Source organism: Bidens hawaiensis, unplaced genomic scaffold, assembly GCF_021521415.1.
Source record: "Bidens hawaiensis isolate Kalapana, Puna unplaced genomic scaffold, B.hawaiensis_p1.1 tig00001087_1, whole genome shotgun sequence".
In the NCBI taxonomy this organism is placed as follows: domain Eukaryota; kingdom Viridiplantae; phylum Streptophyta; class Magnoliopsida; order Asterales; family Asteraceae; genus Bidens; species Bidens hawaiensis.
The window spans coordinates 942,638-1,014,726 of record NW_027491062.1 but is presented as its reverse complement, the minus strand read 5'-3'; the positions used below and the strand labels follow the sequence as shown (position 1 = coordinate 1,014,726).

At 36.5% G+C, this 72,089-nt stretch overlaps 2 protein-coding genes, 1 long non-coding RNA gene, 8 other non-coding genes and 2 pseudogenes across 13 annotated transcripts; 2 read left to right on the top strand and 11 right to left on the bottom strand.

Moving 5' to 3' along the window:
* Nucleotides 1–8,868: 8,868 nt before the first annotated feature.
* Nucleotides 8,869–10,854, top strand: LOC143557049 (uncharacterized). Its single transcript, XM_077046220.1, has 2 exons — nt 8,869–9,027; nt 9,554–10,854. Exons 1-2 carry the CDS (start codon nt 8,977–8,979, stop codon nt 10,562–10,564), a joined length of 1,062 nt encoding a protein of 353 aa, XP_076902335.1. The 5' UTR covers nt 8,869–8,976; the 3' UTR covers nt 10,565–10,854.
* Nucleotides 10,855–25,115: 14,261 nt separating this feature from the next.
* On the top strand, nt 25,116–26,021 carry LOC143558383 (uncharacterized; annotated as a pseudogene).
* Nucleotides 26,022–26,863: 842 nt separating this feature from the next.
* LOC143558366 (uncharacterized) lies at nt 26,864–31,000 on the bottom strand. Of its 3 annotated transcripts, none has more exons than XM_077047223.1 (3): nt 30,874–31,000; nt 29,536–30,745; nt 26,864–29,466 (listed from the first exon to the last, which is right to left on the bottom strand). In XM_077047223.1, exons 2-3 carry the CDS (start codon nt 30,671–30,673, stop codon nt 27,221–27,223), a joined length of 3,384 nt encoding a protein of 1,127 aa, XP_076903338.1. In that variant the 5' UTR covers nt 30,674–30,745; nt 30,874–31,000; the 3' UTR covers nt 26,864–27,220. The 3 variants fall into 3 exon arrangements, with proteins under 3 accessions (XP_076903338.1, XP_076903331.1, XP_076903327.1); XM_077047216.1 differs by having other exon boundaries at nt 26,864–30,598; nt 30,632–30,745; XM_077047212.1 differs by having other exon boundaries at nt 26,864–30,745.
* Nucleotides 31,001–33,967: 2,967 nt separating this feature from the next.
* LOC143559002 (U1 spliceosomal RNA) lies at nt 33,968–34,128 on the bottom strand. The gene has a single exon (XR_013139844.1). It is a non-coding gene; the product is annotated as a U1 spliceosomal RNA (small nuclear RNA).
* Nucleotides 34,129–35,422: 1,294 nt separating this feature from the next.
* On the bottom strand, nt 35,423–35,539 carry LOC143559056 (U5 spliceosomal RNA). The gene has a single exon (XR_013139859.1). It is a non-coding gene; the product is annotated as a U5 spliceosomal RNA (small nuclear RNA).
* Nucleotides 35,540–36,408: 869 nt separating this feature from the next.
* On the bottom strand, nt 36,409–40,006 carry LOC143557042 (uncharacterized). Its single transcript, XR_013139497.1, has 2 exons — nt 39,970–40,006; nt 36,409–36,521 (listed from the first exon to the last, which is right to left on the bottom strand). It is a non-coding gene; the product is annotated as an uncharacterized LOC143557042 (long non-coding RNA).
* Nucleotides 36,411–36,570, bottom strand: LOC143558995 (U1 spliceosomal RNA). The gene has a single exon (XR_013139842.1). It is a non-coding gene; the product is annotated as a U1 spliceosomal RNA (small nuclear RNA).
* LOC143559060 (U5 spliceosomal RNA) lies at nt 37,200–37,319 on the bottom strand. Its single transcript, XR_013139862.1, has one exon. It is a non-coding gene; the product is annotated as a U5 spliceosomal RNA (small nuclear RNA).
* LOC143559031 (U5 spliceosomal RNA) lies at nt 37,732–37,849 on the bottom strand. Its single transcript, XR_013139852.1, has one exon. It is a non-coding gene; the product is annotated as a U5 spliceosomal RNA (small nuclear RNA).
* On the bottom strand, nt 39,829–40,019 carry LOC143559009 (U1 spliceosomal RNA; annotated as a pseudogene).
* Nucleotides 40,020–40,532: 513 nt separating this feature from the next.
* On the bottom strand, nt 40,533–40,649 carry LOC143559066 (U5 spliceosomal RNA). The gene has a single exon (XR_013139865.1). It is a non-coding gene; the product is annotated as a U5 spliceosomal RNA (small nuclear RNA).
* An 872-nt stretch (nt 40,650–41,521) lies between these two features.
* Nucleotides 41,522–41,681, bottom strand: LOC143559079 (U1 spliceosomal RNA). The gene has a single exon (XR_013139869.1). It is a non-coding gene; the product is annotated as a U1 spliceosomal RNA (small nuclear RNA).
* A 24,210-nt stretch (nt 41,682–65,891) lies between these two features.
* On the bottom strand, nt 65,892–66,009 carry LOC143559051 (U5 spliceosomal RNA). Its single transcript, XR_013139857.1, has one exon. It is a non-coding gene; the product is annotated as a U5 spliceosomal RNA (small nuclear RNA).
* Nucleotides 66,010–72,089: the final 6,080 nt, after the last annotated feature.

Here is a 72,089-nt window from a genome sequence, read left to right as displayed (position 1 = left end):
TTAAAGGGTCAACATGCAAATCCCATACCCATTTAGTTAAACATGTCAATCTACGAACTTAATCTGCAACCGACCTAACCCAAACAAATGAATCTTAAGTTATACCCAAGAATCTTGATTGCCCGTAATAAAATTTTGGTTAAGCCTTTTAATCGTTCTCGTGAAAAATAATTCCTAGAGTCCATCAATTGTAGATTTTAAATTTCTATTTATGTAGCCTAATATTATTATTTTCCATAAAATAAATGAGAACTATTGTGTATGAAACTGAGTACATACTATAAACTACAAAGGGACAAGCATGAGGAGCTTGGACCCACGAAGGCAAATAGTCCAAAGACGCACACCCGACCCAGTTTGTTTATCACACAAACATTGAAAAACCAAGGGGACTTTGATTGGGTGCACGTACGTATACAATAGATATTGTCCGCCGACCCTCCAGATTTGTCCGATATCATATCCTTGACTTTCTCATGCATGACAAACACAGAAACACTTTTTTTTTTGAAAGACTAATATATTAAAAACCGAAACAGAGACTCACAAGAAGCAAGAACCCCAATAAGTACAGAAACAAAATAAAACAAAAGCAGCAAATGTTCTACAATGAAAAATTAACAAAGTTAAAACTTCACCATTTCTTACAATCTAGTGAAGATTTTTTGCTCCTATGCTTTACCAAAAGAATGAAGTTATCTTGATGTCGTTTATCACCTTGGCTAGCGAGAAACCTTTGCCATTGAATGTCTTTTCGTTCCTTGCATTCCAAATCACCCAACAAGTAATTGCCGAAACCGCTTGTACCGCGTGACAAACACAAATCACTTGGTTTCAATAAAATCCAAAGTTAAAAACTTAAAATAACTCCATAACCTTCAAAAGAAACACAATATTAATAATTAATAAATAACTAATTACTATGTAGTATCTCACACACTAGATAAAACATTATTAGGTTATTAGGGTTTCAATCAAATATAAATAAAATTAATCATAATCAAGTAGAGTAATTAATTATTTTATAATGTAATTATATAATTATTATACTTGTATATATAATTACTTATTTGATTATCACAATTAACACATTAATTTCATTTGTATGTTAACTTTCTTCAATTAATTATATGTATATTTCTTATAATTTATTAACAAGATACCATGTATATACAGAGTGTGCTCTAGCTATCAACTGCAAATACCTAATCAATCAATTAAAGCTTGTGAATCAACAAAGTGTTCTCGATCAAGTACAGAGTGAACTCGATCAATTACAAATACCTCGTCGATCAATTGCATATACCCAATCAATTGATCAACTGTAAATACCTAATCAATTAATCAATTCAGAGTTTGCTTGAACAAACTAAATTTCAAGTGTGCTCAAGCGTGTGAAGCAACGGGATAAGAGTTTTCTCATAAAGCTTCCAGAAAAATAGTTATGACAAAGCTTCGAGATGAAGATATCAGAGCTACGTTTGTGAAAGAGTAGTCGTGGACTTCTGTTTGATGAACACAATAGTAAATTGAATCTTGTGTTGACGCAACAACAAACGCAACCTGGAAAAGACACGTGTCCAAACCTGTTCATTTTAAGTTACTTGATCACATGTTAATTTGATTTTTAAAATTTAATAGATCACATTTATTAATAATATGTTTAACAGATGGATTTGATCATATCTATTAATGTGTTAAAAAGATTAAAAGATTATTTTTTCAACCCGTGTGTCATACGAGCATATAATCTTGTAATAGAATTTATTTTAATAAATATTTTAAATTCTAAAATTATGTGTTTTACAAATTAAGTACATTAAAATTCAAAACTACAAAATTTAAACATTAAATAATGAGAAAATAACATATAAACGTGACCTAAATAAAACGTTTACATAACACAAATATAATTATTCTTTTAAACAATATATGTTCCTAAGTGTTTTGAAATTTTTTATTAGCTTCATTGTTATGTAAACTTTTGAATCTTTATAGTTGAAGCTGAAGTCTTGTTGGGGCTCCATTTTCATAAGTTGGTGCCTGGTGGTTTATCATATGTGTTATCATTATCCAATCAATTAAATATGACGTAACATTTATCCTCTACGCTATCATATTACGTAGTATAATACATGCATTCATTATATTGCTTATTACTTTAAAACTTAAAGCTCTTACAGTACATTGTACAATTCCCTATCGAGATTGGAGGACATCATGTGGGCATTTTTCTTGCGAACTTATGAAAAAGTTTTTAATTCACCATCTTCGAGTTTGGGACATGCAAAAACTTTTACTAGTTAATTTCATTCATGATATATTCAAATAACAAGATAGAATGCATTACATAATTCCATACTAGCACATTATCCTTTAAGACTTATAACAATAATGGCGATTAACTGAGCACGTTGTGATGCCACTATTAGAGCCCACTACTCACCCCATCAAATACCAAAACGTGGTCGTAGAATTCCTTGGAAATCCATTGGTAGTTTACCAACGACCTAATAACCCTATCAATATTTACCAATGGATTCCCAAAGTAGTTGAGTTACTTTACTATAAATTAGCCAAAAACGAGTCTCTTTATGTGTTATTTGATTATAAAAGGCATGCTGGTATACCCTCTAATATAGTTTACATGAAGGCACAATAGATCCAGGGAAATATCAGGACTAAATTACATTATATTTTTAAATATGGCAGATTTTACGCAAGGTTATAATATTAGTGTAGGCTTTCTTGTAACAAAACATAATTTTTAATCCCAATTCCCAAGTGCATTGCAATTTGCAAGTGAGGGATTGTATTTTGGACTAACACACGAATCCCCCACTTTGTTAATAGATCAAAGTGGTAGGTCACCAAAATTCGTCAACATAAGAGAATTATCATGCATTAATGGTGCAACCTCAGACAATATGGAAGAGTCCAAGCTCAAGTGTGTCGTGTTTCAATTCCAAGAGCAACAATTCTAACACTTGCGTGATCAAACCCTTAGGGATTTAGAATAATCAAGGAGGTTTGGTGAGGACAAAGCCGATAACAAAACGCCTATACAAAATATATACAACATTAAGTTGTTAAAGGGCTTGAGTTGTTGTAAAATAATCTTGGCAGTGTGTTGGGACATCTCCCATTCTTTGCGGCTCTTCCATATTGTTGGAGTTTTGTGTCATCTTCCGTGCACCCTCCCACGCCCGCCCATGCCTTCTCTTGTGCAATCTCCCGATCCTACCATGCACTCTCTGCTCTATCCGTTCAACCTCTATCTCTCTCGGCATTGCATAGCGAAACGAGGTAAGAAATATTTTGGTATTTATAGATTATAATACCGACTGAATATTGTCAGTGATAACACACTCGACAAGCATGAGCAACACCTGAGTTAAATAGCAGAATTAGGAAGGAAATATTTCAATAGTGTATACAAATCATGTTTCTTTTTTACTTGGCATGTTTTACCCTTGTTTTGATGAAACATTCTATTTTTAAAACACACAAATTCTATTTTTCTATATTCAAGACTTTCAAAAACAAATGTAAATGAACAAGGGTCAAAAGACTTATATTTTACTATAAAAGTGGACACAAATAGAACAATTTGTGTATACTATGTATTGATGATATGAAATATATCATTAGCCACCATCCAAAGCCATGATTTCAAACTCAAAGAGCAAAACAAAAATCTCTTTGATACATATCTTGTAATGTCCTATCCATGATATTTGAATATAATATCTTTGTTTTTCATGTAGTACTGTGTTAAGTGATTTATAAAGTCTAACGTGAGACATGGGTGTACTTAAAACTTAAAAGTAGTTAATGTTGTAACTTATATGTGTAACTCGATCTTGTATGTTTGGCTGGCGTGAATACCATGTGAACGCATGAGTGGGACCCCCAAAGGATTAGTTTGACTGCACTAGAACCAAGGCTGGTAAAGTTTGACCGGCCATATGCATCATGATGAGGTGGACCACATCTCATCACAACCCCACCGTATCCATCCGGTCCTTGTCTCCCGGTTTAATCGCTTCCTAAATCCACTTTTGCCGGCAACAATTCTTCTCATAAAGCAACTCAGTTTCTCATAACTAACAATTATTATTATTATTATTATTAACTTTTATGATTTAATTCACATGACAATCACATTATATTGGACTAAGTCACTAACCTTTTGCCATTCAAAATAGATAACAAAAAAAAACACTATTGTATTTAGTAAAATGCTCTTTTTTTCAATTAATTTCATTACTTAATGTTCACATTCTAATTATAAATGGGTAGAACTTAATCTATATTGTTCTACCCAAAAAAAAAACTTAATCTATATTGTTATTAGGTGTAAACTACAGATAAATTGCAATGTTAGAATGAACAAAAATTATTATTTTCATAATTATAAGAAAGACGTTCATCGTTTAAAATAAAATTGTCTAAAATACATAACCTCGTTGCTCATTACAAAGGTATGAGCATTGATATTTATATGTATAAATAAGTGTAAACCAAGCTATTCCATGGCTTAGTATTGCAATTACTTTGTTTACAACACATCCTCCCGACGAGTGGTCACAAATGGCTTTATTTACAGCACTTTCACACGATGAGTTGTAACATTTGTTGTTCCAATTTTAACATAACCGCACAAGAACAACCTAAATGCATGTGTTACTAAAATTGGAATATTGCAACAAGAAAATATATATACACAGATTTGAAGGACATATGGTGGGATTAGAAAAGGTTATTTGTTTGATATTGTAACTATTTTTTATTATTTAAAATTAACTAAGAGATTTTTTTTTGAACGACTAAAGATAGATAGAAAGAAGGATGAGAGCTAGCTAGGCAGTCCACCAATTTATCTTAACCAACCAAATAGTAATTGAATTCTAAATGATCGAACATTAAAATATAATTTCTTAATTTTAAATCTTACAATAACAAACAAACCAATGCTCTCGCTTTCGATCCAAACCTTCAAATCAAACACACTAGTAATAATGGAAAAATCAATAATAAAGTTATTATGTTTCATACAAAACCCAAAATGTATCATCGTCACAACTTCGACAACTATTTTTCTTTGTCCGGTGCATATAAATTAAAAGTTTTGATATATTACTTGTTAAGTAAATGCGATTAAGTTAACTAGCATATAAATATTAGCGAAAGTTCAAATGAAAAATAAATAAAAGCTAAAATTTATAAGATGTGAAAACTATATAATATGTTACATGTAATAAAATCAAATGACAAGTGATTAACAAGTATGTTGACTGTTTTTTTAAATATATTTTTTTATTAACTTCAGTTTAGATCCAAACCATATATTAAAGATTTAAAGGGGTGTCGATCAATACATTTTGAAAATTTTCGAACTTTCTTCATGTCTAAAGTACATTTTTTCAAAAAATTAAAAAAGTGAGGAATGGCTGCATCATAAATACCCATGTTTGTTTAGTTAATTTTACTATTGTGGATAACCAAAGAAACTCCCTTTTTTTATCAAGTGTGTAAATATTAATATTACCTTTTTAAGTTGTTAAGATCGACTTATGGTATCATAATGTACAAATATATATAGAGGCATGCTTAGGATTTATTCATTGATGAATTGGTGTCAACCGAAGGTTGAATAATATAAATATAAAAATCGAAAATCAAATACTATATGGCATACAAAGAAAAGCTCCTCAATTTCTCATAGCACCAAATCCTTGTAACATGTTATAAGCATATATTAGTTTTTTCTTGGAGAATTCGATCTGTGTTCAAGAAGCATGCCTATATATGCTAAAAATCATCATGAAGCAAACATATTATCAATAAATCTACTTGCCATAGCCATGGTCCTTACTCCTTACCCACAAATCCAATATTGGGTCCATTTCCTTTTGTCATTTTTGTTATTTGTGTTTGGAATATTAAAAAGATAAGAGTTATCCTGAAAGAAGGAGAACAAAAGAAAGAGAAGAATAACATTTATGAGTGATCATTTTCAAAGTAAATTTTGGGAGGGTTTTTGGATCAAAATCGCCAACTTTTGTTGTGGGGGTAGGGTGGGGTGGGTGGGGAGGGGTTTGCATTTGATTTTGAGCCCTAAAAAAGCATAAGGAAACAAGATTGTAGATCAAGATTCTTAACCTCTATTAGGGTTTTGTTTCTTTTGGCAGGAAAAAGACATAAGGGTGGTTAAAAATTAAAGAACATATGTCAAACCTTAATGCATAAAGATGATTGCTCTCTTTGCTTTTTCAGGATGCATAGTGATACACTTGTACTCTAAGAGCCTAGCATGTTACTAGGTTAGTGAAGTATAGATTACTGTTGGAACTTATTTGTGATCAAAGTTCATATTTGTAACTTTTAATTTGGTTGCACCATAGGAGGCTTTAAACCAAACCGGTTCTATTTATACATGTGTTATTCTTATCTAGGCTTTGCCATCTAAACTTAGCAAAAACCAACTAAAAATGTCACCAAATTTATATACAAAAGTTATTTTTTATAAAAAATTAAGTTTGATACGGAAATGCTAAATTAAATATAAGAAGATTAAATGTACTAAACTTATATAAAATTATCAACTTTATTTTTTTACAAAATATTAAATTTGATTCGGAAATGCTAAAGTGAATATAAAAAGAAATTATATGAAACTGCTTTCAATATATAAAATATGGTAGATTTAAAAGAATGATTGAAAACAACTCTTAAACTGAATTGTGTTTGGTTGGAAGTATAAGGAGGGAAAGGGCGGGTGGTTTCAGCAAACCCTAATCAAGTAGGATATGCTACCCAGCTACACAGATGCCAATAAATTGGGCAGGGTTGGGTTTGCGGTTAGTTTTTACCGATGAAAGAAACGGGAAAAATGAGAGAAGTCTTTGCCGCCTATTAACTCGGGACCCGATACTATCACTAAAAAAAGGGTTGCTAGGGGGTTTTTTTTGGTTTGCCGTGACTTGTCCTCAGGTGGTTGGTTCTTCGTTGGCTTCCTCCGGTAACCACCCCACCCGCCATAAGACACAAGGAAGTGGAAAAAAAAAAGAAAAAAAAAATGATCATGGGTATTTGGTAAATTAAAATGGAATGATCAACTACTTTCAACATTATGGGTTTCAGTAACCATTGTAGTCTATACTAGATTCGTTCCTATTCAATGACACTTTTTACCTTCAATAAACTAAAGCACCAATACCACGTATTTTTTTATTATAAAAATATTAAACAGGAGTACTTCGCAACTCGTATTGTTGATTAATCATGGTTATTTTGAAACTGACGTATTCATGATATAACCAAAAACAATCTTGTTTAATAAATATTTTTTTTCCTTATTATTTCTCAATTACTTGTGTTTAAGAAATTAGAATAAAAGTTGTACACCAAAGATTTTGAATTGCATGATTGAACTATTAATGATGGCCTACAAAAATTCTTGATTTATCGTTGAGTTGTCTTTAATGATGAAAACTCTTTTCAAGTATAAAGAAAGAAAAAAGTGCCAATTTTAGACTTAGAATATAATCATTACCAAAACTCATAGATCCCCCTCATTGGTTCATTCCTAGCTACTACAAATATAATCATAATAATAAATTTAAGTATCTTGGTTACGTTTTTCATTTTAAATAAAAGTTCAATATATTTTAGGAAATTTTGGCATGCTAAGACTTTACTCTTTTTCTACGTACACAAATATAATGTGCGCATGTTATCAACTTGTTCCTTTCAAAGAGGTACAAAATGGTATTTTATTAAATATGATAATGTATCAGCTAATAAAAAAAATAGCAACTTCATGATATGGTGAACTTGCTAATGTAACTGTTTTGTTTTTAAGGAATGTGATATTTGGACACCAGGGTGGTTATCCAGGCATCATATGAGGACTATATGACTCATATAATCTTATATTACCCACCGTATAGGCCTAGCCTTTAGTTAGTTTGTGTAAGGCATGTGTCAGTTTGTGTTTATGTGACTTGTAAAGCCCTGTACGAGCCGAATAGTTATTAAAGTTTGCTATTGTCTTTTATATGACAAATAAGCTATACGACCCGAACAAGGCTTATACGGGCTGAGTAGTTGTTGAATGATTAACTATATACCCAATAGAGTATAAATGAGCCGAGCAGCCCTTGAATGATGACCTATACAGCCCATATATAAGGTCTATTTGAGCCGCATAGACTACATAGGTTTCCATCATGTTCCTCCATACATGTGTTAGACACACATAGTCTATATGAGTTGTATATGCTTATACAACCACCATAGGGGTGATGTATATAACATCCCATATTTAACCATAACCGGCGTATGGTTTTTGAAATCGACAGTAATGTTAGCTCTTAACTTAGTTTTTATATAGACTTTGTATAGTGTAACCAAAGATCTTATATTTTGTTGTAAGCTTAATGTTGTGGATTTTATGTTTCAAATTTTAGAGCACATTAAAGAGCTTAACCCACACACAAGTTCCACGTGGACACCATCCATTGAGACACGTCACCAAAAAAGAATTTGTGCCTTGCGTGTTCCAAGCAACCTAGTGGGCCCCTTCACAGACAATCCAAGACCCTACAAAGCATTCTGATCTTTCGGTTCTAAACAAAAATAAAACATAATACTAATATCCAACGACCACAATCACACACTAGAAAAACCACACATGAGATCACACCCGTTCATTTATGTTACCAGTTATTAACCTGTGTGGGGCCCACATTGTCACCGACGACAGCCTAGGTACCCCCCACCCACCCCATGTTACTTTTTCTTCCTTCTTATTTACATCCAGTCACCAAACCATAGTCACCATTGCACCATTGCATACTTCACATTCACGCTCTAAACACATACACACACACACACACATAAACTAACACACACTTACAGTGTGTTAGGGTTTTGGTTCTATATCCTACAGTCTATATCTTCGGATATCGAATGGGTTTAACGTCGCTTCAAGTTTGCATGGACTCACCCGATTGGTTTCAGGTATAAATTTTATCAACCAAATGTTTAATGCACAATCTTTTTTTAAAAATTTGTTGCTAGAAACCATTAGTATTCCACCCATAGCTAAAATTGTTCAAAATCGTCTGTCGGTGATACTAAATGGTTAGATGTAACTCGAGCTTCAAAATATAACATGTTTCATGTACAACTTATTTTCAAATTTTTATTGTCAGCAATCATTAGTAATCCATCCGTAATTTGTGACTAATGGTCACACTAAACTTTCCGTCGATGATACTTATTTGTTCCAAATATAACTTTTATTACATTTTGAAAATAACAATTATTATAAGCAAAATGTAATTAATAATAAGAATGCATGTCTTGTTCTTTCTGTACTTGGTACTTACCTTCTGAGAGAACGTTCTGAAAGTACAATTCCTGACAACAAATGATCATGATGATTACTTTAATCATCTAATGTCATAATCAATATCATTATTATTATATATAAGAAAGAAATTATTATTAGTCTTATTAATATTATGATTATTATTATTTGTAGGGCACAATTCAAGAAGAAGGAGGAATGGACTCACCATCAGCAATGACTGATCCAATGCTTGCATGTTCGCGGCCGCTAATGGAACGCCGTTTGCGACCCCAACATGACCAAGCACTCAAATGCCCCCGGTGTGACTCCGCACACACCAAATTCTGCTACTACAATAACTACTCACTCACCCAACCTCGTTATTTTTGCAAAACGTGCCGCCGGTACTGGACCAAAGGCGGCACGCTGCGAAACATCCCTGTCGGTGGCGGATGCCGCAAAAACAAGAAAGTTTCATCTAGTTCAAAGAAATCCACTTCAACCCAGGCAAACACCATCAATGATAGTCATAATAATATTAATATCCAGAACAACAACTTACAAAACTCACATTTGATGCATCTTAACCCTAATTCAAACCCTAACCTTAATCATAATCATAATCATAATCATAATCATCAATTGATTATGAACTCTACTGATCTTCAATTGGCATATCCTGAACCATGCATGCAATTTTCTGGGACTAATATGTTTGGAATTGGGAATGCAAGTAATAATATTATTCCGGGTTTTATGTTTGAGAATTTGAGTACTAATGTGACTAGAGCTATTGATTTCATGGAGAATAATAGTGGTGGTGGTGGGAGTACTCAGATAATGGGGATGATGGGAAATGGTGGGTACGCCGCTGAGATGAGTGGTGTGAATGTGATGGGGCAAGGTTATCATGGTGGTAATCTTTGCTCGCCGTTTGGAGGGATGACGCTTGATTCGATTAATAATCCGTTTATGGAGAGAGGTTTGATTGGGTATAATCATGAAGGGGGTGTTGTGAATGAGGATGGTATTAGTTCTCTTGATGTGAAGCCAAAGATTTTGGCTTTAGAATGGCAAGATCAAAGCGGTGGTGGTGCGAGTTCTGGTGGTGGTGGTGGTGGTACGTACCTGACAGGTCTTGGGTCGTCGTGGGGTGGGTTAATGAGCGGATATGGACCGTCAACGACGAACCCATTGGTGTAATCGGTTCGAATAATGGTTGGATGTGGGGTTTTTTTATTATTTTGTTTGAAACCGATTAAACTGAAACTTTTATTATTAGGTTGTTAGGAGTTTTTAGTATGAATGGAAGACCAAAAATGACTGCTTTGGTGGAATTTGGATCTTGGTTTTTAATATTATGATATTTAGTGGTGTTGGTGGATGTATTTTAATGACATTCAGGATCGTAGGATTTTGTGACACATCAAGAAAATGCTAATTAGTGTGGTTTTTTTTTTATGTTTTTAAAACTAATATATCCAAGTTATATATGATCTTCTAAGATTCTATCAAGAGAATGTCTTTTTTCGATCGTTGTGTTTTTCTAGATGAATATTTGTCTCCATCTATTTGTATTTTGTCGGCTTCTTTAGTTTTCATAGACTGCATTTAATATCATCTAAATATTGTTAATTGGTCGATATATATAGGTGTGTATTTTTTTTTATTTTTGGCTAGATATTGGTCGGCTTTTTTTACTTTCTACTAAACAAATATAGAGTGCTTGCTTAATTAATTGTGCCCCAAATTAGTTGAGAGGTTGCCACTCGGTGAAAACTCAAGTTCAAATATCAGTATATAAACAATATGATATATAAAAGAAAGATGTGTGTTTAGTTGTTTGAAAAAAAATTACGTTGAGAAGCGATGGAAAAATGACGGTATGTCCAAACGGATATACAAAAGATCTTAGTACAGTCGTAACCATCTCATTTTTTGATTATTTTTTATCTTAGGTAGAAAGCAATTATATAGGATTGTATTGTATTATAAGATAATAGATTAATAGATCTATAGAAGAAATGGTTATTAACCTCTCCACACCTATATCATTAAATCAAAGTGATATTAAGGCAATAGTCTTAATAAGATGTTATAAGGTTAATGGCAATCAATTACTCATTATAGTTTTCTTCAACTATGATATTTGAAGGTGAAAAGGGTTATTAATACTTTATTTTGTATACTAACACCAAGAATATATGGAACAATCTAAGTTTCTTCTACTTTGTTATAATCTTTCCGTGGATCATACATATGACGCAAATTGTCATAGAGACCGGTTCGAGATGATCAATCTCCCAATAGACCCGTAGAGTAGGTTAGGCTCCAAGAAAAAGAAAAAAGAAGATAACCAAAATGTGAGACAATTTTCTGATTTTTTCTTATTCTTTTTCTTAAACAAAAATTACAATTTATACGGATAACAAATACATAAAAAGAAAAAACTAAACATTAAGGAAACCTGGTAATAATATAATAAGGAAACTAAATAATAGATCAACTTAATTAATATATTAAACTTGAATAATATTTATGATCGTATCAAATTGTGCTTTATATGATCATGTAGTTGACGTCACCACTTTGGAGAGAGAATGTTTTAATTTCTTAAGTTTACCTTTTGTGAGGGATTCCGGGTTCGACTTCTGGTTCATATACACGCTTTAAATTATGAGTAAAATCGTTGTAACGAGAATTTGAACTCTAAGTAATATAGATGACAAGTGTTGTAGCAATTTGAGAAAGATATCATTAACAATACGAAGGCTGATGCCTTTGAAACTGATGGGTGTTGTAAGCTTTTTAGTAACCGGTTATCACGATAGAAACATATCATTTTTTCTAAGTGGAAACATAAGATCTTGTGTAAGAGTAGAATTATCAAAAAGTAAAAGGCAATATGGTGATGAAAGCAAAGCCAAAATTGTCTTGGAATGTGCGTTCTCATTAGGATTTGACTCCTATGTCTCTTTGTGTTTTGACGGCTCTCGGAATTTCTAAACAATAAAACAATTGAATTCTTTAATCATCAATAAAGACAAAAATCTTAGTTGTTTGAGGATATGTTTGATTGATGTTTTAGAGTGTATTTTTAATGTGAAAGTTACCATATAGGTTTGATTTGTTACTGTATACTAGAAAAGTGTTCGCGCGATGTAGCGGAAACAAATTTATAGGTATTCATTATTTCGTTTGAAATTATGAGACCGTTCATAAGTTTGGTTTCACGATTGAAACCAGAGCTGACCGTAAATAGTGAAATGCTAATTTTAATTATGTACTTATTTAATATTAGATATTTTTATAATATATATTAGATATTATTAAAAGATAGTTAAACAAAGTTTTATTTAATACGATTAAACGTGTCTATTACAATTTTAATTTAGCTAAATTTCCATTATGATTTTTGTAATCTTTATTCTTCTTATGATTTTGTCTTCTATTTATTCTAATAAGGTTTATCATTTATGTGACCAATTGTTCATATTATGATTCTTTTAAGTAATTTATAAGTTGGCGCTTAGTTTGAAGTGAATGTATAGACAAATTAATAATTCTTATTTTAAACTCAATTTTTTATCGAAGCACAAACTACATCGGAAACTAATCATTGGTAATGGTTCTGTTTAGTTGGGTTTTATTTAAAACAGTTCAGTTTCAGTCTTCGACAACAAAAAAAAACGTGTAGTTGGCTCATGGTTTAATTTAAAACCATCAAAATCGAACCATAAACACTTCTACAAAAAATGTTTTTTTTTTATTTCGAAAACTAGAGCAATATTACACTCAAATTAAAGATAATAAAATGCTCGTTTTTATGATGTCATTTATTCTAAAAAGATATTAACGTATGAAAAAGTTATAACCGTTTAAAAATAGTAAGGGTAGTTAGAATAAAAGTGAAAGTAAATATATATATATATATATAAAAGATTAAGAATCAATATTGTATACTATGCACTTCCAAAAATTCAAAATTTTCTCTCTCTATCCGAGAACCGTTGCAGCACCATCTAAACCGCTGTCTCCGGTAACTATTTCACCGGAAATACACTCAACAATTAATCACAGTGAATCCATTGTTGGGTTTAATACGGGTGTAGCCCCGGCCCGTCTTGGGTTGGGCAGTTGAAGACTAGAAGGGTTGAATGGGCTGGCCACCCACTCAACTTTAGTGGCCCGTTTTATATTATTTCTTGTAACTTATGTAGAAAGAAATAAACCCTAGTTAGCCTCCCTATATAAACAATGTTGTATCTTGTAATTTTATGAGCACCTCAATAAAAGAAGAGACCCTGTTCGTTGCCCGTGGACGTAGGTTACACACCGTGACCGAACCACGTAAATCCCGTGTTTGTATCTTCTCTCTGCTTTACGATTATTATTATTATTTTTGTTTTGGTTTGTGTGTTTTATGAGAATTTTCCTGCCTCCGTCATCTAACATTATTATATTGATTGGTTTATTGATTGTGTGTATTGAGATTAGTCACCGCCACTACCAATAATTTACTTGGTTTTGAATTATTGCTGTGTGTCCGTGGATTATTAAACCAACGCCATTCAAGTAAAGGTTCAATTTATTCATCGCTCAAAAGTCAAGAACATTGTTGACAGTTGCATCCGTGGGTTTGTTCGATCAGGGTTGAACAAGACGTAAGCAAGTCCAGGTTCTGATTTATATTCCGGTTTAGCTTGGTTGTTTGGGTTATCTAATTTAAGTCTAGTTTTACTTCTCGTTTATCCGCTGCGTTTACGTTATATTCGTTTTAGAAATCAATTAGAAATACCGTTAAGTTCTTAAAGGCCCGAGCCGTTGTATTGTATTGATTTCTGTCGCCCTATCCGATTCCTTTTCGGGTCAGCCGCGTACACGTAATACCTAACAAGTGGTATCAGAGCCAGTGTTGGCTCTCACTCTTTGATCTCCGGTATTATGGCTGATGAGGGTAAAACGAAAATCGAGAAGTTCGATGGACAAAACTTTGGATGGTGGAAGATGCAAATCACGGATTTGCTAATACAGAAAGATCTAGATGTGGCTTTGGAGGAACCGCCAGAAAAGATTACAGATGAGTGGAAAGCTATTGACAAGAAGGCGAAGTCAACAATTAGGCTTGCCTTGTCTATGAACGTGGCGTACAACATCTTAGACGAAACCACAGCGCGTGGAATCATGGAGGCGTTGTCAAACATGTATGAGAAGCCATCATCTGCAAATAAGGTGTTCCTAATCCGGGAGTTGGTAAACACACGCATGAAAGAGGGAGGTTCTGTTACCGAACACATATACACCTTCAATTCTCACCTGAGACGTTTATCATCGGTGAAGTTCAAGATTGATGATGAATTGCAAGCTTGCCTACTTTTGTCTTCATTACCTGACAGCTGGTCAGGAACAATCACTGCAGTCACCAGTTCAGTTGGTTCGGATGCCTTGACTTTCAACAAAGTTCGTGACCTGATTTTGAATGAAGATTCTAGAAGGAGGAATAATGGAGAATCATCAAGCACTTTGCTAAGTGCTGAAGGTAGAGGGAGAAGCAAGAACAAAGGAGGCAACAGGGGTAGATCAAAATCTAAGAAAAGAAGCAAGTCTAGACCAAGAAAAGATATTACCTGCTGGAATTTCCAGGAGAATGGGCATTTCAGAAGTCAATGTACCAACCCTTCAGCACCTCAACAGAAAAAGGAAGTAAAATCTACTTCGGAAGTAAATGCTGCTACAAATGAAGTTTCAGATGATGAAGCCCTAGTCTGTTGTGTTGAGAACACAGTTGAGTCTTGGATCATGGACTCTGGTGCGTCTTTCCATGCCACGTTTAGCACAAAGAGCCTAATGAATGTTAGAACAGGAAACTTTGGTTAAGTCCGTTTGGCGAATAATGAGGCTCTAGATATTACCGGGATGGGGGATATCGACTTGAAGACTTCTTTAGGAACTACATGGACTCTAAAAGATGTCAGAATAATTCCTGGGTTAAGGAAGATGCTGATTTCTATTGGGCAGCTTGATGTTGAAGGTTATAGTGTTACTTTCAGAGGAGGGCAATGGAATGTCATAAAAGGTAACTTGGTAATTGCTCGCGGGAAGAAAAAGGGTACGTTGTACATGGCAGAAATCTCAGCGGGAGAGGTGAATTCAGTGGCTAGTGGACCGAGTCCATCATGTTTGTGGCATCAACGACTCGGCCACATGAGTGAGAAAGGTTTGAAGATACTGGCAGAGAAAGGAAAATTCCCTGATTTGAAAAAGGTGGAACTTGATACAGGGTTCTGTGAACCTTGTGTGCTTGGCAAGAAGAAACGGGTCACCTTCATAAAATCAGGAAAAACACTTAAAGCAAAGAAACTTGAGCTTGTTCATACTGATGTGTATGGACCAACACCAGTATCATCATTAGGAGGCTCCAACTACTACGTTACTTTCATTGATGACACTACACGGAAGCTATGGGTCTATTTTCTCAAAAACAAGTTCGAGGTATTTGAGATTTTTAAGAAATGGAGGGCAGCCGTGGAGATGGAAACGAATCTGAAAGTGAAGTGTTTAAAGTCTGACAATGGTGGGGAGTACATCAGCAAGGAATTCGTTAATTACTGTGCTGAGAGGGGTATAAAGATGATTAATACCGTTCCCGGTACGCCACAGCAGAATGGAGTAGCCGAAAAAATTAATAGGACACTGAATGAAAGAGCTAGGGCAATGAGGTTAAATGCAGGGCTTCCAAAGACCTTCTGGGCAGATGCAGTCAACACTGCTGCATATCTTATAAATAGAGGACCGTCAGTTCCTCTTGGATTCAGACTTCCAGAGGAAGTATGGAGTGGAAAAGAGGTTAAATTCAAACATCTTAAAGTGTTCGGTTGTGATGCTTACATTGGGATAAAAGATACCGAGAGGGACAAGCTTGACCCTAAGGCGAAGAAGTGTACTTTTATAGGCTATGGAGACGCAAAGATGGGCTATAGGCTTTGGGATCCAGAGGCCAGAAAGGTATGTCGGGCTCGTGATCCGGTTTTTAATGAAGCAAGACTTTACAAAGATAGAAAGTCATTCACACAAGAAGTTGATAAAGAACATGCAGAGTTTGAAGATTCAAGTGAGAAGGTTGATAGTCAGAGCTCTGAAACATCAGAAGAGGTTTTGGAAGAAAATGCAGATGAATTTGAGGATTTCTCTGACAGTGGGAGTTCAGAGCCTAATACTGAACAGTCTCCACTAGAACAATAAATGATTACACCTCAGCTAGAGGTTAGGAGGTCTTCCAGAACCATTAGACCTCCTAAGAGATATTCTCCTTCTGTTAATTACCTTCTACTGACAGAGAATGGTGAACCACAGTGTTACTCTGAAGTAATGAGCTTGAAAGACTCGTCTCAGTGGGAGAAAGCGATGAGAGAAGAGATGGATTCACTTAACAAGAACGAGACTTGGGTTCTTACAAAGCTTCCGGCCGGGAAGAAAGCTCTTCAGAACCGATGGGTATTCAGGATCAAGGATGAAAGTGATGATACAAAGAGATACAAAGCACGATTGGTAGTGAAAGGGTTCCAACAAAAGCATGGGGTTGATTATAATGAGATATTTTCCCCTGTGGTAAAAATGACTACAATCAGACTGGTGCTTAGTATTGTGGCTGCAGAAAACTTACATCTGGAGCAGTTGGATGTGAAGACAGCTTTTCTGCATGGTGACCTTGAGGAGGATATCTACATGGCACAGCCAGAGGGGTTTCAAACAGTTGGTAAAGAAAGCATGGTGTGCAAGTTAAAGAAGAGTCTTTATGGGTTGAAGCAGGCGCCCAGGCAGTGGTATATCAAGTTTGATGATTTTATGGGCAGGAATGGATACAAAAGATGTGAGATGGACCACTGTTGTTATCTCAAGAAATTCGCCAGTTCTTATATCATTCTACTGTTGTATGTAGATGATATGTTGATTGCCGGTTCAGACATGTCAGAGATTAATAAGTTGAAGCGACAGATGTCTGAAGAATTTGAAATGAAAGATTTAGGTCCAGCCAAGCAAATTCTTGGCATGAGCATCACCAGAAACAAGAAGGACAGTTCTCTAACTTTATCTCAGGAGAAATACATATGGAAGATTTTAGAGAAGTTTAACATGAGCGATGAGAAAACCGCCACTCGAAGTATACCTATGGGTAGTCATATTAAACTTTCTAAGGATCAGTCTCCTAGTACTGATGGAGAAAAGGCAGAGATGGCAAAGATTCCTTATGCATCTGCAGTGGGTAGTCTTATGTATGCAATGGTATGCACGAGACCTGATATCGCTCACGCAGTGGGAGTTATTAGCAGGTTCATGTCAAATCCAGAGAAAGCACATTGGGAAGCAGTGAAGTGGCTGCTTAAGTACCTAAAGGGAACTTCAAAGATGGCGTTATGCTTTAAAGGCAAGAATGCAATTCTTAAAGGGTTTTCAGATGCTGACTTGGGCGGATGTAAGGAGACTTATAAGAGTACTACGGGATATGTGTTCACTATGGGGGATACTGCAATCTGTTGGAAGTCTAAACTGCAAAAGAGTGTGGCACTTTCAACCACAGAAGCTGAGTATATGGCAGCTGCTGAAGCGAGTAAAGAGCTTGTTTGGTTGAGGACTTTCTTAGAGGAGTTAGGCAGGGAACAAACAGATTATCCATTGTACTGCGATAATGAAAGTGCTGTGAAATTAGCCAAGAATCCTGTGTATCATGGTAAAACAAAGCACATTCATATGCGTTATCATTACATTCGGGGTTTAGTCAGTGATGGGACTATTCGGTTGGACAACATTAGGGGAGACAGGAATCCGGCGGATATGTTTACCAAGGTTGTGACCTTGGACAAACTGAAGCTATGTGTAGCTTCAGTTGGTCTCCAGGAATAGTGTTGAGGAGGTGGCGACGAACAGGTAGAAGACATGGTTTACATTGAAGACAAAAGATTACAGGTACGGGTGTGTTTACAGGTGGAGCAAGTGAAGACGTTCCGAGGCTCCAAGTGGGAGATTGTTGGGTTTAATACGGGTGTAGCCCCGGCCCGTCTTGGGTTGGGCAGTTGAAGACTAGAAGGGTTGAATGGGCTGGCCACCCACTCAACTTTAGTGGCCCGTTTTATATTATTTCTTGTAACTTATGTAGAAAGAAATAAACCCTAGTTAGCCTCCCTATATAAACAATGTTGTATCTTGTAATTTTATGAGCACCTCAATAAAAGAAGAGACCCTGTTCGTTGCCCGTGGACGTAGGTTACACACCGTGACCGAACCACGTAAATCCCGTGTTTGTATCTTCTCTCTGCTTTACGATTATTATTATTATTTTTGTTTTGGTTTGTGTGTTTTATGAGAATCTTCCTGCCTCCGTCATCTAACATTATTATATTGATTGGTTTATTGATTGTGTGTATTGAGATTAGTCACCGCCACTACCAATAATTTACTTGGTTTTGAATTATTGCTGTGTGTCCGTGGATTATTAAACCAACGCCATTCAAGTAAAGGTTCAATTTATTCATCGCTCAAAAGTCAAGAACATTGTTGACAGTTGCATCCGTGGGTTTGTTTGATCAGGGTTGAACAAGACGTAAGCAAGTCCAGGTTCTGATTTATATTCCGGTTTAGCTTGGTTGTTTGGGTTATCTAATTTAAGTCTAGTTTTACTTCTCGTTTATCCGCTGCGTTTACGTTATATTCGTTTTAGAAATCAATTAGAAATACCGTTAAGTTCTTAAAGGCCCGAGCCGTTGTATTGTATTGATTTCTGTCGCCCTATCCGATTCCTTTTCGGGTCAGCCGCGTACACGTAATACCTAACATCCATCTTTATGGGAGAGAGAGGACGAGGAAGGTCTCGTGTCGGAGATAGATCAAGAGGAAGAAGTGGTCAGGATGCCGTAAACGGAGACAATCACGGTCGGCAAAAGGTAGAGTACGGGAAATCTAGGAGAAATTCTCAAGAAAGGAGTAGGTTGAAGAATGAATATTACAAACCTGCTGGCATTAAAGCTAAACATCTCTAAGGTGGGTTTAGAAAATGAAATTGGGGTTAGATATGTTGGCGGTTTGAGGGTGCTTCTTACTTTTGTTGGGGGCTCTAGTGAGTGAGAAAGCTATGTGGTCAAGCTGGTTCTTGGATCTTCGTATGTGGACAGGTGACTCATTGCACTATGATAGAATCGCGTGGGTAAATATTCGGTTCAGTTATTCAGGTTTCTGAAGCTTAATCAATGGATTCTAATATTGGTTGAATCCGGAAAATCAATTGACGAATGTATGGAGCTTTGTTGGAATGATCAAATAGTTAATGTTTGGGCTCCTGAATGCCTTAATCCCATTGGTATCTCAATGGATAGTAACTCTTTCGGCTCGACGGGTCATCAACAGAAGCAGGCCAGGTGCTCAATTGGGTCTCCGGCCATTTCCATTCTTTCTCCGGTAAATCCGGAATACTCTCCGGTGAACATGGAAAAGGAAGGGGAAAAGTCGACAACCATCTCGCGTCCGCTCAGAAGCCAAGAAGTCGATGGGGACAACTCACTTTCGTCTAATCCTAATCATTCGCTTGAATTACAATTACCTAGGGCTATGGAGCAGGGAGACGCAAATACATATGCGGGAGGAAATCGTGACCTTTGCATGCCAACCGAACAACAGGTGATTGTCGAGGATCATGTTGGTGGTTCAACCAATGGGCCTTTAAAGGAAAACATGGTGGATATTAGAATGGGTGAGGAAAATGAGGCTTTGAATGAAGACCTTTTAAGTTCGGACCCATTTGGCTTGAATGATTTAATTGAAAAACTAGGAGCCAAAAATTCTAAATCGAAACGTAAGAAAAAAGAAGGCAGAAGGAATAAGGGGTCCGATACTAATGTATGTAACGGAAAAAAGGCCTCGACGCGCATTCCCGACCTCAATGTCGTTGTTCATGATTTGGCTTCACTCTGCCTTAGTCGGTCAATGTTTAGAACTAACAAAAAACTTAGAAGAAAGCGCCTAAATAGATTGGACTCGGGGTCTACTCTCGAATCGTTAGCTGAGGACAATTTGGAGGTCTTTCCTAGCAGCTGGATTTGAAAATCAGTTAAGAGATATTATAGTTGAAGAAAGGAATGTCAATGGTTTAGGATGAATTATTTGTGTTTAATTAGCATGGGACTTGGGTTAGAGTTAAAGGGGATGGGTGCAGGTCTACAAGGTGCTAAAGAGGGTTGAATAAATTGAGGTGTGGGGTCTAACTTCTAAGTGCTCTTGGTGTTTGGTTTTGGAGTATAGTGGTGTGGTTCAAAAGTCTTCACTGCAGCTTGCTAAGGTGTAGACAATTGTTATGTTTGTTTTGGTGGTTGTCTCAGCTTCTGGCTGGGTGTTTGGTTCATGTAATATCTTTTAAGTTAATTGAATGATGTTTGCTGTTCAAAAAAAATATTGTAACTTTGAGGGATACAAATTGTAAATATTTTGAATAAGTTTCAAATACACGTTAATATTTAGTGTGTTAATGACACTTTTAGCCTTGTTATAAGTTGTACATAATGCATGGAGTGTTGTAATTTACTTAAAAAGTGCATCTTAATTTACCCTTGTTTGCTACATTATATATAGTGAAGATATATAGAAGAAAACTATATTAAGACTTGAACGCTTATATAAATATACTAGTTTGACCCTCCCGTGTTACGGGAGTTTATTTGAAGTTTTGTTATTAATCGTTTTGCTATTTTATAATGATTATTTTATTTTTTAACGTAGTATTGTTTTAATTTAATATATATGTATTAGTTTGTTATTATATTTTTAAACGTTTGGATTTTATCAGTTGAGATGTTTAGGTTTTTTAGATTTTTAACAAACAAACATAAACGAACACGAGCATGTTGATTTTTTTAAATGTATAAACATGAACATAAATATATCTAATGAAAAATGAGGCGTTGATGTAGTTGATGATGGTGGGTAGTATTGGAATTTAACCGATGATGGAGATGATAGACCAGCAACAAAGAACATATAAAGTAAATAAATTACATTAGGGTTTGATAATGAAAGTGTTTTATCAATAAATGAGATTTTATAACCCATTTGAGGGCTATTAGAGTTTGGTAAGACACATAATCTGTAAAAAATTTTCTTTAATAATTAAGGGGTCATTTCACAAAATGAGTTGTTATAACCTGTTTAAGGGTTATTCGGGTTTGGAGACCCATGACCCATGAAAATTATTGTTTGCTTATGAAATAGTTTTACAAGTAAATGAGATGTTATAACCCATTTATGGGTTTGGTGAGACCCATACCCACGGATTTGGGTCAAATGCATGAAAAGTCTCCATTTATAAATCAAGCAATCTGGTGGCTCTAGAGAATGGGGTGAACAACCTGAGAGCGAAACTTATGATTTTATGGTAAGCAATTATATATAGTTAGAAATATCAAATTCAAACTAGACAAACATAATCAATTTAAATAAGGGTTTGAATCATATACAAATAAAATTAATGTGCTAAACGTGAGAATTAAGTAGAGTAATTACCACTTGTATATATAATTACCCTACTTAATTCTCACGTTTAACAAGTTAATTTTATTTGTACGTTAACATTCCTCTTTAAATAAAATACTAATAATTATCTAAACCTAATAACTCGACAAATAAACCAAAACAAAGTATATCATCAACCACTCGATTAAACTCGAAACCACTTTAAACCCAATTAGGATTTAACCATTTATTCTCCATCTTAATCCTAATTTGGACCAAGTTCTTCACATACGCACCGTTATTGACAACATCAAATCCTTGATCAAGCTGCTGCTACTCTTATTTAATTCTGGATCATAAGCCACCTTCTATCGACCACCAACTGAAAATGTAGCCCCTTGTACTGTTTTCCTCAGCCGTTGAATGTAATACCCGCCACCCTTTGTTTCCGTCACACGTGGAAATGTTCTTTCATTTGTTATAACGAGTTCCGATACCGTAAGTCTGTAACAAACCATATCGATATTGACCGAGTTCTCTTCATATCATCAACAAGCCAAACACGTTTCAATACCTTTTGGGCATATTACGACTATATTATTAAGTTTTTTGTTTCGTTTGCTATAGCGAATATATACTTTCGACCATATGATCAATTTTATTTTTATTAACGTTTGCTTATATATTATTTATATAATAGGGCTTTACATGATAGTATATACCTTTCTTGTATCATCGTATTTATTGTTGAAACACACTAAGTATGCCATCAAATCATGAATATTTTAACATAGGTTGTAAGGGTCGAGCCACTATTTTAATATCAATCATCACAGAGGGGGGTTGGTCTTACAAACTATATATATTTGATATTTCTAAATTATAAAATTTATAGCTTTATACTATACCGGTTATCGGTACCGAACTGGTACTGAAACAAATATTTCGATACCGGTACGGTAGTACCAAGTTTTTAAGAAAATCGAGATCGATATCGGTCGGTATCGGTAATTACCAAATTATTGTCTCCGGTACCAAACTGAGCCATTTTCGGAATGGTATCAGCACCAAGTTTTTGGAAAATTCGCCATCAGTACCGACCTCATCTGTTGTTTATACTCATCAAGTATGAGTTGTTTTGTCATATTCATTAATCGATGATTGCTTTTGATTTCCTTGTAAATTCCATTTGAGTTAGAATTTATATTTTTGTTTTATTATTTATAAAAAGTTTTTAGGAACCCATGTGAAAAAAAACGGGTTTAGACCCATCAAACTGGTTTATAACCAGCCCCACTTAGCCAAAAAAATAGTTTGGACCGACCCAATCCTCTAGTTTGTAGTCTCATTTCTTGAAACCGATTTGTACCTGACCCAACTTAAAGATCATGCCAAAAAACAGTTTTTTTTTGTCCCAAACCGGTTAGACCCAACCCCAATCGATTTCATAGGCTCAAACATATTTTCTTATAAACTGGTTTCTGACCCAAACCGGTTTAACAAAAAATCGATTTCAAGACTACAATAACCCGGTTCTTTGTTACTAGATACCATTAATTTAGCTCGTTGGCCCAAAGTTTATTGTTCTAAAGCCCATGGGCTTTTCTAATTCAGCCCAAAATCCTTTTACAAATATATTACTAGTTTGATCCATCTCATAACGTGAATTTAAAGGTCCTAAATTGACACTAGATAAAACTACAAGGGTCAAAAGTACAACTTAATATATTAAATCATCAAATACAATATTAATCTGAGTATTCTGGTTTCTTTGACGGCGAACAGAGGATCAATCAAGCTTCATCAAATCACGGTTTGTTAATTTTTAATCTTTTGCTAGTGTTACTGTTCATTTTGATATAAGGGTTTGTTGATTAAGTTTAATTTAAGTTTGTGGGTCAATTTGATTGTTGATTGGTGATAAAGTTTGTGTTTTTGATGTCTTTATGTTTCTGTTATGTTGTTATATGGATATAAGTATGAAATATGTGATTTTGGGATGACCCATTTGTGTTGTTTGAGGGTTGCACGCCAGGTGTTCGATCAAATGTCTCGTGTTTATCGGAATTGAATTTATTGATTGAGGTGTGTAAAATAGATTTTTGGGATTATGTTATGTTGTTAAATGGATATAAGTATGAAAACTGTGATTTGGAACTGACCCATTTGTGATTTCTGGTGCTATTTTGAGGGTTGCATTCAAGGTGTTCGATCAAAATGTCTTGTGTTTTTCGGAATTGAATTTATTGAGTTAGGCGTGAAAGATAGGTTTCTGTGTTTTTATATGTTGTTATGTGGATATAAGTATGAAATCTGTATTATGGGGGTGACACTGTTGTGATATCTGGTGTTGTGTGAGAGATGCACTCTAGGTGTTCGATGAAATGTCTCGTGTTATCCGGACTCAAATTTGGGGTTACTTAATCGAGTGTGCCATTGAAAGTAGTATACTTGCTAGGGAAGAAGACAGATTAGTGTATGCTTGTGTTGTTATATGTTAATTCTTTATATAGGTTGTCAGTTTGATAGCTGATTAAATTTGTTTTTTTTTTTTTTGAGATTTTTGTGTGACGACCCTTTTGTGGATTCTGGTGTCATTTGGGAGATGCTCTCCAGGAGTTCGATAAAAATGTCGCGTAGTATGCAGAATTGTATTTGGATTCTTTTTCTGAGTGTGCCATTGAAAGCTATGTGTACTTGCTAGGTTCACTTAATTGAGTGTGCGATTGAAAGCAATCTACGTATTGGTTTGTCAATATCTTTTTTTATTAAATGTATATGGTGCTGATTCTTTTTGTTGCTGCTTGAGATGCACTAATGTCTCTCGTTTATTACTCAGTGAATTAATTTGTTTTCATTTTATAGTATGTGAATTTTGATTTTTTCACGGAGAAATGTTACAAGTAAATATGAACTTATAAGAAATACATTTGTCAAAAACTGTTATGTTTGCTTGTAACTCCAAATTCCATACTGATTCCACATTAAACATGTTAGTAATTTTATCTTTTTCAGGTGTAAGAAGATTGAGACCAGTGTCATGCAGTTCAATATAACCATTGCTTGAATCTTTTTTCAGACCAAAACCATGAAATCTTTAACACTCCTTAAATCCATTCGCATCCGGCCCACTCACCATAACATAACCGGGCCTCTACAAACCCGCTCTTTTCAACACGATTTTGTCCCTGCAGATCCCAAAGCCCCACCCAAAAAATACAAACTACCCGCATTTTAAATATGAACTTATAAGAAATACATTTGTCAAAAACTGTTATGTTTGCTTGTAACTCCAAATTCCATACTGATTCCACATTAAACATGTTAGTAATTTTATCTTTTTCAGGTGTAAGAAGATTGAGACCAGTGTCATGCAGTTCAATATAACCATTGCTTGAATCTTTTTTCAGACCAAAACCATGAAATCTTTAACACTCCTTAAATCCATTCGCATCCGGCCCACTCACCATAACATAACCGGGCCTCTACAAACCCGCTCTTTTCAACACGATTTTGTCCCTGCAGATCCCAAAGCCCCACCCAAAAAATACAAACTACCCGCATTTTATGACCCGTATGGCCCGAGACCACCACCATCTGAGAAAATCATCCAACTAGCTGAAAAAATCGCTGCCCTAACTCCTGAAGAACGCGTGCAAATAGGGCCCACACTTCGAGAGAGATTAAGCCACCCTTTGATGAAGTCGGTTTCGGTTGAAGGTGTTGACTTGGGTGGTCAAGGTGGGTCCGGGCCTGGGTCTGCTAAGGCTGAAGAAAAGGTTGAGAAGACCGCGTTTGATATTAAGTTGGAGAAGTTTGATGCAAATACTAAGGTTAAGGTGATTAAGGAGGTGCGTGCGTTTACTAGTCTTGGATTAAAGGAAGCTAAAGATATGGTGGAGAAAGTTCCCGTAGTAATAAAACAAGGGGTTAGTAAAGACGAGGCGGAGAAGATTATTGAGAAGATTAAGGCTGCTGGTGGTGTTGCTGTGATGGAGTGATGATTTGTAAACGTGTTGGTTTTTTCGATTTAGTCTTTGTTATTTGGCAAGATTTTGAATGGAGTCAAAACATTGTTTGCCAGATCTGGTTTTGGAATAGGATTATTATGGACAAGTTGTGTTTTTTTTAATAATATTTGTAACTTTTTGCCCCATTGTGTGACTAAGTTCTTGAGTTGCTAGTTGGTTAGTACTTGTGACATTTGATCTTGTTCTTATGAGCTCATGGGTCGGTTTGGTTATTGTCATAACTGTTAGGTGAACTACATTTTGTAATTTTTCACCAACTGTTAATGGTGAAGGAATGTGAACCGAGCCCGAAGCTAAAGGCGTATCTAAACCAACCTGAAATCAAAGCTGAAAAGCTCGAGTTATTAGCAGACCAACTGGAATCAAAGCTGAAAATCTTTCTGCATACCAAACGACCCCTTTGGTTATCGGAAAACTATAACCGGTCAATGACCTGTGTTTCAAAAGATGATTTGAACGCTGTTTGGTTAAATCAGTTAACCGAAAGTTTGAAAATAATTATTGTTTGGTTAAATCAATTTATTTTGTCAAATGATTTGTTGTTCTACTAAAACAGTTATTTTGATATACAGATTATTTCTATATGCATAATTGCTAAACACTGATCATGATGGTGTTACACATCTAAAGCTATGTTGTTCTAATAACAAAAAAACAATACATTTGTTCGGTCTGGAATTTTGATGAGTAAGTGCGTATAACCGAAACTAGACTACAATTAGTCATTAACAAGCTACAAAATAACCACGGGCTTCTAATTCAATATCTTTCATTAAACCGGACTTATTCGGTTTTTCTGTTCACCTCTACTCTGGTAACACAATTTAAACCAACTTTAAAAGTCCTAACAATAAAAAAATATATAAAGAAATTTACAAACCTAGTATCTAAAGTTTAGTAACACTATACACATTACCATCTCTTAACCATAACCAAACTGTAAGATTTCAAATAACCAGTTTAAAAACACACATAAATTATATCAAGACAACCAAACAACACCATAAACGGGCCGAGCAAAACTTTTAGCAACTCAAAAGAAAGGCGTTAAACAGGTTGGGCCAAGTTCTTAACAAGCTGATCTCGAATAGCTCAGCAAAAAAATAAAAAAAATATCCAAAATCATGAAAAAGTCTTGTAAACTCCCACAATCATACTGCAGAATCACGAGACATACATCTAACATAACTTCCATCAATCTCTAAATCTCTATGCAATACAAAACTATCACAAAGAGAGATCAAAACACAAAATTACAAAAGGCCCCCCCAAAGTTCACCATAATTATTCTTTAGCCCCCCAACATTTAACCAAAAAAAAAAACTAACTTCACCAATCATAGACAAGAGGAAGAAGCAGAAGATGATCCATCCATAACACTTAACTTCTTCATCAACCCTTTAATTTCACTTTCCAATTTCCCTCTCATCTCTGGTGACAAACTCTCTCCAGACTTCTCCAACATCATATTCATCATTTCAAGATTCTTTTTTATCACTCCAAAATCTTTACTTACCGCGCTTTTAACAACCTGAACCGCAGGTTGAACAACTCCCACATCTTTATTTACCGGGCTTTTAACCTGAACCGCAGATTGGACGTTATATAAATGATCAACACGATAACTTAAAAGCGCCGGCCCAAAAGGTTGATCCTTTTGAAATTTATTGATCGCGTCTCCTGCAACAGACGGGTTCACAAACACAACCTGACCCGTGAAGTTTTGAACACATACCCGAGTTTCGAGCTCGTTTAATTCCCCGTATTTACAAAATACCAAGTTTAAATCTTGAGAACTCGGTAAAGGGTAATTTGGGGAGAATTTTAGAATAAGAGCTGTACCGCTAACTGGTTCATTACCCTGTTGAACTTTGGTGTAACTGAGATAATTATCGTTGGACGGTAAACGGATTTCTTCGATTGTTTGACTTCTTTTGATGATTTGGACTTCGGAAGAGTTCGAGTTTGAGTTCAAATCGGGCATCATGGTTGGGCCAATGACGGCTTTTGGATCGATTGGTTTGGGCCCGGACGGGCTTTTGATTGGAGTCTTGAACGGGACCAAAGATTCAGAACCCGCGAGATGCTGAATCTTGTAATTAACAAGAACGGGCCCGAATGGTTTTTCGTTTTGTAATCCCCAAAATGCCCCTCCAGCACTAGAAGAATCAAGAAACACAACTTGACCGCTTAGATTTTCGTTTGATACTTGGGTTTCGGATTCGATTAAAGCACCAAACTTTGAAAATACAGAATGTAAATCTTGATTAGTTGGTAAAGGATACTCTGATGAAAACTTTAACAGAAAGGCGGTACCTTTAACATCTGAATCATCTTGCTGCACTTTGTTATAACTGAGATCAATACACTTTACCCCTATTTCTTTACTTTTTTTCTCTCGTTTTTGTTTTTTCTGCCCGGTTACATTTTCATTCGGATTTGGGACTACGTTTGAACCAGGGTTAGCCTGCGGGTTCATGGTTGAACCAGGGTTAGCCTGTGGGTTCATCGTTGAGCCAGGGTTAGCCTGCGGGATCATGGTTGAGCCAGGGTAAGCCTGCGGGTTCATGACTGAGCCAGGGTAAGCCTGCGGGTTCATGGTTGAGCCAGGGTAAGCCTGCGGGTTCATGGTTGAGCCAGGGTAAGCCTGCGGGTTCATGGATAAGCCAGGATGACCCTGCGGGTTCATGGGTAAGCCAGGATAAGCCTGTGGGTTCATGGCTGAACCAGGGTACGCCTGCGGATTCATGGCTGAGCCAGGGTACGCCTGCGGGTTCAATGCTGAACCGGGGTACGCCTGCGGGTTCAATGCTGAACCGCGGTACGCCTGCGGGTTCAATGCTGAACCAGGGTATGTCTGCGGGTTCAATGCTGAACTGGGGTACGCCTGCGGGTTCATGGTTGAGCCAGGGTAAGCCTGCGGGTTCAGGGCTGAACCAGGGTTAGCCTGCAAGTCAACATTTTTCCTTTTTCTCCCTCTTTTCTTGGGCACACGGGTCAAACCGTTTTGACCAAGACCCGTTTGTGGTTGACCAAGGTTTCCTGTGAAATATGGTGGGGATGACCCGAATTGGTTTGTGAAATACATGGGAGCTTGATATAATCCTTCCATGTGGTGCACGTTCGGTGGCGGGGTTCTGATGTCAGCATTCCAGGTGGGCATAGAAGTAACGTTGTCAGCTACGTTCTTTGGTCTTATAGGCTCGAGTTTACAGGGTGGCGGGTGTGGCGGCGGTACATGTCCATAATTTAAAATGTTTGCTTGATTAGTTTGCCATTCTGTTTTCTTGTTTTCCATTGATTGAGCTTGAAGATTATGCGGGCCGACATTCTGGAAGTTCATAAACCGTGGATCATGATATAAATTGTTTCCGAATGCTGGTAAAATGAACTTTTCCTTCTTTTTTCTCGCCTTTTTGGGTAATGTTTCTTGCAAGATTTGGTGGTTTACCATACCAACCGGGATTTCACTCGAGAAACCATTTCCAAATGCTGGTGAAATGACAGTTTTGTCCTTTTTCGCCTTCTTGGGTAAGGTTTCTTGTAAGTCTTGGTGATTTAACACATCAACTGGGATTTCACCTGTGGAATCTTTGAATGCCACTTTCCTAAATCCGGATACAAACCGTTGAACCAAATCAAAATTCTTACTTTCACATGGATAAAAACAATCTTGAGCTGCAAACCGAAGCTGCGAAAGCACATCAGACGAACATATATTTACTTCCACCACTTTTTTCTTTCTAGTCCACTTCTTTCGTGGCTTCTTCACCGGTTGACTTTGACCACCAGTTTGACTCAAGCCAACTCCTTCCATAACATCCACATTTGACTCATCAATTCCAAATTCACCCGGATACGACAAAAAACTACTTTTTCTTCTTTCCCTTGTTTCATTCAACTTGTCAAAATCATCAATAAAATACCCGTTTTCATTTTCGGTTTTTATCTTCGATGGAGACCCGTTTGCAGGCTTGAGTTGATGCATTGGAATTTGAAGATGCCCTAACGACCGATAAAAAGCAGATAAACAATTATGCTTAGCAACATTATCAGTCTTCTGACCCCTTGAAATATCTTTTGCAAGATCTTTTATATGCTCAAGAAACGCTGCAGGTTCAAACCGGGCCACTGAATAATCACCAAGATTACATCTTTTGTCCGCTTTCATATTAAAAGAAGACAAACAAGAACAAGTGAACTCTCGTTTCACACGGTAACCAAACACGGTTACAGCTTTCTCAAACGCAAGATGAAATTTTTTGGCCGTACTTTGATTCGGTATCTGGTCAAAATACCCGACAAACGGCCGCACTTCATACGGAGAACACCAAACAAATTTCCCATTACCAAAAAACTTAACTAAAACATCGTCTTCTCGCGTGGGCCGGTTTGCAGCGACGTTTGCTGCATTCGCAGTGTCACAAATGATCCCAGGCCACCATTTCTGTCTCTTGATTATCGCCCACACGAGATCACCGACATTGACTTCAGATTCTTGTTGACCAACATCAACATTAAACTTAACCTTATTTTCATGCAACAAACTATTCTTAACATCAACATTAACATTAACATCGCGTACGCTTTCCACATCCAGTTTACTCGCCACTCCGCCTTTCAACTCAACAAAAAGAGAAATACCCTTTATCGGAACCTCTGTTACATGACTACTCGAATCGACCCGGTTGACTTTACACGGGTCAAAATCAAACTTTCCCCCAAATTCATCTTGTTTAGATGACACTAAACCTTCAATTAAAGTATCTGAGCCTTTTAGGGTTTCCATACAAACACCATTAACCAAATTAACCAAAATTAAAACCCTAATTGAGTAACACAGGTACAGTCTTCTTGACAACTGAACAAGAATCAGACATAAATTGCATTAGATTATATCAATTGGAAGCTTAGAACCCCTAATTGTGTGTTAAAAGTAAAAAAGATTCGATTTTTAAGATATTATGATAGAATGATGCATTTGGGTACCTGGGTATTGATCGCATTGGTGAAAGATGAATTGGGAATTAGGGTTTCGATTGATCGGTGGAATCGATTGTGTTGTGAAGGTGGACGAGTGTGGGTCTGTGACTTGGAAACTGGATCTATATATTATATGTGTTATGTGTATGTATATATCTTCATTGTACTTGCATTGTATATGGTGTATTTTACTATTTTTGCAACTAAACTCATTTTGGTTATTTATTTATTATTATTATTATTATTATTATTATTATTATTATTATTATTATTATTTACTATTTTTGCACCTAAACTCATTTTGGTTTTTTTGTATTATTATATTATTATTATTATTATTTTACTATTTTTGCACCTAAATTCATTTTGGTTTTTTATTTTTTTTTATTATTATTATTATTTTACTATTTTTGCACCTAAATTCATTTTGGTTTTTTATTTTTTATTATTATATTATTATTATTTTACTATTTTTGCACCTAAACTCATTTTATTATTATTATTATTATTATTATTATTATTATTATTATTATTATTATTATTATTTTGTGTCTTATATAAAAAAATGTTATTATTTCATCTTTTTAATGTATTTTGAATAGATATTTGATCATTCTTGAGTTTACAGGTTTGATTGTTTAACAAGTTTTAAAAACGAAGTTATGTCAGGGTACAAGAGTTACATGTTTTGAAACCGAACAAGACCAATGCAACCTAATATTCATCTTCAGTTTGGTTCACTATTCGATGAAATTGGGGCACATGTCGCAGAGACGTAGATGCTGGTTTTGGATACCTTTACATTTCAAACTTGGATATTAGATACTAAAATTGAAAACTGATTACACTACATGATGAAATGACGGTGGTGTAGCTTAAGAAGCCAATGGAACCAAAAACACCATCCGAGGGTGTTGATAGTATCCTCATAAATAATTTAAGATATTAAAAATAATTGCTAGTTTAAAATAAAATATAAAACTATTTTAATTTTTAGTATATTTTAGCATAGATATACAAGAATGTAATAGAAAAATTATACCTGATTAAGTAAACATAAGTTGAAAGGTTAAAAGTATAGGTATTTGTTTCTTTTTTTTAGTCCTTTGTGACATTTAACTTTTGTGACGTTAGTTGGACCTTTTCTTGACAAAACATTAGTAGTTTGCCTTTTTCAATTAAGTGTGTTCATGAAACATTAGTAGTGTTGAATAGAAAATGGCAATATTTACACCTTGTTTTGGCAAAGGGCTATGGAAAAATAGCCCATTTTGGAATAATCTTAGAGCATTCTTAACTCATTCCTCATCTCCATCTTTATAATTACACTAAAAAACATTACATTTCTCTCTCATGTTCAATTAAATAATATATTTTATACATTTATCATTACAGTTTTCTTTCTCCTCTACTCACAACCAATCCAACAAATATTAAAAAATAAATAGGGGCAAACAATATTTCCCAAATGTTTCCCCAAATTTACAAAAAATCACTACAATTCTCTCTCCATCCTATAATTTATACTCACAATCACTCACAACTCAACCCTATAATTTGCAAACTTCCCGCACATAATTATAGGGAATGGAATGAGAATGCTCTTACTTTTTACTCTAAAAATAAGAGGGAAAAGACTAAATGTCCTTTTAATTGGTTTGAATCATCAATTTTGTTCGTCAAAATCAGCTCTTCTCAAAACTGTCTATCCTAAATTTTGTCGGTCCGTGTAATAAAATTGTCCATCCTAAATCATGATTGCTTATCAGATAATGAATATTAACTTGTCAGGCCAACGAGATTTAGGGTGGACAATTTTGAGGAGATGCGATTTTGATGGACAAAATGTTCACTTTGACCAGTCAAATGATCATTTTCTAACAAACAAAACCTCTTTTATTTGATAAATTGAGGAGTATGATGAAATTTTATGAGGTGGGATACCTTTAGCCAACCCCTTAGAAAAAAAATCCTGGTGCATTACCCAGAAAATAAGGTAAAGACAATCAAATGGGTTATTCGGTATTGATTTATTATAACCAACTTTTATTGTTTTGTTATGCTTATTTGTGTATAAATAACTAAATTAAATTGGCTCTAAAGTAAATTTTGTATGCTTTTTCACGTTTTATAAATATTATATGAGAAAAGTGAATATGACATACCGGAAAGAGACGATTAACCGTCGGTTAAATAACACGTGTGTGCCACATACAAAAGCATGATGGAAACCTAATGGTTTGATATAATTCATTTTTGAAAGCAAGTTTTGATTGAAAGTTTGGTGTGCTATTTTACATGTAAAATACACAAAGTGAAAGATTTTATCAAATCTATGAGAATACTCACTTCATAAACTAATATTACAAAGGTAAAGCTCACAACATAGAGTGTGAATAAATTCTAATAATGAACAACACCAGAAGGATCCTCACAGTCTACACATGTTAACACTTCTATCTTCTAAGGTTGGAAATCGGCCTTGTGATACAAGGTATTATAATGTTAAACTCGAAAGATGAATACGAAATCACACAAACTAACAATGGAACACACAATCGCTTCCATCAAAAGTTTATACTTTATTATTCCAACCTACAAAATTTTCGATAATAATCCATCCAACAAGAACCTTGTAATCAACAATTCCAAAACTAGAACATAACACGATTGTTAGCATGCTCACGCTTAGAGGTGGCGATTCAGTCCCTTTAGTTATGAAAATATCAATTTGGGACATGCTTTCTTTTTTAATCTCAAACGGGCCAATAACCAACTCGTCCTGCCGCATTTTTAACTGTACTTAAAAATAACCCATCACAACACCACAAGAATCATCCACAAGGAATACTTTATTTGTGCCCTTCTAGATTCTTTCTTTCCTTAAATGGATCAAGATCATCTACCAGAAACAAGTTTCTTATTTGTTATCCAACCAAAAAAATATGTTACATAGCAGTTGGTTTGTGAGAAAAGCAAAACCTTACGCTAACTTTTTAAATTATGGACCAATGTAAGTTTGGCACAAGATAACTTAAACTTAGATATTGGACAGAGGCCGCGTTACATTGGCACAAGATAACTTAAACTTAGATATTGGACAGAGGCCGCGCGAACGCAGGCCTCCACTGCCACAAATTATGACATAGGCTCAACCACTTGGGCCGACCTTAAGCAGGCACCCCTCTAGAGTGCAATGGAGGTCACCAACCTAGGCCATTGACCTTCTTGATCGCCCATTGACCCCGTCCAGGTAAGTGAGTAATCGAAATGCCTCTTCTCCTTTTTATATAAAACACCGACCATTGGTCTCTTCTGTCATCACCGATGTGGGATACCTTCGAGTTGCTATTAACGATAGAAAAAACGCACTTTGTGTCTTTCACAGGCTGTGGGTAATACCAAAAGTCTGAAACCCGGAGATGCAGAAGAAGTAGCAAATTAATACGTGGCTCGACCCCAGCAACCATTGTAAAATAAAAGTAACAACCTACAAGACGTGTGGGTTGGATAACGGGTGAAGCATGTTCATAGATGATACGTACAAAATGATACGCCAGATATAATACAGACTCAAACTAGAATGTAAGATTATCCTCGGTACACATCAAGTACGAATCCAGATAAACACGTGTTCAAGATAAAGAAGTCAATTTTTGGATGTGAAATGGTTGTAATGAGAGTTACAGACTTACATCTTATCCCTCCCAGATTGTTAATGTTCCATGACTTGTCGACTTCAAGATACTGTGACACGTCCTCATACTTTGCTCTATCAAGCTTTATTCCTTCTGGCTCAATTAGCTTGTCAACTCACTACTTCAGCAGTATTTTAAACAAGTAAACAATTAAATTATTATGTAATAATATATTGATTTTTTTAAACTTTGAAGTGAACTGTGAACCACTTTCTTCTGTAAAGGCAGCAAACACAAATGTCCATCAAAATGTTCAGCAGCCCACTTACAAAAACATGATTACATTACATCTTATATTAGTAGAGCTGTACATAAAAAAACAAATATGAAATTGAGTGTCTTGTTTTTATGAACTGAGTTTTGATTTTTTAACATTAACATACCAGTAACTGTAATTATGTTTTTAATGGCCAGAAACTGAGCTGATTTTTAATGAACTATTTCAAAATTAGATAAAAGATAGAATACAATAATCCTTAACGTACAAAAATACCTATATTCACGAAATTGATCTTTGAAATCACATCACAAGATCTCGGAATCATCAATACCTAATTAGTCATTTGATCTTTGAAATCACATCACAAGATCTCGGAATCATCAATACATACCTAATTAATCATTGATTCACCAAAAAAGAACAGATTTGGATCGTTAATCAGTCAATTTTTTACTTTTCTTTACAAAACCTGTTTCAAAACCTGTTTTGAGCTAGAGAATTTTTTTGTATTTTGGCTTGAGTGTTTTCTGTATTCTGGGCTTTGAACTTTTTTTTTTGCCTCTTGAGCATTGTTTTTGGTTTAAACATAATTCACATACGTTTTTCGTAAGTTTAAGAATAATTGTACGTTACAAAATTAAAAATTAAGCATCACAGCAACTTAAAATTGGCGTATGCCAGTTAGCTCAGCGAATACACGGTATTCTTTAGTAAAAGGCGAAAGAATAGTTCGCTTTGTATTCACTGCATGGCTGCGTGCCTTTCACAAGGCTCACCTGCTCGCCTTAAATGCTAGCTTTCACCTTTTCAGTTTTCTCTTCTCAGCCGATGTGGGATAGACTACACATACCAAATCTTTTTCAATTTCTAGTTTTCTACCCATTTTTTTGGTACTATGCTCACTGATTAATCTAAAACATTGATGTCTATATGAGCTACAAATAATCTGATTCTCATTATCATAACCTAAGCCACAAATATCAAGATTCATGATGATTGGTCACTTGCCATTATTTATGGCCAACATCTTTCATTTCTCAACCCTCTTCATCTACTTATTTTCTTCTTTCATCATTGCCACCGCCACAACCGCCTCTGCTGGTGTTACAAAAGATGTAACTGAAGGTCAAAACTTATATTCTATATACAAGTGGTCCAGGCTACATTCTATTATCATTTATCAATGTGTGTTTTATTATTTACACATCCTTGATGGTTTTATACAAATATTGAAGATGAAAGACACATATTGAAGCCAATAACTTGAGACATCGACACACAGCGCCTCTTCATGGGCCCCATTTTCCGTTATTTCAATAGGTAAAACATACCACATTACAGAAAACAGTTTGGAAAGATAGATATGGGTTTTTAGCTGCATAAAGATTCTTGAGGCCAGCAACTTTCACCTATTTATAAACGGGTTGATTTGGCTTGTGATTTATCATAAGTTCATAACCATACGATATCGATCATAGTAAAACGAGGTGAGAGTTGCCCAAAACTGTCTTGTAAAAGGCTATATGCTACAATGAAAAAAATTGGTACCTTCAGAGAAGTGACGTAAAATAAGATTTAAAATCAGTTATAAGTTAAACTTGAAAATTTTCAACTTAAGATATTAGGCAGAGGCCGCGCGAACGCAGGCCTCCACTGCCACAAATTATGACGTAGGCTCGACCACTTGGGCCGACCTTAGGCGGGCACCCCTCCAATGTGCAATGGAGGTCACCAACCTAGGCCATGGGTCTTTTGATCGCCCATTGACCCCGTCCAGGTAAGTGAGTATTCCGAAGGCCTCTTCTTCTTTTCATACACAGCACCAACCCTTGGTCTATTCTGACACCGCCGATGTGGGATACCCTCAAATTGCTACTTCCACTGCCACTTTATGTATTTGTAATTATATGTTCTTATTCAGTATTAGTTACATATATTTGTTTTCTAAGCTAGTGTTTTAGGGTTAGTTTTAATTACTTAATATTATTTTGTGTTTGAATAATCTTATTTGATTCAAATCAAATTGTCGGGCATACACATTATATACTTCGATTTAACATCTATTGCTAATGGAGTCACAAAAAATTGAATAAATGGAGTTATGGAACATTACTTGGATGAACAAGACTTATTTGATTCAAATGATAACTACAAGACTTGTTAGATTCAAATGTTTAGAAATGTGTGAGGTTTTATTTCTCATTTTACGTTTTCCTGTTGCTTGATGAGACGCTTGAAAAGAGAGCGGTCAACACTGACTAGTACTTAACATTGGAATAGAGTAGGCTTACTTGACCTTAGGATGGTGATATTAAAAAAAGAACTTTATTATAGAGCTATAATCATAACTGTTGTACAGATCACATGTAGCAAAGAATGACCAAAAAAGTTTGGAACATAAAACATTAGTTGGAGCCTTTCAATGTTAGAAAAGTCTCTCCAAAAATGGGCGTATGCCACTTAGTGCAGCGAACACGCGGTATTCTTTTAGTAAAAGGCGAAAGAATAGTTCGCCTTGTGCTCACTTTGTGGCTACATAACTTAAAAACTGCCCACTGCTTGCCTTAAAACGTGGATTTCACTCTTAGGCTTACTCTGTACAATCGATGTGGGACGGGACGCTCTCACCCACATGCTTGCCTTAAGAAGTAACATACACTCACCTTGGTCATTCATATTTCATACCACTGAAACCTCTTGTCCAAATACAGTTGACTACTGAAATAGTCTGCGCACCAGGTAATGAGTTCAAACAAATAGCATTTGTATACATGTCAAAGTGTCTTGTCAGGTCGGGTTGAAGGCCGTATTGATCCACCGGCGTTTATATATTTGTTTCACCTTATAAGTTGTTAATCCATTATGGTAAAACGTAAAATATACTAACAAGATAATGCGTTTTTATGAATCAATTTTTAAGAAGTTTAAACTAAAACAATTGTTTGGGCCTTTCGATATAGAAAGGACTCTCCAAAAATAGGCGTATGCCACCTAGCGCAGCGAATACACGGTATTCTTTAGTAAAAGGCGAAAGAATAGTTCGCTTTGTATTCACTGCGTGGCGGCGTGGGACACTCACGTTTCACCTCTTCATATTTCTCTATGCAACCGATGTGGGACACTCACGTTTCTACTTTTTTCCAATGTTCATTCTTTAGCACTCTCTTAATTCATCTTCCCAAAATCTTTTCTACTCAATAATTATTAGTTTTGTTGGAGATCGGTGGTCGGAAGGTGCACAAGCACAGTTGAAACGTGATGTGAAAAATCAGCTTGAGATTGTATAATATGCAGTTAGTTGTTTGATCGGCTGAGTTGAATTTCATATAGTTTGCTCTATTGCTTCTTGTTTGGATCTCAAACTGTTTGATTTCCAGTCACACGTCGAATTTGGCTCAAGCTCACACAAGTTTTAGTCAGCTTCTGTTGTCATAAACATCACCATTTTGTTGACAATTGTTGCTTGTTTGACATAGTTATGACTCCATTGAAATCCGAGTGTTTTATTGTTTGCTCAAAACTGGATCAGTCTCATAAGTTTCGTTTTTCGAAAACATAAATGTAAAACAATATTGCCTCATGTTTTATGAATAAATAAATTGGTTTTGTTTACGGTTTTATAAATAGGCACCATTCATCATGTAAATCTGGTTAAACTCAAGCCCGTCTTGATTTACGAGTATATGAGATTATAGTCGGGGTTCACCAATGGAATGGTAAGAGCAGTTTGTGACCGCGGTTGGAACCGAACATGGTCTTGCATAAACAATTGATCTTACCTAGGTTTGAGTTCCACTTGTTTACAAACGAGCCGATTTTGAACAAGACACGAGATTACTGAACGCTTTTACTTATCAGTGCCATTATATGCGGTATGACTGAACCTTAATGGTGGACTCATGGACTGCCTAAAACAAAATCAGTTCTATAAACCTTAGCAACATGATCATGTAAATTAATAAAACATGTTGAAAATGAAAATATACAATTTTTGTAAGAAAATGGTTATTTTTACATCTGTATTTATATAACATATCCGAAATTACTTATCTTTTTAATTGAAATTATTTTTACGATTTTTAATTGAAGGAGTGAATCAAACTTAACTAGCTTTACTAGACCCAAACTTTGCCCATAGTATTAATTAGACAGACTCAAATCACATGTAAAGGTTTTATGGCTCCTATTCATTTATATTACTAACAATTCATTTCGGTTAAAAAACAGTTTATAAAACTATTTTAAAGCAATAGTAAAAAGCTATATGCCACAATGAAAAAACTTTGGAAAGATAGATATGGGTTTTTAATAGGGGTGTGCAAGAAACCGAAAAAACCAATCCGAAACCGAAAAATTCAAACCGAAAAAACCGAACCGAAACAAAAACCGACAGTTTGGTTTTATGTTTTTGTAAACACCTAACCGAACCGAAATCCTAATTTTTTGTTTTTTTATAGGAAAATTGGATTTTAATAATCTCAACTTAATGCGGTTGGCCGATAATAATCCCAACTATGAAAATAGTTGTCACTGGTCCCAACTTTCACACTATTTGTTTTCATTGGACCTACGTTAAAAAAAATCTAACGATGTTAAGTTTTTTCTAAATTTCAAATTGATTTTTTAGGGCTTTTGATCGGAATGAGAATGTGAATCGATTGCTGTAAAAACTTAACTTGAAATAACGCTTCAAACAACTTGATTTTTGTTAGTTAAAAGTTTAAACACCGAAATTGAAGCATCCTTTAATCGTTTGGGCCACCGTTTGGACATAAGTTTTACATCAAAAACCGAAGTTTTGGTTTTTGATTCGGTTTTAACCAAAAACCACACCACGCACACACTTAGTTTTTAGCTGCATAAAGATCCTTGAAGCCAGCAACTTTTGCAGTAAAACGTGTTGAGAGTTGCCCAAAACTGTCTCGTAAAAGGCTATATGCTGCAATGAAAAAAACTGGTACCTTCAGAGAAAGAAAGTGACCGTAAGAAAAGATTAAAATCGGTTATTGGTTAAACTTCAAAATTTTCAACTTAAGATATTAGGTGGAGGCCGCGCAAAGCAGGCCTCCACTGCCACAAATTATGACTTCACACAGCCTCCACCGCCACAAATTATGACATAGGCTCAACCACTTGAGCCAACCTTAGGCGGGCACCCTCCGAAGTGCAATGGATATCACCAACCTAGGCCATGGACCTTCTTGATCGCCAATTGACCCCGTCAAGGTAAGTGAATATTCCTGATGCCTGTTTTCATTTTTATATGCAGCACCAACCATTGGTTTTTTTTACATCACCGATGTGGGATACACTCACATTGCTACTTCAGCTTACAGCCTTACATTACTCTTTACCACAAAGCACAACTTGTTACATATTTAAGTTGTTGTAACTGTATGTTGTTATTTGATATTTATTACATATCTTTGTTTTTTGTATTTGAATAAATTTTGTTTGGTTCAAATCAAACCGCCTGCTATAGCTATTATACCAAACACATCAATGCAGATAACAACTTCCATTTAATTCTAAATAAAAGTTTCAAACTATAAACATATGTTTTGCTGTGGGGATAAGTAATAAAAAACGCTTCATTCTTGGTAGATTCCTAAAGACAAATAGAAAATTAAAGGGTAACATGGTTGGATGATATGCGGCTTGTTCAGATATTCAGATGTTTGAAAAGAGAGTGGTCGACATTGACTAGAACTTGAAATTTGATTATTTAAATTCAGATATTGGTTGTAGCCTTTAAATAAATTAAAGGACTCTCCAAAAATAGGCGCGTCACTTAGCACAGCGAGCACACGATATTCTTTAGTAAAAGGTGAAAGAATAGTTCACTTTGTGCTCACTGAGTGGCTGCATGTTTGACAACTTCCCATCTGCGTACCTTAAATACTAGCTTTTACTTGTATCTTTTCTTTATACAACTGATGTGGGATAGAATCCAAATCTCCAATAACACTTTTTCTTAACTTTCAAATTCCGGGCCTCTTTACTGGTTTCAAATCAAACACTCTCTTAGTTCATCTTGCCAAGATCTTTTCTACTCGGTAATTGCCAATTTTGTTGGAGATTGATGGCTCGCAACTGTGACTCAACGCCATAAGTACAGTTAAAACCATGGCGTGATAACAATATACAGAGATGTGGTGAGTTGTTTGATCAGATGATTGAATTTCAAAAGGTTCAGTCTAAAGGTTCAGTCTTTTTGCCTCTTGTTTGGATTTCGAACTGTTTGATTTCCCGTCACATGTCCAATTTTGGTTACTATTCTATGGAGTAATCCCATTTATAAAAATATAGTTATAGACAAGTGGTTTGATGTAAGTTCAGAACCTGATTGCTCTTAGATCACAAAACAAACAATGAGCCGTATACATGTTCCGTTTCTCGAAAAACACAAATGTAAAACAATATAGCCCCGTGTTTTTTAAATAAAGAAATTAGTTTGGTTAAGGTTTCATAAACATCACTATCATCAGCATCATTCAACATGTAAAACTGAAACGCTCTTGTACACAACAAAGAGAGCCACGGTTGAAACCTTTTGAGATTCTAAAGGAGGTTCACTAAGCCCAAGTAGCAAACAAACGGTTGTACCAGGAACATTTTGGCATCCCGACAAGTAACTTCTGCAAAATGAATAACATAGCTGGACAAGTATTAGATAAGGTATGAACAAATTTTTAGACGAAATGTTAAGCCTTCAAACTTTTACTTAGATATTATGGAGAGGCCGCGCGAACGCAGGCCTCTACTTCCACAAATTATGACGTAGGCTTGACCACTTGGGCCGACCTTAGGCGGGCACCCCTCCAGAGTGCAATGGAGGTCACCAACCTAGGCCATGGACCTTCTTGATCGCCCATTGACCCCGTCCAGGTAAGTGAGTATTCCAAAGGACTCTTTTCCTTTTTATATACAGCATCAACTCTTGATTTTTTCAGTCACCACCGATGTGAGAATACCCTCAAATTAGATGTTCTTATTAATAATAGTTGCATATATCTGTTTTTTAAGCTAATGTTTTAGGAATAGTTTTGTTTCCCCAAATTTAAAGGGAACTGACCTTGTTTTGTGTTTGGATAATTATATTCGGTTCAAATCAAACTGTCGGGCCTACCCATTAAAGATTTTCGATCTAACATCTATTGCTTATGGAGTCGAAAACAAAATGAGCAAACAACGTTTTGGAACAATGCAGAAAAGAACTAAAGTCAATCATAGATCATAACAATGCATCGCTTTGGTGAACAAGACTTATTTGATTCGAATGTAGTTAGTTCAGATGATAACTACGATGAACTTGTTTGGAGTGGCAGTTTGGTATGGCATGTTTGGACATGTTAAGGTTTTCTAGAATCTTAATATCTTTAAGATCACAATATCTCCCTCCTATATATCTTTGCTTGGCTTGAATGATTGAAACTAGGGTTGTTAACAAACCAAACGCTCAGCAACAGTTATTGAACCATTCCGTTGAAAATTCGTTCGCGCTCGTTTGTTAATAATAAAACGAACATGGACACAGATTTGTATTTTGTGTTTGTTAACGGCTGAACAGTTCGTGAAAGGCTTTCGGCAAGAAAGTATTTGCTAATAAATAAATATAGGTTGTGTTAATGAACGTTTAATAATGTTTTTATTTATATATTCGTTTGGAAATATTTATTTTAATTGTATATATACAAACATAAGCTTTGTTTACCATTGCTCTCTAGTAACAAACTGAGAAACAGTAAAGAATGATGAGAGAAAAACTAAAGAGAGAAAGTAAGTATTTCATTAATTGTGTTTTGATTGATTTACAATGAATAACAAGACTCTCTATATATAACTAACTCTAAGAGTTAGTTAGACCTGTAACAACTCAAAGTCAACTGTAACAAACTCATGGTCAACAACAGAATACTCTCTAATATGCCCCCTCAAGCTAAACGGGCGCAGCAATGTGAAGCTTGGACCTCAAAGTGTCAAAACAATTAGATGACAGCCCTTTAGTCAAAACATCAGCTAGCTGAGATACAGTAGGAACAAAGCGAACACAAAGAGTCTGCGCCAAAACCATATCACGAATAAAATGCAAATCAATCTCGATGTGTTTCGTTCGCTGATGAAACACGGGATTGGCTGCTAAATATGTAGCTCCAAGATTATCACACCAAAGGGTCGGTGAACATGATAATGGAATGTGAAGCTCTCGTAAAACATATGTAATCCAACAAAGCTCAGCAGCTGTGTGAGCTAAAGCTCGATACTCGGCCTTCGTGCTAGAACAAGCAACAGTATGTTGTTTCTTGGAACTCCAACTAATGAGGTTGGGACCAAGAAAAACACAATAGCCAGTGGTAGAACGACGATCATCAGGACAACCAGCCCAATCGGCATCAGAATAAGCATGAAATCAAAACTAGAAGCTCGTTGAAAACTCAAACCATGAGAAATAGTACCCTTTAGGTACCGTAAAATACGCTTGACAGCGCCCCAATGACGATCAGTAGGTTTCTGAAGAAACTGAGAAACCTTGCTGACAGCATATGCAATCTCAGGACTAGTCAAGACTAAGTACTGTAATGCACCAACTGTACTCCTATATAAAGTAGGATTTTCAAGAGGAATCCCAGAATAACGAGACAATTGTTGTCCTGAAGAGACCGGAGTAGACAAAGGTCGGCATTCAGTAAGACTGGTACGGTGTAACAAGTCATGTAGACAACGCTGCTGTGACAAATGTAGAACATCATCTGAAAAAGTGGCCTGAACACCTAGAAAATATGACAATTTTCCCAGATCTTTGAGTGCAAACTGGGAGTGTAAGAGCTCAATCAAATCTCTCATAAAGCTGGAGCAACTCCCGGTGATAATAATGTCATCAACATAGACCAATACATAGCACATAGTCGTGTCACGACTATAGAAAAATAATGAGGTATCCGAAATATATTGAGTAAAACCCAAAGAAATAAGTGCAGAAGATAGCTTGGAAAACCAAGCACGAGGCGCCTGCTTAAGGCCATATAGAGCCTTCTGCAACAAACAAACATGATGAGGTCGATCAGAGTCAACAAATCCAGGAGGCTGAGACATGTAAACTGTCTCCGATAAGTCACCGTGAAGAAAGGCATTGTTGACATCAACCTGACGAATATCCCAACCTCGAGAAAAAGTAACAGATAGAACAAGACGTATAGTAGTAGGTTTAACCACATGACTAAACGTCTCAGTGTAATCAATACCCTCAGTCTGCTTAAAGCCCTTGGCAACAAGTCGGGCTTTATAACGACTAACAGTCCCATCAGGATTGTGTTTGATCCTGTAAACCCACTTACAACCAACAATATTGGCGTAGACAGGAGCGGGAACCAAGACCCAAGTTTGGTTTGAGTGCAAGGCTGCAATCTCAAAATGCATCGCATCCCACCAAACAGGCCACTTCTGAGCCTAGCGAAAGGTGGATGGCTCGGTAGAAGGAGTAGTACAAGCATGAAAAAGAACATGATTAGGAAAGTGTCGAGGTTGGCGAGTATGATCACGAGAACGGGTGACCATAGGATGAGATGGGGGTGGGGGTGGTGGGGGTGGTGGAGGAGGAGGAGGAGAGATAGAAGAAACAGAAGGAGAAGTGAATGATAAAGGAGGGACTGAGAAGATGGATGAAGTGAAGAAGAATGAGAAGTGGAAAAGATTGTAGGAGTAGCATATGACGATGTGGGAGGAAAAATAGGAAATGAAAAGGGAACATGAGGAGAGATGTCAGAAGAAGATGTAGAAGTGGGAATATAAAAGATGGACTCATAAAAGGTAACATGTCGAGAGATAAATGTGCGACATGTAGAGGGATCATACAAAGATAACCTCGATGATCAGAAGCATAGCCAAGAAATAAACATGGAGTGGATTTAGGTGAGAGCTTATCCGCTCGTATACTGCCAAGAAACGGATAACACAAACACCCAAAAGTACGAAGAATAGAGTAATCAGGACGAGATCCAAAGAGAATTTCATAAGGCGAAGAGTGATGTAAAACGGGAGAGAGTAAACGATTAATAAGAAATGTTGCTGTAGCAAAAGCATCATACCAGAATTTTTGTGGCAGCTGAGCATGAAATAGTAAGGCACGAGCTGTCTCAGATAAGTGGCGGTTTTTCCGCTCGGCAACCCCATTTTGTTGGGGTGTGTAAGGACAAGATATGCGATAAGCAATTCCAGCATCAGCAAGATATTTGGCCATGCGACCATGAATAAGCTCGGGAGCACCATCACAATGTAAGTATTTAATACGACAGGAAAATAGATTCTCAACAAGAGGTTGGAGATGACAAAAACAATCAACCGCTTGAGAGCGGTTAGTCAAAGGATACATCCACGTAAACCAACTAAAGTCATCAATGAACGTAATATAATAACGATAGCCCATACGAGATATAGTGGGTGAAGGCCCCCAAATGTCACATTGTAAAATATGCAAAAGGTACAGTGGAATGAGATACAACAGAAGTAAATGGTTTTCGAGTTGCTTTAGAAATACTACAAGAATTACAATTTTTATTCAACACTTTAGAAGACAAATGTAAACAAGAAAGACGTGAAAGCACGTCATCTGATGGATGTCCCAAGCGAGAGTGCCATAAATCCCGAGAGGTGGAAAATGTAGCCGATAGTGAATAGAGTTGATAAGGACTAGGAGGCATGCGGTGGAGGACATCCTCTGCTAATGTCTGAATAGAAAGACCAAAATGTGAGAATATAATAGCAATAGGATGATCAATAACAAGTTGAGTAATTGATAAAAGATTTTTGGTTAAAGCTGGAACAACAAGAACATTTTTAAGAAGTAAAATACGATGAGATAAGCACAGGAAAGAATGACCAATATGTGAAATAACGAGCGGTGTACTGTTACCAACAATAACGCGCTCTGAACCTGTGTAAGGAACTGCGCCATGTACCATAGAAATGTCAGAAATCACGTGGGCGCGTGCACCAGAATCCGGAATCCAAGACTCAACCTTGTGACACATATCTGATAATGTTGCCGAATACCCATGATGAGAGGTTATTAGCTGTAACCCAATTTTGAAAGTGTGCTGATCCAAACTGTGATGCATCAACAAAAGGATTTGAGCTAGATGGGCCCACAAATGCATGTTGATCTGGTTGTGAAACTGGACCAGAGCCTAAAATGCCTTGATTTAGATTTGGGTTTGAGGGATAAGTTGGGCCTAAGGAAAATTGGTTGTAATCAGGTGTCGATTGTGGTGAAATGACATGCGAGTCAACAGTTTCACCTGAATAAGATGAACGTGGATCAATTGCTGAATGAAGGCCGAAATTAGGGGTAAATTGATTAGCAAAATTAGCCGAGTGCGATCGCCCGCCACCATACGACGGCGAATCTCCGCCATTCCATGACGAACCACGGCCTCTTGACACATAATTGCTTTGCCGACCACTGTACGACGGCGAATCTCCGCCATTCCATGACGAACCACGGCCTCCTAACACATAATTGCTTTGCCGACCACCGCGATTACGAGGAAAACGGCCACCGGTATTTCCCCTCCACTGATGTCCACCGCTATAGGTAACACCTCCATTACCACGACCTTGAGACGGTGGTGCATATCGGAAATAACACTGTCGAGCATGATGACCGGATTTGGAGCAGATTTGACAAACAGTTTGTGTTTCCTGATTAACACTAGAAGACTTATGCGGTGGTCGTATATTCATGGCCGCCATCGCAGCAATTGGAGGAGTTTTAAACATTGATTGTTGCTTCATACGAGCCTCATGTGCAAGCAATTTAGCTCTTAATTGAGTGAAACTCGGTCTTGAATCATTGTTTTCAATATTCGTGACAAAAGATTCAAACTGTAGATCAAGACCTTGGAGGATTTGATGAATTAAATGTGATTCAGAGAGTGCATCACCAACAGCATGTAATGAATCAATTAGGTACTTTGCCTCATTACAGTACTCGGTAATTGATCTTCCATTTTGTTTTATTAGATGAAATTGTGTACGAAACTGATTTTTCTTAGCAAATAGTTGTTGTGAAAATGACTCTTCAAGATTTTTCCACAGTTCTGCAGATGTAGACGTACCTCTTGCAAGATGAATTAATGAAGATGAAAGATTAGCAGTAATCAATGCTGAAACATAGCCATCTTGCTTGTCCCAATCATCACGCTCAGCAGATCCAATTTCAGGTGGAAATAAACTGCTATTTAAGAACTTTAATAGACCGAGAGTCTTCAAAATAGTCACTATTTGAAACTTCCAGTTCAAATAATTGTCTTCATCTAATTTTATTGCAGCAAGATGAGTAATATTTGGAAGTGTTGTTGTATAACTTGAATTTCCTCCATTTGAAGATGAAGATCCTGATGTTGAATGATGTTGAATCTAATGTATTCATACTCAGTAATATGATTTGATTAAGATCTGAATAATTTTGCAAAAGAACAATCACCGGAGCAAAGAATTTGATCGGAGATGAAAAACGAGTGTGACTAGAATGTGATCAGAAGATTACCGGAGCAGAGAGCCTGCTCTGATACCATGAGAAACAGTAAAGAATGATGAGAGAAAAACTAAAGAGAAAAAGTAAGTATTTCATTAATTGTGTTTTGATTGATTTACAATGAATAACAATACTCTCTATTGATGTGTAGTGAAACACACTTACTTTCTGTATCATTTTTATCATGTTTTAATTTCTTTTTAGTATAATTATTAAGTTTTATGGTTTGTTTATGTTTGATTTTACAAATATAAGTGTTTACTTGTAGGTTGTGGAGTTTAGTGGAAAAAAGAGGCAAATTGGAAGATTCTAGGGGCTTAATTGTCAAAGTTTCAAAGTTTAATCAAGGCCCGGTCCAAGCCCACAAGTTAGGGGCCTAATATAATATTATATTTAGTTAAAATAATCATTATTCAGTCAATAACCAGCTGCTAATCCCGAAAATACACAAACCTTAACTCAAAACCCTAAGTTGCGATCGCAACTTTCTGCCGCCGGCCGGAAAAAGAAAAAAAGAAGGGAAGCTGTGGCGGCTGTGATCTTTGGCGGCTGGAGAAAGAAAGAAGGAATCTTGGGCAGCAGCTAGAGTCATCAAACATTCACAAATCTCAGCCATAAACCTTTAGTATACATCTCTAAACTTTGTTTATCTTTCAAGAACCCTAACTCTATTGATTTGGTCTTTTGATTTGAATTGTTTTGCAATTGTTTGATAGTTTGTCTTGTTATTGATTGAGTTTGGATCTTGAATGAGTTTTATAATGTTTATGATGATGTTTGTGATGTTTTTATTAAGTATGCATGGCTGTCCAAAATCTATGTTAGGCTAAACTTGTTTGTTCTACCTAGGATAGATGATTGTTGAGTAGTTTTGACTTGTATAATGGATTGTTAATGTTCAAGACTTAAATTATTAATGTAAAGTTTAATTAAACCATGAATTAAATTGTGTGTGATGGCTGTGTTTTGTTTGTAATTACTTATAATCCTCTTGCATTCGTTAATTGAATCGGTTTTGGTTAATTGATTGCTTGTTAAGCTCTTTACTTGGTGTTTTGGGTTTATTTGCGGGGTGATCAACCGTAGGGATAAGTGGGTAATATATCATATAAAATCAGTTAGAATACACCTTCTTTGAGACCGAGAGGTGATAAGAAGTAACATTGTCTCGTTGCTTTTACTTGTTAGAATTAAGACCGCGCGAGAGCGGGTTTTGTCTTGTCAAGTTTGAGTGTTTATGTGCAATTAGTTGGTTTAATTTGGGTTAAGTTAAATTGTTCCTCTATCCTTGGTTGCGTAGTATTCGTCTCCATTAGGATAGTGTGTCGAGGAGAGTCGACATTTGAACACGTTAATAATTGTTTGTCCGGTTTGTTCTTTAAAATCAACTAAAATGAGTTAGAGTTTGTTAGAGAGACTGAGAGGTAATTTGACTTTCTTAAACAAGTTTTAGTTGTGTCATCTTTTATAATCGGTGTCTTGAATATTTTCAATCCGTTGTCTTGTTATTTCTTTCAACATGATTCATTCCTAGGTAGACGTTTTTACATATTGAATTTAAATCAAAGTTTTCTTTAAGAGTTTTGTTAACAGTTTTCTTTTAATTAAGTTAAGTAGTTAAATAAAATCTTAAAAATTAAATAAATATTATTTTGGTAAGTCTTGGTTAGAGTTTTCTTAATCATAAACGTTTCACGTGTCTTTGAGTTCGACATCCGGACTTCCTTCATGCTATACTATTTATGATCGGTACACTTGCCGGTTTTGTGTGGTTTCTATAGGATTTTCGTTTTTATAAATTTAAAGCTTAATTGTGATTCGTTCTTTATTTATATTATACATTTTCACACATCAAGTTTTTGGCAACATTGCCGGGGACACGGTTTGAAGCATTTTAAGAACGACTCGAGTCAAGATTTTCCTTGTTTACTACTTGTCTTTCTTATTTGTTTTGTTTATTAGTTTAAAATAGTTAGATAATTATAATTTCTTTTATTTATTTTAAATAGTTGTATGCGACGTACTCGATCTCTAGGGTCACCCACCGGCTTGCGACCGCCTACCACCCACAGACCAGTGGGCAAATGGAAGTGAGTAATCGTGGAATAAAACGTATTCTTGAGAAAACAGTTGGTTCGAATCGTCGGGATTGGTCCGACAAATTAGATGACGCTCTATGGGCCTTCCGTACAGCTTACAAGACTCCGACTGGTTCCACACCATTTCGGATGATCTATGGGAAGGCCTGTCATCTTCCAGTTGATTTAGAGCACCGTGCTTCATGGGCCCTTCAGAGGGTTAATCTTGATTTATCCGTCGCTGAGAGTACACGTTTCCATCAGTTGCACGAGTTGGGGGAGCTCCGGGATCACGCGTATGCGCAGTCGTTTAGGTATAAGGAGCGGACGAAAGAACTGCATGACAGGAAGTTGAAGGGTAATAAGCAGTTCAAGTGTGGGGATAAAGTTTTATTGTATAATTCCCGGTTGAGGTTATTCCCAGGAAAGTTGAAATCCCGATGGTCGGGGCCGTTCACGGTCACTGAGGTTTTCCCGTATGGCACGATTGAAATACAAGATCGAAGCGGGAAGTTTAAGGTGAACGGCCATAGACTGAAGCACTACATTGGAGAGACGATAACTGATCAAACAGTCGAGGTGTTCTACCTCGACTCATTCACCGAGATCTAGGCGTGATGGGTGCATCACTCGGGAGACTACCCGAGTTGTAGAGTTTGTTTTATGATTTTCTTTATTATCTGTTTTTATTTGTTTTATTTTTAGTTATATTTATAAAAACACAAAAATACAAAAAAAAATCAAAAAAATAAATATTTAATAAAAATCAAAAAAAATTAAAAAATTCAAAAACACAAAAATTTGTTTATTTCTTATGTTTTTGTTTTCTGTTTTGTACGCCGCTACATGCGAGCGAGTATGAGTTGTTACAGGTATTATTATGCTCATGGTAGCTCTGATGGCGTTTTGGAACTGGTTCACCCGTGGTTACGGCCGCGAATGAAATGCTATACGGTCGTTCGAGTCATATACAGCTGATGAAGAATTTGCATCTAAACAAGGGGAGTAACCCGTTCTCTATTTTAATTTCTGTTCTTTAAAGTTTTAATTTTATGCTTTATGTTTTGTTTTTATTTTATTTCTTTTCCTTGTTCTCATCGAGGACGATTTCGTTCTAAATGTGGGGATGGGAATTTATTTTACTTAGTTGTAGAAAAAAAAATTTTTTTAAAAAATAAAAAGTTTTCATTTGTTTTTCGTTTTCGTACGTTGTTCAAGTTTGAAAAAAAAAATATATATATATATATATATGTAAGGCCCCGAACCCGGTAGCCCTACTTTAGCGTCGGATTTACTCATAAACACAGTTCTTACAAATCAGAGTTTATTAAAACTTTTCGCGGAATATAAAACATCAATCATTTGTTACAAAACATTAAATCTTTCTTTGATACCATAACACAAAACCTTATATTTAAAACATCTTTACTTCTTTCTTCAGATGCCAGCCATTCAATCCATGTCGTGTGTCATCCTCATGCTAACTCTATAATCAGCTCACCTGCGTGCATACTAAAAGTCAGCTACGCTGAGTGAGTTCTAGTTAATCGAACGCCATACAATACATACACATACATACATATCTGTAGATACATATCCATACTTCACTAGATACCCTTCTGTGCTACATACATACTTGCTACCATACATACATACATATCTACAATCACTAACCTCAGTCTACCGAGAGTACGTTCATAGTTCACCGTCTATACCTGTACTCAAGGTTGTGAACACGTACAAGGTTCGCCGTCCTTACCTATGTTCACCATTTATGGTACGTACAAGGTTCGCAGTCCTTCCCTATACCATAATACATCCACAACACGTACAAGGTTCGCAGTCCTTCCCTATGTTGCAACCTAACTCATAGCACGTACGAGGTTCGCAGTCCTCCCCTATGCTACAAAACCAGCACGTATAAGGTTCACAGCCCTTTCCTATGCTGACACACATCCACAACACGTACAAGGTTCGCAGTCCTTCCCTATGTTGCACCCTAACTCTTAGCACGTACGAGGTTCGCAGTCCTCCCCTATGCTACAAATACAGCACGTATAAGGTTCACAGTCCTTTCCTATGCTGACACACATCTACATTACGTATAAGGTTCGCAGTCCTTATCTACGTTTACATATATCATCTTCTTCACGTATCAGGCTCGCAGTCCTTAACTACGCCATTACCAGCCGAGTCTATGTCCGACAGAAGCTAGAGGGATTTGCCATCCTAACTTACTATGTCGTACGTAGGACTCACATGCCATTCGTGTACCTATATACACATACTTACATTATACATAAGAACACTCTAGACATTCTTTACCTCATTCATTTAACAACCATACCCCTTGTCGTTACGTGCAATATCCGAAGATCGTTCACGCCCCGACAAGTATTCATTCATAAGATTTATACATCATCCTCACGTTACATACAATATTAATATCTTTGTTTACATCCTGACGTACGTGCAATATCCGAAGATCGTTCACGTGCCGTCAAGAAATCAATCACATCTATCAATTATATCATACCCGGCATACACATAAAGTTATATCCTTTCGTTCATACTTTCTTGCTTTCTTTGTACTATCTTACTTTCATATCTTACATTATAAAGAGCATTACGCCCTACATTCCTCGAGTATTACTAGGGCTCGGTACCCTCTTCGTAACCATACAACCATACGCTATCGTTTCTTTCTTCTATTATCTCTATCGTGTTCATACACATACACATACATAACATACTTACCTTATTCTTAGCGCTGCAAACTGACAGTACGTGCAATATCCGAAGATCGTTCACGTACCATCAAGCAATCATTCATATATTTCACATTATCCATATAAGGCATACACTTATCTCTTAGGATAAGTGTATTAACTATCACATTGAGTATGCACACAGCCCCGAAAACATAACACATAAGTGGGGCTAGAAACTCACCTGAACTCTGCTTCTTTTTCTGATAGCTGTGAATCCCTTCTTTAACTGGGCTCGGCTGACTGAACAAGTTACACGTATCAATTAACTATCACCTCTCATAATGTATTTCTATCTTTATATGACCCACAACGAACGGGGGTCCGGGGGCAGCGCCCCTGGCAGCGGGGTTCTAGGGGCGGCAGCCCCTAGCAGGGTCCAAGGGGCAGAGCCCCTGGCTGGGGTCGAGCTGCCAGGTCAGCTTGGAAAAATTTTATTTCCATTAACTGTCTTAACACATTTTTCATTAGGTTTTTAATATATTTTCTAAACGAACTTCACTTCAGGCGAAGTTAAACCTTAGGCGAACTTGGCTTCAGGCGAAGTTAAACCTTAGGCGAACTTGACTTCAGGCGAAGTTAAACCTCAGGCGAACTTGGCTTCAGGCGAAGTTAAATCTCAGGCGAACTTGGCTTTTAGGCGAAGTTAAACCTTAGGCGAACTTGGCTTCAGGCGAAGTTAAACCTCAGGCGAACTTGGCTTTTAGGCGAAGTTAAACCTCAGGCGAACTTAGCTTTTAGGCGAAGTTATCCTTAGGCGAACTTGGCTTCAGGCGAAGTTATCCTCAGGCGAACTTGGCTTTTAGGCGAAGTTACGCTTGAAGGCGAAGTTACGCTTGAAGGCGAAGTTCATCAGGCGAACTTAATCTTGCAGGCGAAGTTATCGCGCTGCAGATCTGTTTTGCCCATAACTCCTTCGTTTCTTAGCCAAATAACTCGATTTTGGTACCCACGGAATCGTATGATCGGCGCCTACAAACCCCAACCATTAAATCGGCCTAAAATCGACGTTTTAGGGGTCCGATTTGGGCAGTTGGGTTTCGGGTCCGGTTAACCCATCCAATCCTAACCATTTTCAGTAATATAAGCTTTGTTGGATTAGTTCTTACCTTACCAACTCAGATCTATCAGCAAATCTCGGGTCTCGGCTTCGAATCTCGGTCGGTTAGAATGTGTGTGTTTTGAGTGTGTATGGAGTGTGTGTTGGGGAGTTGGTGAGAAATGAAGATATTTTGGGATTTTTGGGGTATTTATATCCCTGAAATCCCATTCTCATTTAACCCTTCTCAATTAACCAAAGTTCACGACCCACATCCATTACCCAACACTAGCCCGACCCATACCAACCCCTATTCTATTATTTATTTCCCGATAACCCGAGTAAACTTTCCATCTATTAATAAGTAATATAATTAATATTACCTTTGAAATTTCGGGATGTTACAATATATATATATATATATATATATAATAAAAATAAAGAAAAAAAAGAAACAATGTCCCTTGTTTTTAGTTTCTTTAGCGTTAAAGTTGGAGATGATGATTTTATTCGGAAATTGGTTTTTCAAACTACTAATAATATGAGATAAATAAAAGAAAACACACTTAACTTGGGATGTGTCGGTAGGCTCAGCCTTGAAAATGAAAGGGCAAATTTGATAAAACGGTTAAACGGAAATCTTTTGTGGTAAAGCGTTTTGTCCTTGGAAAATAAGCAATGAAAGGTCGGGCCATACTCAAGCCTCAAATTTTGGTATGAAAAAGTGAAAATATCATGAGTTTTAAAAAATCTGAATACGTTATCATATGATGCTTGGGTAGGTTTAACGTTAGAGTATGCCGTGTAGCCTGTGATATAAATATTAAAATGCTAGTTTAGTGTTTTACACCTCATCGGCGTATGGTTTTATAACCTTAAATCCTGTATTGATGGGATGCTTCGGGTCCGGAGACCATGGGTCTGTATGCAATCTATTTAGCTGGGTATTCACAATTCCTAAGTGGGGTTGTGGATATTTAAAATAAAGCCAAAGAGCAAACCCTTTTAAGTCTATAAACATGATCACAACAGTACGAAAGTACAAATACACTACAGACTTGATCATCCACGCTGTTAGTCATGTGGGGTCCCCTTGCTCGCGTCTCATTACCATTAAGAAACGGACCACAAGGGACACGCTACATGTAAGCCCTACAGATAAAATTTTGCATACTCACCTATGGTTATGGATTTGGGGTATTGCTTGATAACGGGGGTATGTCATGTTGTGGGGAGCACTGGCTATAAATAATTGAACCTTAATCATATCTAATGGCTGCTTGGTAGACTTTGATGCTTAAGCTTAGTTGGATAAACAATACCCTTGATCGTCTTAACTATTCATAATTATTGAGCAACAAAGTTTTAATTCTGCTAATTTTGAGGTTTAAGTCAAGTTGGGGTGGTCTGGTCCGGTAAAAGCAGAAAATAAGCGGGTCTTAATTGTGTAAACCACTGAGTAATATTGTCGGATCTTATTTGTCTCGGTAAAGATTAAGGCATGGGTTTAGGTGGACAACAATATCGATGATCGCGGTTTTTGCGTTTTCTGAGCTTTAAAATATAACCTATATGTTTGATTTAACTTTGATTTTCCGATTCTGATCCAACTGCATTAGACTTTTTCAGGGACGAAAAAGGTTTAAGTGTGGGGATGTTTGATGTGTAGTGAAACACACTTACTTTCCATATCATTTTTATCATGTTTTAATTGCTTTTTAGTATAATTATTAAGTTTTATGGTTTGTTTATGTTTGATTTTACAAATATAAGTGTTTACTTGTAGGTTGTGGAGTTTAGTGGAAAAAAGAGGCAAATTGGAAGATTCTAGGGGCTTAATTGTCAAAGTTTCAAAGTTTAATCAAGGCCCGGTCCAAGCCCACAAGTTAGGGGCCTAATATAACATTATATTTAGTTAAAATAATCATTATTCAGTCAATAACCAGCTGCTAATCCCGAAAATACACAAACCTTAACTCAAAACCCTAAGTTGCGATCGCAACTTTTTGCCGCCGGCCGGAAAAAGAAAAAAAGAAGGGAAGCTGTGGCGGCTGTGATCTTTGCCGGCTGGAGAAAGAAAGAAGGAATCTTGGGCAGCAGCTAGGGTCATCAAACATTCACAAATCTCAGCCATAAACCTTTAGTATACATCTCTAAACTTTGTTTATCTTTCAAGAACCCTAACTCTATTGATTTGGTCTTTTGATTTGAATTGTTTTGCAATTGTTTGATAGTTTGTCTTGTTATTGATTGAGTTTGGATCTTGAATGAGTTTTATAATGTTTATGATGATGTTTGTGATGTTTTTATTAAGTATGCATGGCTGTCCAAAATCTATGTTAGGCTAAACTTGTTTGTTCTACCTAGGATAGATGATTGTTGAGTAGTTTTGACTTGTATAATGGATTGTTAATGTTCAAGACTTAAATTATTAATGTGAAGTTTAATTAAACCATGAATTAAATTGTGTGTGATGGCTGTGTTTTGTTTGTAATTACTTATAATCCTCTTGCATTCGTTAATTGAATCGGTTTTGGTTAATTGATTGCTTGTTAAGCTCTTTACTTGGTGTTTTGGGTTTATTTGCGGGGTGATCAACCGTAGGGATAAGTGGGTAATATATCATATAAAATCAGTTAGAATACACCTTCTTTGAGACCGAGAGGTGATAAGAAGTAACATTGTCTCGTTGCTTTTACTTGTTAGAATTAAGACCGCGCGAGAGCGGGTTTTGTCTTGTCAAGTTTGAGTGTTTATGTGCAATTAGTTGGTTTAATTTGGGTTAAGTTAAATTGTTCCTCTATCCTTGGTTGCGTAGTATTCGTCTCCATTAGGATAGTGTGTCGAGGAGAGTCGACAATTGAACACGTTAATAATTGTTTGTCCGGTTTGTTCTTTAAAATCAACTAAAATGAGTTAGAGTTTGTTAGAGAGACTGAGAGGTAATTTGACTTTCTTAAACAAGTTTTAGTTGTGTCATCTTTTATAATCGGTGTCTTGAATATTTTCAATCCGTTGTCTTGTTATTTCTTTCAACATGATTCATTCCTAGGTAGACGTTTTTACATATTGAATTTAAATCAAAGTTTTCTTTAAGAGTTTTGTTAACAGTTTTCTTTTAATTAAGTTAAGTAGTTAAATAAAATCTTAAAAATTAAATAAATATTATTTTGGTAAGTCTTGGTTAGAGTTTTCTTAATCATAAACGTTTTCACGTGTCTTTGAGTTCGACATCCGGACTTCCTTGATGCTATACTATTTATGATCGGTACACTTGCCGGTTTTGTGTGGTTTCTATAGGATTTTCGTTTTTATAAATTTAAAGCTTAATTGTGATTCGTTCTTTATTTATATTATACATTTTCACACATCAAGTTTTTGGCAACGTTGCCGGGGACACGGTTTGAAGCGTTTTAAGAACGACTCGAGTCAAGATTTTCCTTTTTTACTACTTGTCTTTCTTATTTGTTTTGTTTATTAGTTTAAAATAGTTAGATAATTATAATTTCTTTTATTTATTTTAAATAGTTGTATGCGACGTACTCGATCTCTAGGACCACCAGAAGTTGAAGGATTTCCCGAACCAGAGAGAGAGCTTCTTGAGAGACGTCGTACAAAACCGTCTTCCAGTTCATCTACATCCGTCGGTAATACATTCTTTTCTCCTACTTTATCTGAACCCATCGTTAGGGATAGGATTATGGCCGACGCCCCACCGAGGAGGACAGTCGCAGACCGGGCCCGTCCGGTCGATGCTGGCGCGAGATCCAGCATTGCTCCACCAGCTATAGGAGTTCAAACGACCTGGCAGATTCCATCGAACATATTTGCGACACGTTTCATCTTGCCAACGTATCCAAAGACGCCATCAAACTCCGCATCTTCCCGTTCTCACTCGTTGATCAGGCGAGTCTTTGGCTTGAGTCCCACCCACATAGATCCATTTCTACTTGGGCCGCCATGCAGACCCAGTTCCTGGAAAAATACGATCCTCCGGCTAAGGCCGCTCGTTTGCGTAACCAGATTCATTCTTTCCAGATGGAGGATACTGAGAGTTTCTACGAGGCGTGGGAGAAATTCAAAAACCTACTTGCTTTATGTCTGAACCACGGCTTGCAGGACTGGGCGGTTGTTGAAAAGTTCTATAACGGAGTGACGTACGCGACTCAGAATATGCTTGACACTGCTGCAGGAGGCAACTTATTGACGACAAAGGATACCGATGAGTGCATTGCCTTATTTAACGGTTTAGCCATGAGTGGATACCAGCGACCACATTCTAAGAGCACCAAAACCGTCGACGCTTTATCACGCGGTATGCATTCAGTCGACACGAACACCGCCCTCGCGGCACAGGTTGAGGCGTTAGCGAAGATTGTGAAGGACCTGCAGGTGAAGAGTAAATTGTGCGAGATCTGTAGAGGAGGGCATGATACCGTTCAGTGCCCTGTAGGTTTCCAGGATGAGGCAGTCGACTATGTTAACAATCCAAACCGAAACCCTAATTCTTTTAATTCTTATAATTCGGGTTGGAGAGGTAACCAAAATCCTAACTGGAGGAACGGAAATCATTCCGGCTTCCAGCCGCTTCAGAGTATATTCCAGGATTCCGGTGAAGGAGCGAGTGGTGGGGAGAAGAAGCCCACGCTGGAGGAGATGATGGCACAGCAGACTCAGATGCTGTCGCAGCTTATGACTCGAGAGGATTCCCGTCACAAGGAGACTCAAGAGAAATTTCGGGAACACGAGTCATTCATGAGAAATCAGGGGGCGTCAATTCAAAATCTTGAGAGGCAGATGGGAGAGATAGCGAATCGTCTGAATGAGAGGCCGCCAGGTACACTTCCGAGTAACACTGAGCAGAACCCGAAGGCCTTCGCGAAGGCGGTAACGACGAGGAGCGGTGCAGGGGCACATAGTAAGCCAGTGAATCAGGGGCCTACAGTAGATGTAGAGGAGCAGGTAGACGAGGAGATCCAGATGGAGTCTCCACCGGCCAAGGTGCATCAGAGGCGAAGCCCAGGAAGTACAGCACAGGCCGAGGACCAGCCATTACCCAGCACACCACCGAGAGTCTACAAACCTAGACTCCCATTTCTCGGGAGAGTCCGCAGGGAGAGAGATGAGGAGCATAACACTAAATTTCTTGATCTCCTGAAGCAACTTCACATTAACATTCCATTTCTTGAGGCACTAACTCAAATGCCGAAATATGCAAAGTTCCTTAAGGATATTCTTTCTAATAAGGAGAAGTTAGCTGAGGTCTCTTCCATCCCGCTGAGTGCTGGTTGCTCTGCAGTTTTGCAGAGAAAGTTACCGGAAAAGATGTCCGATCCTGGGAGTTTCACGATTCCCTGCATCTTAAGTGATAATACGGTCGTTCATGCGCTGGCAGATCTTAGTGCCAGTATTAATCTCATGCCGTATTCCGTGTATCGCAAGTTGGGACTAGGCGAACCGAGGCCTACCCGTATGAGTATCCAGCTTGCTGATCGTTCTGTAAAATACCCCCGAGGGGTGGTCGAGAACATGCTAGTTCGTGTCGACAAGTTCATCTTCCCGGTGGACTTTGTCATCCTGGACATGAACGATGATGATAGTGTCCCACTTATCTTTCCTTGCCACTGCACAGGCGTTGATCGACGTCTGCGAGGGTAAGTTGATTTTGAGAGTTGGGGATGAGAACGTCACCTTTGACATTCGACAGTCACTGAAACACCCCAAGTCTGCTGATGACTCCTTGTACTTCATCGATACCATCATGGAGCATGTTGGAGAGTTTTTCAGCGAGATCTGTGGAGGATCTGCCTCCGACACCCAGATTCTCGATAGGGAGATTCCTGAGATTGAGATGGTTGCCATGACCAATCAGTCCTTAGATGACGACATCGAGTCGCATACCCCTGAATCTGGTGTGTCTGCTGAGATCGTACGAGACGATCCGATGGACCGACCTTCGGTCGAGAGTCCTCCTTCTTCCTTAGAGCTTAGGGATCTGCCTGCCCATCTTGAGTACGCATTTTTAGATGAAGAAAAGAAGCTTCCAGTTATCATTGCATCTGCTTTGACGGAGGTCGAGAAGGAGAAGTTGTTGAGGGTGCTACGAGAGCACAAAGAGGCAATTGCATGGAAGATTATCGACATCAAGGGTATCAACCCTTCGTTTTGCACTCATAAAATCCTCATGGAGGATAATTTCAAAACTGTCGTCCAGCCGCAACGGCGGCTTAATCCGAAAATGCAAGAGGTCGTGAAGAAGGAGATTATCAAACTCCTTGATGCGGGGATCATTTTCCCCATTTCTGATAGCGCTTGGGTGAGTCCAGTCCAAGTGGTTCCTAAAAAGGGTGGCATGACTGTCGTCACCAACGAGAGAACGAGCTTATTCCCACGAGGACTGTGACGGGATGGCGAGTCTGCATTGACTATCGCCGACTGAATGATGCCACCAGGAAAGACCACTTTCCTTTACCCTTCATTGATCAAATGTTGGAGCGTTTAGCGGGTCAGCGGTACTACTGCTTCTTGGATGGTTTCTCCGGGTATTTCCAAATTCCCATAGCTCCCGATGACCAGGAGAAAACCACTTTCACCTGTCCTTACGGTACGTTTGCCTACAAACGTATGCCGTTCGGACTGTGTAACGCTCCAGCCACATTCCAGAGGTGTATGGTGGCCATTTTCCATGATATGATCGAGGACTCCATGGAGGTATTCATGGACGATTTTTCCGTATTTGGGAGTTCCTTCGATCATTGTTTATCTAATCTTGAGAGGATGATGTCCCGTTGCGTTGATACCAACCTAGTCCCTAACTGGGAGAAGTGTCATTTTATGGTTCGTGAGGGCATTGTTCTAGGACATCGGATCTCGAGTGCGGGGATAGAGGTTGACAAAGCGAAGGTCGAGACCATTTCTAATCTTCCCCCACCCACCTCTGTGAGATCCATTCGTAGTTTTCTAGGTCATGCCGGGTTCTACCGCCGGTTCATCAAAGATTTTTCTAAAATCGCGAGACCCATGACCAAACTCTTGGAGAAGGATGCTCCATTTGTTTTTTCCGAGCGGTGTATCGAGGCGTTTGATCTTCTAAAAGACAAACTAGTTAACGCCCCGATCATGGTTGCTCCCGACTGGTCGTCACCATTCGAGTTGATGTGTGACGACGCAAGCGACTTCGCAGTCGGAGCGGTTCTTGGACAACAGAAGGATAAACATTTCCATCCGATCTACTATGCGAGCCGGACCTTAAATGGCGCACAAGAAAGCTATACCACCACCGAAAAAGAGCTTTTAGCTGTGGTGTTCGCTTTCGACAAATTTAGGTCATATCTAGTTTTGTCCAAAACAATTGTTTATACGGATCATGCTGCTATTCGTTATCTCTTCAGCAAGCAGGATGCCAAACCTCGTCTTATCCGTTGGATCCTGTTGCTTCAAGATTTTGATATTGAGATCCGTGATAAAAGGGGGCCGAGAATGTTGCGGCCGATCATCTTTCACGTCTAGAATGTGCTGAGTTAGGAGATCGGGGGGCAGGATCAACGAACGTTTTCCGACGGAAAGTCTCATGTTCGTTAAGGCACAGGAGGAAGGTTTTCCATGGTTCGCTGACTTCGCAAACTATCTTGCTGATGGATACCTCCCGAAGATGTCTTACCAGCAAAAGAAGAAATTCTTTGCTGATGTTAAGTTCTACCTATGGGACGACCCGTATCTTTTCTGTGTTGGTGCTGATCAGTTAATTAGGAGATGTGTAGATGCAAAGGAGGGATGGCAAATTTTGAGCCATTGTCATGTGGGACCGACAGGAGGTCACCACGGTGCGAGTTCGACAGCGAAGAAGGTATTTGATTCTGGATTCTATTGGCCTTCTATTTTCAAAGACGCACATGAGTTTGTTAAAAGTTGTGACCGATGTCAACGTGTTGGTAATATCTCATCCCGGAATGAGATGCCCCAAAATGCGATTCAGGTATGCGAGGTTTTTGACATCTGGGGTATCGATTTTATGGGCCCGTTCCCGTCGTCTAGAGGGAACAAGTATATTCTTGTGGCTGTTGATTACGTTTCCAAGTGGGTCGAGGCCAAAGCATTGCCCACTAACGACGCCCGAGTTGTAGTGAGATTTTTAAAAGGTTTGTTTTCCCGTTTTGGAGTCCCGAAGGCGTTGATCAGTGATCGAGGTACTCACTTCTGCAATGCGCAGATGGAGAAGGCGTTGCAGCGCTATGGGGTCACCCACCGGCTTGCGACCGCCTACCACCCACAGACCAGTGGGCAAGTGGAAGTGAGTAATCGTGGAATAAAACGTATTCTTGAGAAAACAGTTGGTTCGAATCGTCGGGATTGGTCCGACAAATTAGATGACGCTCTATGGGCCTTCCATACAGCTTACAAGACTCCGACTGGTTCCACACCATTTCGGATGATCTATGGGAAGGCCTGTCATCTTCCAGTTGATTTAGAGCACTGTGCTTCATGGGCCCTTCAGAGGGTTAATCTTGATTTATCCGTCGCTAAGAGTACACGTTTCCATCAGTTGCACGAGTTGGAGGAGCTCCGGGATCACGCGTATGCGCAGTCGTTTAGGTATAAGGAGCGGACGAAAGAACTGCATGACAGGAAGCTGAAGGGTAATAAGCAGTTCAAGTGTGGGGATAAAGTTTTATTGTATAATTCCCGGTTGAGGTTATTCCCGGGAAAGTTGAAATCCCGATGGTCGGGGCCGTTCACGGTCACTGAGGTTTTCCCGTATGGCACGATTGAAATACAAGATCGAAGCGGGAAGATTAAGGTGAACGGCCATAGACTGAAGCACTACATTGGAGAGACGATAACTGATCAAACAGTCGAGGTGTTCTACCTCGACTCATTCACCGAGATCTAGGCGTGATGGGTGTATCACTCGGGAGACTACCCGAGTTGTAGAGTTTGTTTTATGATTCTCTTTATTATCTGTTTTTATTTGTTTTATTTTTAGTTATATTTATAAAAACATAAAAATACAAAAAAAATCAAAAAAATAAATATTTAATAAAAAACAAAAAAAATTCAAAAATTCAAAAACACAAAAATTTGTTTATTTCTTATGTTTTTGTTTTCTGTTTTGTACGCCGCTACATGCGAGCGAGTATGAGTTGTTACAGGTATTATTATGCTCATGGTAGCTCTGATGGCGTTTTGGAACTGGTTCACCCGTGGTTGCGGCCGCGAATGAAATGCTATACGGTCGTTCGAGTCATATACAGCTGATGAAGAATTTGCATCTAAACCAGGGGAGTAACCCGTTCTCTATTTTAATTTCTGTTCTTTAAAGTTTTAATTTTATGCTTTACGTTTTGTTTTTATTTTATTTCTTTTCCTTGTTCTCATCGAGGACGATTTCGTTCTAAGTGTGGGGATGGGAATTTATTTTACTTAGTTGTAGAAAAAAAAAATTTTAAAAAATAAAATGTTTTCATTTGTTTTTCGTTTTCGTACGTTGTTCAAGTTTGAAAAAATATATATATATATATATATATATATATATAATAATAATAATAATAATAATAACGAAAAAAAAGAAACAATGTCCCTTGTTTTTAGTTTCTTTTGCGTTAAAGTTGGAGATGATGATTTTATTCGGAAATCGGTTTTTCAAACTACTAATAATATGAGATAAATAAAAGAAAACACACTTAACTTGGGATGTGTCGGTAGGCTCAGCCTTGAAAATGAAAGGGCAAATTTAATAAAACGGTTAAACGGAAATCTTTTGTGGGTAAAGCGTTTTGTCCTTGGAAAATAAGCAATGAAAGGTCGGGCCATACTCAAGCCTCAAATTTTGGTATGAAAAAGTGAAAATATCATGAGTTTTAAAAAATCTGAATACGTTATCATATGATGCTTGGGTAGGTTTAATGTTAGAGTATGCCGTGTAGCCTGTGATATAAATATTAAAATGCTAGTTTAGTGTTTTACACCTCATCGGCGTATGGTTTTATAACCTTAAATCTAGTATTGATGGGATGCTTCGGGTCCGGAGACCATGGGTCTGTATGCAATCTATTTAGCTGGGTATTCACAATTCCTAAGTGGGGTTGTGGATATTTAAAATAAAGCCAAAGAGCAAACCCTTTTAAGTCTATAAACATGATCACAACAGTACGAAAGTACAAATACACTACAGACTTGATCAGCCACGCTGTTAGTCGTGTGGGGTCTCCTTGCTCGCGTCTCATTATCATTAAGAAACGGACCACAAGGGACACGCTACATGTAAGCCCTACAGATAAAATTTTGCATACTCACCTATGGTTATGGATTTGGGGTATTGCTTGATAACGGGGGTATGTCATGTTGTGGGGAGCACTGGCTATAAATAATTGAACCTTAATCATATCTAATGGCTGCTTGGTAGACTTTGATGCTTAAGCTTAGTTGGATAAACAATACCCTTGATCGTCTTAACTATTCATAATTATTGAGCAACAAAGTTTTAATTCTGCTAATTTTGAGGTTTAAGTCAAGTTGGGGTGGTCTTGTCCGGTAAAAGCAGAAAATAAGCGGGTCTTAATTGTGTAAACCACTGAGTAATATTGTCGGATCTTATTTGTCTCGGTAAAGATTAAGGCATGGGTTTAGGTGGACAACAATATCGATGATCGCGGTTTTTGCGTTTTTCTGAGCTTTAAAATATAACCTATATGTTTGATTTAACTTTGATTTTCCGATTCTGATCCAACTGCATTAGACTTTTTCAGTGACGAAAAAGGTTTAAGTGTGGGGATGTTTGATGTGTAGTGAAACACACTTACTTTCCGTATCATTTTTATCATGTTTTAATTGCTTTTTAGTATAATTATTAAGTTTTATGGTTTGTTTATGTTTGATTTTACAAATATAAGTGTTTACTTGTAGGTTGTGGAGTTTAGTGGAAAAAAGAGGCAAATTGGAAGATTCTAGGGGCTTAATTGTCAAAGTTTCAAAGTTTAATCAAGGCCCGGTCCAAGCCCACAAGTTAGGGGCCTAATATAACATTATATTTAGTTAAAATAATCATTATTCAGTCAATAACCAGCTGCTAATCCCGAAAATACACAAACCTTAACTCAAAACCCTAAGTTGCGATCGCAACTTTTTGCCGCCGGCCGGAAAAAGAAAAAAAGAAGGGAAGCTGTGGCGGCTGTGATCTTTGGCGGCTGGAGAAAGAAAGAAGGAATCTTGGGCAGCAGCTAGGGTCATCAAACATTCACAAATCTCAGCCATAAACCTTTAGTATACATCTCTAAACTTTGTTTATCTTTCAAGAACCCTAACTCTATTGATTTGGTCTTTTGATTTGAATTGTTTTGCAATTGTTTGATAGTTTGTCTTGTTATTGATTGAGTTTGGGTCTTGAATGAGTTTTATAATGTTTATGATGATGTTTGTGATGTTTTTATTAAGTATGCATGGCTGTCCAAAATCTATGTTAGGCTAAACTTGTTTGTTCTACCTAGGATAGATGATTGTTGAGTAGTTTTGACTTGTATAATGGATTGTTAATGTTCAAGACTTAAATTATTAATGTAAAGTTTAATTAAACCATGAATTAAATTGTGTGTGATGGCTGTGTTTTGTTTGTAATTACTTATAATCCTCTTGCATTCGTTAATTGAATCGGTTTTGGTTAATTGATTGCTTGTTAAGCTCTTTACTTGGTGTTTTGGGTTTATTTGCGGGGTGATCAACCGTAGGGATAAGTGGGTAATATATCATATAAAATCAGTTAGAATACACCTTCTTTGAGACCGAGAGGTGATAAGAAGTAACATTGTCTCGTTGCTTTTACTTGTTAGAATTAAGACCGCGCGAGAGCGGGTTTTGTCTTGTCAAGTTTGAGTGTTTATGTGCAATTAGTTGGTTTAATTTGGGTTAAGTTAAATTGTTCCTCTATCCTTGGTTGCGTAGTATTCGTCTCCATTAGGATAGTGTGTCGAGGAGAGTCGACAATTGAACACGTTAATAATTGTTTGTCCGGTTTGTTCTTTAAAATCAACTAAAATGAGTTAGAGTTTGTTAGAGAGACTGAGAGGTAATTTGACTTTCTTAAACAAGTTTTAGTTGTGTCATCTTTTATAATCGGTGTCTTGAATATTTTCAATCCGTTGTCTTGTTATTTCTTTCAACATGATTCATTCCTAGGTAGACGTTTTTACATATTGAATTTAAATCAAAGTTTTCTTTAAGAGTTTTGTTAACAGTTTTCTTTTAATTAAGTTAAGTAGTTAAATAAAATCTTAAAAATTAAATAAATATTATTTTGGTAAGTCTTGGTTAGAGTTTTCTTAATCATAAACGTTTTCACGTGTCTTTGAGTTCGACATCCGGACTTCCTTGATGCTATACTATTTATGATCGGTACACTTGCCGGTTTTGTGTGGTTTCTATAGGATTTTCGTTTTTATAAATTTAAAGCTTAATTGTGATTCGTTCTTTATTTATATTATACATTTTCACACATCATATATATATAACTAACTCTAAGAGTTAGTTGAGTTAGTTAGACCTGTAACAACTCAAAGTCAACTATAACAAACTCATGGTCAACAACAGAATACCCTCTAATACAAACAAGCAGCAACAAAAACAAACTTACATTTGAAGGTTGGAGCCTTTCAACAAACAAGCAGCAACAAAAACTTACACTTGAACAATTGGTTGGAGCCTTTCAATAAAGAAAGGACTCTCCAAAAATAGGCGTATGCCACTTAGCGCAACGAATACACGGTATTCTTTAGTAAAAGGCGAAATGATAGTTCGCTTTGTATTCACTGCGTGGCTGCGTGCCTTTCATCAGGCTCACTTGCTTGCCTCAAATACTAGCTTTCACCTTTTCAGTTTTCTCTAGTCAGCCGATGTGGCATAGACTCCATAACCACTTTTTTTCAATTTTCAATTGCAGACCTCTTTATTTAATGGTTTCAAATCAAGCACTTTCGTAATTCATCTTCTCAAAACTTGCCACTTTTGATTAGGGGTGTTCAAGAAATCCGAAACCGAGACTCAAATAAACCGATCCATATTCTTATTCGGATCGGATCAATCCGAATATCCGAATAACTAATTCGGATTCTGATCGGATTCGGATATGAAATTCTAAAAAGTTTGGATTGTTCGGATTATTCGGATATCCGTTTAATCCGAATAAAAAACATGTTTTAGTGATATTTTCTGGTTTGGTATATTAATTAGACTATTATTTGAAGTTTAAACTTTAAATTTGTGTTAAGAGTAATTCGTATTTTTCAGTTTGTATGTTTATTGTGATTCTAAACTATTAAATGTTATGAACAAAAATATAGGAAAATTTTTTAGGCTTATTTCGGATTATTCGGATAATTTCGGATTTTTCGGATATTATCCGAATCCGATCCAAATTGAATTCGAATAGATTCGGATCGGATAAGAATATTCCTAATTCGGATCGGATCGGATTCCGGATATAATCCAAAAATTCTCAAATCCGAATAACCCGAATAATTCGTTATCTGATCCGATGAACACCCCTACTTTTGATGGAGATTGAGGGCTGGAACTGAGTCCCGGTGGTCAAAGTGTCGACGATATTAGGGTATCAGTTAACACAATGACGTGATATATCAGTCCAAAATTGAACGACATAACTATTGACAATTGTTGCTTCGTCGACATAGTTATTGATGACTCCATTGATATCCACACGCCCAAACCCAACTGGTTTATTGTTTGTTCTCAACTAGATTGTTCTCAAACCAAACTATGAGCCGGACAACTCGTGTTTTATAAGTTAAGAAATTGGTTTGGACCGTTTGGTTAAGTTTCATAATATGACAATCATCAGCAGCATTCATTATGTAAATGGTTAAACTCAATCTCTCGTGCACACCAAAAAGAACCAAGGTTCACCGATGGAATGGTAAAAGCGGTTTGTGATCGTGGTTAGAACCGCACATGGTCTTGCATACTTAAACAATCGAGCATACCTTGGTTTGAATTCGGCTCGTTTACAAGCAAGCCAATTTTGAACGAGACACGAGACTTTTGAACAATTTTACTTGTAACTAACAAATCATGTTTAAAACATATACAATTTTTATAACAAAATGGTTATTTTCAAATCTATATATTTCATATCATATCCGAAATTACTTTTCTTTTTAATTGTAACTTTTGTTATCATTTTTAATAACCATTAATTGAAAATTAAGGTAGGTTTTAATTTAAGAATTGAATCTAACTTAACTAGCTTTTGTAGACCCAAACCGAGCCCATGGTTCCATTAATTAGATAAGACCCAAATCACACACAGATTCTTTGGGCCAATTTGCCATTTTGTTTTTTTAACCCAAATCCATTAATAGATAACTCATCACTATTCACTCATAGACATGTATCTTGTTTGTCTATGGGTAGAAACGAGTCAAGCCGCTCACGAGTTACTAGAGATTGGCTCGTGAAAAATTTAAATCGAGCCAAACTTAAACGTGCATGAGCTCGAGCCTAAGAATAAGCTCACTAAATAAACAAGCCGGAGCTTCAGTTATCAAGCTCGAGCAAGCTCACAAGCCTGTATATATATACATATATATATATATTAATATAAAAATAATTATTAATTAATAAATATATAAAAATTATATAATAAATAGTAACGAAAGGAGGCCAAGCCAAGCTTGAAAAACTATTCACGAGCTCAAGCTCTGTGTATATTAAACGAGCCAAGCTCGAGCTATGATTAGTTATTCACTTCAAGACCACCGATTGTCACTTGTGGTTAGTTTGTAATTCTGTATAGATAAACCACTTGTGTGTGGTGATGCATTCGATTCTTAAAAGTATCATCATGCTGGGAGACGAGTTACACTTGTTAATAGTGAACAACTAGCGATTATTGGTGTGCGATTAGTAGAAATTTGTTGTTACAATGGGGCACGCTATGGTTATGAAAAATGGTGTTCCTATTTTAATCAACTCATATTTCATGGTTCTACATACACTCGTTATTACGCAAAGCAACAATAGTTCAGAATTTGATGCTATTGGAGTCGTATTAGTTGCGTAATATTTGTGTGTAGCATTATTAATTTATCAAAATACGAGTGCACAATGAGACAGGCCTGCGTTATGCTAATAACGTCTACAACATGCACGCTCACCTCTTTGGGCTTCTATTCAATCGAGAAATAGCATTGATTGTTGGATATTTATATAAGGTATTCACCGGATAATTTAATCGAAGCCACATGATGTCCAATTCGGGTTAATGTGACATGCCCATTCAATAGAAATACTCCAACACTCACTATTCCATACACCAAAGTAGATATATATCATATTCATTGAATACGATCCGCTTTCGAGATGCGTTGATGACTAAATGGTTGACACACTAGACTCGGAATCTCGTGCTAAACACAAGGCTTGGTTATCTCTTTGCAATATTAAAATATTTTGGAAAAATATTATAAATAATCATGTTATTTGTTGTAAAACAAGCCTAATAGTCAAATATATGAGAAAGAGATGTAGGGAGAAAGATGGAGATTTCATTAATATGATGTGTATTACAATAAGATACAATGATATGTATATATATGAAAAGATAACTTGGAGAATAAGCCTAATCTATATTAGGTATTGATAACCATAATAATATATATATTTATAACACTCCCCCTTGGTTATCAACTCAATACGCTTGGATATGCTGCCTCATTAAAAACCTTGCTAGGAAAACCCGGTGGGACAAAACCATAGCTAAGGGAAAAAGAGTGCAGCGCGTATTGTCTCCCCCTGATTTATATATCCTTTAAAATGGTGAATATCGATCTTATGTGAAAGTTACCCAAAACTTTTGTAGTCAATCATTTGCGTCTTCGTCCCTTGACATTTGAATCTTTAAGTTGAATAATGTTGTATGATCTTCACGTGAAAACTTCTTTTGCTTCATCTAGTAAACACTATGATTTTGTTGTGTTTCTCTGCATCAACAAGACGAACCAAACTTGTTTTAATGGGTTAGTAAAATATAAAAACATATCTTTCACACATGAAATACATGTTTTAATCCATTCTGATGTCTCCTAGCAAGACACATGCCGATAAACATAAATAAAGAAAATAATAATCATATATAGCTAACAGTACAACATAATGCATATATGCATTTAATTATAGTATTTTCGAACCAATAATATTTCATATTTTGATAGGAAATTATAAATAGTCATTGTGTGACATCCTTTAACGTGCTAAAAAAATTAAATTTGTCCATGGTAAAATGTCTCAACATGACATAGATCTTTGATGGATTTATAAACATATAAATATATAATTACACATATACTCGAACTATAAGTCGAGTAATAATCACACCTTGTCAAGGTCTTTCAAAAAGAATTATCTATTTAAAAGCTCATAATTTTCTCTCGGTAATGTATCGTCATTGTAAACTGTGATTATAATGAACTTTTAAGAGTGAAATTTTAATAAAAATATGGCTAATTATACCCAGCTTATCTCCCTCTTTATCAAAATATCTCTTGATTCATGCCAAGCTCAATTCAAATAGTTTAGTTCATACGTAATAAGCATAAATCCATGCATTTACCAATACATCATGGACTTCTTTTCTACTTGAAAAATTATGCATACGCATTCACTTTATCAGGATATTTGCTGCATAACTTGCTCATTAACACATCACTTTGTATCACATATCAAAATCCATATTGTACAATTTCTTTGCTTATTGAGATATTGTACTCATAACGTGTATTCTCTTCTATGTGTATGCTTATTGATGCACAAAATCAACTAATCTTTCAAGTATTCAATTACCTTAGGAAACTTTTCAGGAGTTCCATTTATGTTCAACATATTCAATAAGCGTAAAGTATCAAATATGGCTCTACACACAACAATCATTATGTTCTCGAGAACTTACTTTACATGATTTGATATTTCAAATCCTTCATAGATTTTCTTGTAAACTCTCAGTATCAACTGAATAACCAATATTTATTGGACGTATATCAATTCTCTCTTTATATTACCAGACTTTTTAGTTATTAGAAAGTCATTGCTTCCACCATTGGAGAATGTGTCTCCTCAATCCTCATAATTAATCATGGGTCTTTACAAAAAAATTTTGTGCCATCAATTTTGCTTTATATCACTTGATGAATTTTCATAAATCATATACAAGACCCGTTTGTATCTAACACATTTTACAACTTTAGTTGTACGGACTGCTGGTCCAACAAACTTTCTGTTATTTAGAGAATTCAACTCTGCCCTGTTTGTGTTTTTTCCACTTTGGCCAATCATTTTTATAGGCAGATTTAGATCTTGATCCTCATCATCATTTCAAGCACTAATTATATATATAAATAAAATTATAACGACGTCGACTTTATTTCAATTCCATATATCTTTGTAGACATGATACAATATAATTTATTGAGTGCTCTTTGTTTTCAGGTATCTAAGGTTCTTCAAGAACCATCATGTCTAATCTCTTTCAAGAGACCTTTTACTGCACCTCGACTTGACCATCTTTATCACTTGATCCAATTTTCTAGGAAATTTAAACTTTGGAACCGATCAATCTACCACGCTACAAGCGTGCATTAGAATTATTATCAATTTGCGTTTGTCCTTCCGGGACATTTATTAATTGGAGCATTAGCAGTTCGTATATGTGTCTTAGCTAAACACTCTCTTTTGGTCAGTGAATCGTCTGGTAATTCATTCGTTGATCTTTATTCATGAATTATCCTTTGAACTTTTAGTTCATATAATTTAGTTTAAGGATTAATGATAATTCATTCCAACTAATTTTGTTTTCCAGCTGCTTTAAATCTCCCTCTAATGTTGGGAATGTTGATTCACTAAAGTGAAAACTAATGAGCCATAAGCAAATATCTCATTAATGGCTCTAAGTATTTAGTCATATATAATATTTAATACCGACATATATTCCCAACTTCCTTTGTGTTCTCATCTTTGTGTCTTGTGGTGGATTAATTTCAGTATATAACACATACGAAATATTAGATGAGAAATATTTGGTTACTGACAAAAAACCAATTGCAACGGGGAGGAAGTATCATAACTTGTTGGCTTGATGTGAATTAGTTTAAAGAAAGTAACTCATATGTACTCAAATACAAACATGAACCTTTGCTCTCGTGATGATTGCCTTTGCAACGAATTATAGACTTTGAGTAATCGTTTTTAACAATACAATTTATGTAAGAACATAATCTGTTATGAAGTTCAATACTTATTCCAATGATCATTATTAACTTGGGAATAAAAATTCATTATTATAACCAAATTTAATATACCAATCTGGAATAATATGCTTGCTATCTTATTAGCTAAGCCATAGATCATGCAAACATGAAGTTGCGATCTTGATAACCATTTAGACGATGCATCGATTTTCAAAACATTAAATGGTATCATGTTAGGATATGTGTATCCTTTTCTCAATTCCATAATATCTAGGGATTCACTCCCTCCTTTAGTTGGTAACTAATGATTTCCCTTTTGAGCAATATTACATGTATGAAGAATCTTTTGGTTCCTCAATAAATTTCACATCATTGACTCGGTGTGGTCTAACCGGTCATACCATTATATCATCATGATCCATAAACTTCATGTTTATGATCGTTTATGTATTATACTTCTTTAATACAAAACTATAAATATGAGAGACATTTATCTCATATGTGATCAACCCATTTTCCACTTCTGGTGGCCGATCTCATTGTTAGCATGAATATCATTAATATTCTCATGCTCGATCAATATATAGTCACATTCACTTCAAGGAATGATATAAAACCAAACCATTTTAATGGTTTAATCAT

What these genes read in the sequence shown, in the direction of transcription:
- LOC143557049 (XM_077046220.1), top strand. Translation starts at nt 8,977, where the DNA reads ATGGGTTTAACGTCGCTTCAAGTTTGCATGGACTCACCCGATTGGTTT. An exon ending in ACTCACCCGATTGGTTTCAG is followed by an intron (nt 9,028 to 9,553) that starts GTATAAATTTTA and finishes TATTATTTGTAG; the next exon opens with GGCACAATTCAAGAAGAAGG.
- LOC143558366 (XM_077047212.1), bottom strand. Translation starts at nt 30,673, where the DNA reads ATGGAAACCCTAAAAGGCTCAGATACTTTAATTGAAGGTTTAGTGTCA.